Here is a 63,301-nt window from a genome sequence, read left to right on the forward strand (position 1 = left end):
AAGTCAGCGGTCTATATAACTTTAGCATTTAATATTAAGCTGGTGTTTAGCTAATGAGGTGGGTTTCTTAACTACATGTAGCTTTTCTAGTTTACTTCCTAATTAAAACATAACCTGTTCTTTCCATCTTCTTGCAATATGACACGCCCCAATGTCCCCCTAGACAGCAGCCTTTCTTTTGGGAACGCAATCTAAGGCGGTTTTCACTACCCCACAATATGTCTTTGTTCTTTCTTGTAGTGCTGAAAAAGAGATCAGGCAACAGGCCTATCTTTTCTTCATATTAGGGGGACATCAGGGCTTGATGTATTGCAAAGTCTGCTTGTAGCACTAGGCTTTAAACAGCTAGTTGCTTGGGCTGTGCTCAAGGAGAGTTCTCTGATTTACAGTGCTTTGTAGTAAACCCTTAAACATGTATCTTTATAATGCAAATATGAGTAGACCATGTTAAATCATAAACTTAATATATTATAACTGAATTATATTAAATTAAATATATTATATTATATTCTGTTTGGGGTGTCTGAGTGGGGAGTAGGTTGGGTAGTGAGAAGTAATAACTGATCTGTATCTTTTCCAGATCAAAATGTGTTTTCTGACATGGACTCTTTACACTGGGGAAGTGATGAATACTCTTCTCCATCCATATAAAAGCAGTAGTGGATTATTAATTCTGCTATGTGCCCCAAATATGGCTAAACATTCCTGTTCTCATTAAATATATTTGAATAGTGACCTTTTGTAAAGAAGGAGTTCAGTGCCTGAAAACTAAAGTTAGTAAAAAAAAAAAAAAAAAAAAAAATACCAAACGTCTGAAGAATGATTTTTGGGTGTCTTATGCTACTGTGGCTGTACGCCCCATTGCTTAACAGAAGAGCAGCATTGTTGCTACTACCCACATCAATATTTTGTGATATTTGAAAATGTTGTTTTGGTGTATTGTAACTTTTTTCTTAAAATATAAAGACAATTATTTCTACAGCAGGCACATGCAATTTCTTTTCCTCTTGTTTCTGAAAAGTGTATTTCAAAAACATGTTTGTGTCTTTCTTACAACTTAGGGTTACTTCAATCGCAGATAGACTGAATGTTGAGTTTGCTCTGATTCACAAGGAAAGAAAGAAAGCTAATGAAGTGGACAGAATGGTCTTGGTTGGTGATGTGAAAGATAGGATAGCTATTCTTGTCGATGACATGGCTGACACATGTGGCACAGTATGTCATGCAGCAGACAAGTAAGTATTGTTCCAAATTGACCCAGTACCCCACTGTACAGTCACCAATCTGTTGCAAGTTGGCCAAATTGCTTGGTCCCTCCCCCCGCTGCTTCCATTTCAGCTGGGTCTAGTGTCTAGTTTGTTTTTTTTTTCTTTCTAGGTCTGTAGGGCACAGTCCTAGCCTCAGACCCCATGTCTGACTTCTTCCTTGGGACCTGGAGTGCCATCGCCCTTGAAATGAGTGTCTGAGACCTACCAAGCTCCCTAGTTGCTTATACATGCTCCCTTAGAGCTCCACCTATGCTGTGGTTTGAGTTTCCAGTTTGACCCCTTCAGGGACAACGTAGCAGAAAAGCAAGGAACATAGGCTTAGCAAAGAAACTTCTTAACCAGAGTGACTTTACATTTAAAGTATATGAGAATTATAGAACTTTGAAAATAGAAGTTCTGGAATACACTCTGCCCTAGTCTGATCTGACCACTTCCGGGAATCTAAAGTCTGTCAGCATTTCAGATTGGGCAGAGTCCTTCTGGCAAGTCACATTGGTGAAGATCAAACCTCCCATGCCCCCCCCCCCCCCCCCCCCCCCCCCGACAGCAACCTTACTCTTAAATAGAGCCTCATGGTGCTATCTGCTCCCGCCCCATGAGTTGTTCTTGCCCCTTCTTGTGGGCCCCTGTATAGAGAAACTGTTATTCCGTGGTGGTAGGCCAGTACATGGGAGGAGTCAGTGGCCCTAGGTTGCTTTGTCCTGGCTTTTAATGCTCTTCAATGAGGTGTCAAACACTCTCCCTGAGCAGAGCAGCAGCCTGGAATGCAGTAAAATAGTGTATTCTTGGGCATGTCGAGGCTTGTGCAGTCACAATACCCAATACTTCCATGCATAGCATAAGTCAGCTCACATGCGTAAAGTTACTCGTGCTTAAACATTTGCAGGCTTGGGACCTCAGGCTGTACATTCAGCAGAGCAGGGCAGCTTTTTTTTCCTGTGTTTATAGTACACCTAGCAGGACAGACCCCTCTTGGGGGGACTTTGCTATTACTATTACTATTACTATTACTATTACTATAAATATAAATATAAATATAAATATATGAATGATGGGGTCTAAATTAGCTGTTACCACTCAAGAAAGAGATCTTCGAGTCATTGTGGATAGCTCTCTGAAAATATCCACTCAATGTGCAGAAGCAGTCAAAAAGGCTAACCGAATGTTGGGAATCTTTAAGAAAGAGATAGATAATCAGACACAAAAAATCATATTGCCTCCATATAAATCAGTGGTTCTCAAACTTTTTTGCATTGGTGACCCCTTTCACACAGTAAACCTCTGAGCGTGCCCCTCCCCCCATAAATAAAAAATACACCTGTATAACGCTGTCCTCGGGAGCCAAAAAATCTTACCGCGTTATAGGTGAAACTGTTATATTGAGCTTGCTTTGATCCACCAGAGCGCACAGACATGCCCCTCCTGCCCCCCAGCGTTGCTTTACCGTGTTATATCCAAATTCATGTTATATCAGGTCGCGTTATATCGGGGTAGAGGTGTAATTTTTTATATTTAACACTGTTATAGAGAAGCAGGGTTTTGAGGGTGGAGGCTGATGGCTCGTGACCTCCCACGTAATAATCTCACGACCTCCTGAGGGGTAACGACCCCCAGTTTGAGAACCCCGATATAAATCCATGATATACCCACATCTTGAATATCGTGTACATATCTGGTCACCCAATCTCAAAAAAGATATATTGGAATTGGAAAAGGGCAAGAAAAATGATTAGGGGTATGGAACGGCTTCTGTATGAGGAGAGATTAATAAGACTGGGACTTTTCAGCTTAGAAAAGAGACAACTAAAAGAGGATACGATAGAGGTCTATAAAATCAAGACTTGTATGGAGAAAGTAAATAAGGAAGTGTTATTTACTCCCTCTCATAACCCAAGAACTAGGAGTCATCAAATGAAATTAATAGACAGCAGGTTTAAAACACACACAAGGAAGTATTTCTTCACACAATGCACAGTCAACCTGTGGAACTCTTTGCCAGAGGATGTTGTGAAGGCCAAGACTATAACTGGGTTCAAAAAAGAACTAGCTAAGTTGATGGAGGATAGGTCTATCAATGGCTGTTAGCCAGGATGGGCAGTGATGCAAAAGCATCCTCTGTTTGCCAGATGCTAGGAATGGGCGACAGAGTGATTACCTGTTCTGTTCATTCCCTCTGAAGCATTGACCGCTGCTCGAAGACAGACTAGATGAACCATTGGTCTGACCCAGTATGGCCGTTCTTATGTTCTTATAATACAAATAATAAATGATAGTGTGGTGTGAAAAATACTTAAAAGAATTCTCAAATCAAAATAGGAAAAATAATTTGGTTTTGTTTTAACTGTTAGACATCCTGCTTCATCTAATGCAACAATTCTGGGAAAAGATCTCTGTTCTAGTTTAGAGTTACAGCTGAAAGAGGTGCTCTCCTTATATACATAGCCACCATTTTCAATATGGTATGTAATGAAAAGGTTTATTCTGCATTTTCTAGCTCACTTTGGATACTCGGTGATACAAACAGCTAAAAACAAAGCTAATTAACTTAAATTTCCACCCCTTATGAAAGGGGTCAGTACTGACTGAACAAATGGTTCTTATCTTGACTAAGCAGATGGAAAGGGTTTTGTGTGGCCGAACCAGGTTTTCAGCTAGCTTTTTGTTTTTAATTTGTTTAACTCTATTGTCAGTATTTTTAAATAGAACTGTATTGTCTGTCTTGCCTTCTCTAGAAAGAATGTAATGAATCAAGTCTGAACTCCTGTAACAAAGCAGCCTTTGGCGGGATACTACTGAGAGTATCAATTCAGGACAAATTGTTTAGAGCAGGGCAGTCACAGCCCGAGGCTGGGGTCCTTCACTACTAAGGCACACCAAACCAGCGGGACTTTGGTTTTACCCCACTGGCTAACGAGAAGTCGTACAAGTAATTCCTTCAGACACTCCAGTTCCCCAGTATCACCACCAGCACCACTCCTTATGGGGATGAATGGTTATGAAAACCAATACCTCAGGAGGAAAAAAGGGTTCTCCTGATCCCAGAGGACGAAGCCCCAGGCCCAGGTCAATATAGAAGTCAGACCTTACCCACAAATCATGCTGTTGCCAATGCTTTAGAATCTAAAATCTAAGGGTTTATTCATAAAAAGAAAGAAATATAGATGAGTTAAAATTGGTTAAATGGAATCAAATACACACAACAATTGCAACATTCTTAGTTCAGGTTGTTTCAGGTTTGATGGGATTACTGCTGATTTAAACCAGTTAAGTCTCTGGAGTACCAACATCCCAGCTTGGATGCGTCGTTCAGTCCTTTATTCAGAGCTTCAGTTTCAAGCACAGTTGTTCCTCCAGAGGTCAGAAACAGGAATGAAGACCAAATGGTGGGGTTTCCAGAGCCTTTTATATCCTCTGCCATGTGGAAGGAAACCCCTTAGTTCTTACTATGGAAAATCACAGCAGCAAGATGGAGTTTGGAGTCACATGGGCAAGTCACATGTTCATGCATGACTCAGTTCGCAGGTGGCAGCCATTGCTCACATGAACATTCCCAGGAAGGCTCCTCAGATGTGGATTGGAGTCTCCCAAGGTCCATTGTCAGTTACTCAGAATAGTCCTATCAAGAAACACTTAAGTGCCAATTCTCAAGAAGCTGACCAAATGCTTCACTGATGCTACTTAGAATCAAACACATTGAGATACAAGTACATAGCCAATATTTATAACTTCAAATACACACACACGATACACACATAGACAGCATAGTCATACCCAGCAAATTACAACCTTTTTCATAGACACCTTACTCGACCTCTTTGTACAAGATTTGGTGCAACTATAGGACCTTGGTTGCAACAATGATCTATATGGTCACAGTTCATGTCAATAATGTCACAACTGCATAAGGAGCAATTGGGAGGGGCCAGGCCAGTGGACTGCACCTCAGTATGTATTAGACAAATACCTGTCAAAGATGGTCCAGGTAATACTTAGTCCTGCCATAAGTGCAGGGGACTGGATTAGATGGCCTCTCAAGGTCCCTTACAATCCCATGATTACTAATTAATTGACTGAAGCAAGAATCACTTAGCAAGATTATGGCTACTAGTCTCAGATGTGTTATTTGTCTCTCACAGTGTAGAGGAGTCAGAGCCCTCTTTCCTCTTACTATCTCCCACCCATCAAACTTACAAAAATACCATCTGCAATTCCAAAAACTTGAATCAGGTAGCTAAATGGTTCTGTCTGATCCAGTTCTTCTTTGAGTAGCATCCCTAGGGTGTTCCACTCTGGTGCACTAGTGCCCCCTGCGCCTTTGTTCAGAAACTTCTAGCAGTGTCTGTTTGGCCTGTGCATGCTGTTAGTCAGTCTTGTGCCCTGTGCTGTTGTGTTATAGCATTGCATGGGTGAACCACCCTCAGTTCCTTCTCAACCGCCTCAGCCTGAGACAGGGGTCTGGCAGTTGTCCCGCTGAGACTTCCTCAACTTTAGCCTCTATTCTTAATAGTTAGTATGAGTTTCATTAGTTAGTAAGTAGTAATAGTATAGCTTCTTCTTATAAATGTTTGGCTGGCTTCAAATGTTTGTCATGCCTGGAGGAGATCCTGGTTGGTGTCAGGCACTCCCACTGCATCGTTGCCTCGGGGAATCGCATGTTGCCCAGAAGTGCAAGTTTTGTCTGGCACTAAAGTCAAGAGCCAGAAAAAAACAGAAGGCTTCATCGCCTCATGATGGAGAGCTCTCTATGCCTGGCTTCTGACACAGTCCAAGGCACCTCCCGTTTCTGAGCAAGTCTGCTGCCTCCATGAGGCCCAAACCTCCAGGGCTCCCAAGAGGAAGACACAAGACTCCTGTGAAAGGAATGTTCCCCTAGCACAATAGGTAGAGAATCTCTAAAAGCCAAGGTCATCCGTATCTTCAGCTACTTTGGTGCCACTGGCTCTCCAATCATGTACCAGTGAGGTTACTGGTTCCTCTGTTACCCAGGGCATGGCTAGACTGAAAGATGGGAAAGCTTCGGTCCTGGAGAGATCATTGGTGCCATTAATGGATCGAGGCGCCAAGAAGAGCTTTCTCAGTACCGAAGAAGCGTGGTGGAGTTCTGACTGTGCTTCCCTCTGAGCACCCTGAGACTTAGGGTACTGTCAGCGCCCTCGGCCACGATCACCTTGGTGCAGACTGCAGGCTCTGTACCAGTAACACTCTTGGTACCACAGGAGTTCTGGTTTCCCCAGCACCTGGCTGTATCTGAGATGTCCGATTCTCTGCTCCTCAGTGTCAATGTGCTGTTGACACAGAGGACATGGAGATCACCCAAAGTTCACTTGGTACTGATGGTTTCACCTCAGATCTCTCCTGATGCTCCACCATTCCAGACTGAGCTTGAGGAAGAGGATTTTGGTGAAGACCTTGCCTTGGAGTCTCAAGTGTCAATTCAGGATTCTCTCTTCACTTCTATAGAGGCCCCTTTCCAGAAGCCTCTGGTAAAGCTGCAACTACTCGTGGCCCACAATTGCCACCAATACCTGGCTGGTATGAGCACCCCTGGATGCCTCCTCCTATGCCTTATGCACCTCCTCCTTGGCCATATTGGGACCCGGGGGAGGCCTATTACCCATTCACTTGCCTGTCTTCCATCCTAAACTGCATCTAGATAACCAGGAGACACTGCTTTATCCCTTTATGGATGCTAAAAACTGTTGTATGTCTTGTTTCCTGTTTCCTCTCCTGTAGAGAGATGAGATGGGGCCTAATTGTCAAAAGTTCAATAGAGTGAAGAGAACCGTAATGCATTAACAGGAGGAAGATCCTGACCTGCACAAATAGATGGCACTGCTAGCTGAGTGAGGAGTTCAGTAAAGCAATACTTTTATCCTGTGACTCTTTTTTTTCCATCCCCAAATCTGAAACTTGGAAAGGATTATGTCCTTTCTTCATTGTTTCCAAACATAATTGAGTCACAGGGGACAATAAAGATGTAGCCCGTATCCCAAGTAATTGCCACAGATGTTTGAAAATGTCCATTTCTAAATAGTTTATACATGCAGTTCAAGTAAGTTGTATCTCCAGCAATCTACTTGGTTTGAACTAAAAAAAAAAAGGTATTGGAATTCAGATTGTAGACTAACCTTGGTTAAAGTGTAACTATTTTAGATCATCACAATAGCTACTGACACTCATTGACTTAGTTCACAATTATTCACCAGCAAGTGTAGTGTAGGGAGCTCACTGGGATGTACTTTTGGTCAGCCTTTCCTAATATCCATACTGTTGGAGTTCAACTGCACCTGTGTTTTCCCCTCAGTGGTCCAGCAAGGGCTCCCATTCTAGGGTTCTGGCTCCCAGCCATCACCTCTTGGGTGGAGACCCACGTCTCTCCCTCCTTCCTGACCATGGAATTTCCAAGCTGAGAGTCAGTTTACCACTAGATTATTTATTCCAATGTTCTTTTTTTGGTCTGCTGGTCTCCAGTATCCAGTTTGAACCATTGAAGAGACCATGAATGAGTAATCAACCAGACAATGGATCTCTTCCCCAGGGTTAAGCTTCAAAGGGCTGGTGACTGGAGGAATTATAGTAGCATTCCCCATCCTCCTAAAGAAGTTGCATATAATCTCATAACACATTAAAAAATTACATTTTTAATACACTGGATGTCAAAAGTGTTAAACTTAAGGTTTATCCGAGGGTATTGCGTTATTTGTCATGCATACAAGCTAGCAGATACTCAAAACTACTACATGATTTTACAGGGGTTATTACTTTTTTGTAGTCTATTGAAGGAATCAATATTGTAAACTGGATCTTAAACCAAGAGATTATCTGGTTTTGCTATTTCCGAAGTAACACTAGAATTATGTGCTCAAACATACATTGCAAACTTTTCTGTTTTTCCCCATGTTTTTTAGGTTAGTGTCTGCTGGAGCCACTAAAGTTTATGCTATTCTGACTCATGGGATCTTCTCTGGCCCTGCTATTTCTCGAATCAATAATGCTGCATTTGAGGCTGTTGTAGTAACTAACACAATCCCACAGGATGAGAAAATGAAAAATTGTCCCAAGATTCAGGTACTGTGTTGTTTGTTTGGTGTAGCTTTTCATCTGCTTGATAAAATGCAAATCTAGAATTCAGTTCTTGATGCTAGGATCCCATGCCACTGACATAAAATATACTGTTCACAAATTCACTGGACAGTTGCCTTGTTTGTAGAACTTATTCCTAAATGACATTGAAGAATTTGACTGTTCCTTTAAAATACCATTGTGAAATCTAGTCAGTTTTAAAAAGACTTAATATATGGCAGCTTCTCCTGAATAACTGTTGATTTCGTGGGGTGGGGGTGGTTTAACTGGTGTGTCAAAGTAAGAAGTTCCCCTTTTTTTCTTCTGACAATGTACATCATGTTATGTTTACATATGAGAAATTAATATAATTATTATATTGAAGTCTTTGATTTGTTCCTTGTATTGAGGATATAGTTTTAAAATAACTTTTTTATGAAATACCAGACAGCAGAAGTTACATCGTACCAAAAAAGTTTGAATGCATCTCAGGACAACCTCACAAAAAGCCTAGTGTTCCCTTGGGAGTTTCTTCTGGGGAAAACAAAATTTTTTTGTGATGGTGTTGTTTTTTGGGGTTTGTTTAAAGCTACTTCAGTTTGAGAGCACCAAAAGGCACATTAAGTTCTGATATAATACAGTAGTCAAATTGAATAAACTAAAGCCAATTTGGTATTAACAGAAACAAGACTTGTGGTTTCAGAGTAGCAGCCGTGTTAGTCTGTATCCGCAAAAAGAACAGGAGTACTTGTGGCACCTTAGAGACTAACAAATTTATTAGAGCATAAGCTTTCGTGGGCTACAGCCCACTTCTTCGGATGCATATAGAGTGAAACATATATTGAGGAGATATATATACACACATACAGAGAGCATGAACAGGTGGGAGTTGTCTTACCAACTCTGAGAGGCCAATTAAGTAAGAGAAAAAAACTTTTGAAGTGATAATCAAGATAGCTCAGTACAGACAATTTGATAAGAAGTGTGAGAATACTTACAAGGGGAGAGAGATTCAATGTTTGTAATGGCTCAGCCATTCCCAGTCCTTATTCAATCCTGAGTTGATTGTGTCTAGTTTGCATATCAATTCCAGCTCAGCAGTCTCTCGTTGGAGTCTGTTTTTGAAGTTTTTCTGTTGTAAGATAGCCACTGCAGGTCTGTCATTGAATGGCCAGACAGGTTAAAGTGTTCTCCCACTGGTTTTTGAGTATTATGATTCCTGATGTCAGATTTGTGTCCATTAATTCTTTTGCGTAGAGACTGTCCGGTTTGGCCAATGTACATGGCAGAGGGGCATTGCTGACACATGATGGCATATATCACATTGGTAGATGTGCAGGTGAACGAGCCCCTGATGGTATGGCTGATGTGATTAGGCCCTATGATGATGTCACTTGAATAGATATGTGGACAGAGTTGGCATCGGGCTTTGTTACAAGGATAGGTTCCTGGGTCAGTGTTTTTGTTCAGTGATGTGTGGTTGCTGGTGAGTATTTGCTTTAGGTTGGGGGGTTGTCTGTAAGCGAGAACAGGTCTGTCTCCCAAGATCTGTGAGAGTAAAGATCATCTTTCAGGATAGGTTGTAGATCTCTGATGATGCGCTGGAGAGACTTGTGGTAAAGATCTGTAGTTCTATAAACTTACTTCAAGGAGATATTGCCATCTAGTGGATAAAATTGTTAGGAAACTTGGATTGTATTCCTTGCTGTGTAGTTTTGGATTAATCTCTTAGTGCTCAGTTTATCAATTTTTAAAATAGATATAGTAAGCAGTCCTCACAGGTGAGGTTTATCTAGTTAATGTTTGTAAAGCACTTTGAGTTCCTTAGAAGAAAGATGCTGTAAATGCTAATAGTCACTAGTGTTAGTGGTATAATAAATTGTATTTTCTTGATTGCTTTTAGGTTATTGACATTTCCATGATTCTGGCTGAGGCGATCCGAAGAACACACAATGGCGAATCTGTGTCCTACCTGTTCAGCCATGTTCCGCTATAACTGCAAGAGATTAGTGTTTTCCTGTTGGTTGTGTCCACCAGCACTGTCAACCTTTTTAAATAATGCGACTCAACAATGAGATGACTCTCTTGGTAAAAAGCTTCAGCTCTTGCATACTTAAAGATGTTTTCGTTTTCTAATTAATCTTTGTTCATTGTAAATGGGTAATACAGCTCCATTTTGCAAAATCTCTTATGAATACACTTAAGGATTTTGAAGGGGAGGCTTCAATACTTACCTGTGACTATTCCTACAGGTAACTTTTTGATTCTGTATTTGCCTATAGCAAGAGGGTCAATACCATTTCAAAACTTTTTATATTTGTGGGGCTGCCAAAGGTAGCCCAATTTTAAAATATTTCATATTTAGTTTATATTTAATAATAAGTTGGATGGGCAATGAGGTAGTTCTCCTGCTGTGTAATATTGAACCTTGTCTAGGCTGTTAACTAAACATTGGAATAAGCGATTAAATGTGTATTCCCTTAACAGTTAAATATTTTTTTACTTGGCAGAAATTCTGTGGTAGCTTGATGCCCACCTACTTCATATACCTCATGATTTAAAAATTGCTGGGCAGATTCACTTTTTGTGGGGTCAGCATAACTGTAGATTAGAGATTAGTTGCTTGTGTTCTCTTCCTACTAAACTGCTGCCTCAAATGTCTAATCTCTAAAGCTGGGACCACAGCCACCACTTCTCTGCATATGGTAGTTAATAGAATTTGTACTTTCAAAAGATTATGCTTCATTTAGAACTAAATTTGTCAATTATAGGCATCTTGTATCTATACATTAGTCTCTCAAGTAACTTACTAAAGTTTGTTGAACTTTATTTACATCTTCAGTTTTAACCATGAGTCTGTCACTTTGTAGATATTTTAAACAACATTTGAGACTTCCATAACAAAATTAAAGTGAACTATTAACACAGTATTCAGTGGGCTACATTTTGGAGCATATGAAATTCCGAAGTTCAAACAGTGATTGTGTATGTGTGTAAAATGGGTTCTCTTTTTTTTTTTTTCCCCCTCTGGAAAGTTCATTGCACTATATCATACTGTTCTGCTCTATGTTGCTCAGCTGCAGTTTTCCTGTTCATAGTTCAGTATTTGACATGTCAACCAAGCATGTTAATACATCTGTTAACATGTAAATTCTAATGGTCACTAGTATTAGTGATATAGTAAAATATTTCTTAAAGCTTTCCAACCTCCTTACAGACAGTGGAGCTTGACCATTCTGTTAGGTGAGATCTTTATTGTTGTGCAGCCAGCTGAGTGGTCTGGTTGCTCAACAGTCGCAGGTACTCAGTAACAAAGGCGCAAAAACCATTGTGAAAATAACAGTTTGCAGTTGAAATGTTGAGACTCTTATCCTTAAGTACTGGTGGTAAATTCCTTTAGTAATTTTAAGGGTTTGTCTAAATCAAAATCCTTATTCTTGAAGATTACAATTCCAAGTTCTGAAGGGACTAAAAGCATGGAGAGCACTCAGACACAGCACACTAAAGGTGTTGAGGCTTCAGTTGAGCTAAGATAAAATTCACACACATAGATCATGAGGATATCCAGGTTTCCACCTGATGTAGTTAATTACAATTTCATTTTCCATATCTTAGAAATGAGTCTCGTTTTATTGTGGGGATCCCGCCAAAAAAGCCTGATTTCTGCCAATTTTACTGTATTATGGTATGGTTATAACTTTAAATGTGCTTATTTTTCTGTGGTATCTTAGACAGCCTAATGTTCTATTCCAGTGTCTACCTAATATGATTCTAAAACTGCTTTAGTTTGGTATGCCAGCTCTTTTCAGGGATTTAAAAAAAATCCACTTGTACTGTTTTTAATCAGTAAGGAGAGGAATAGTGGTGGTGAGCATATTCATGTCAATAATCCAAAGAAAATGCAATTCAGGTGTCTGTCTACTGAAAACTTCTAGCCCTGGTTTAATTTTCAAATCTTGTAACGTAACGTGACAGGACGAATCTGTTGCCTACCTGCTGCAGAAAAGGGTTTATATAGAATTATTTAACCTTTTGTAGTCTTAATTTTAGAGATGTCTAGCTTTATCACATTGCAGTTAAGTCTACCCCAAAACTGTGGCTGATTAGCCATGATCATACCAAACTTTCTTTTGACTTGCCTGTTCTTTTGCTAGTATATTTAGTACCATAGACAATCTGTTGTCTTGCTCTGCAGATCAGGGCTCTGTTACAAATGAAATGTTGAACTGTTTTGCCACTACTATGCTCAAGTATTCTTAATAAATCTTAAAACTACTTGTGTTTATAGGTTGTTGTTTTCTTTTATTCTTTTGTTGCATTGGTTTATGGAGACCACTTATTACAAGTATTGAGTTGGGGATGGAGATGGGGTGGGAAGTATAGCCAGTGGTATTCTTCCAAGCCCTGCTTACAAACTGTGCCCAGCCATCCTGGACACCAAACAAGCTGCCCCTCCATTTGTGCAGATCTTCATTATAGGTTCATCCTTCTCCCTCTTCAAATGCTCTGACAAGCACTGAAATAGTTACAGTAATGTTTAAATTATCATTACTAGGCATCTAATTAAACCTATATGAATAGGGGCAGTTTTTGCTTCTCCGGTTATGCATTTTAAAGTTTTTCAGCAAAAATGGTTCACTTGTTTCTGACATTGAGGTTAGCTTGGGGGGGGGTGGGAAATAATAGTTTTACTAACTAACATTTTCTTACTGCTTTTGAATGGCTTTAGTGACCTGGGGATTTGGAGCAATGACTTGAAATAATTTAGGAGGATGATCATGAGGGTCAGAGGAGGTGAAGTGCCTTTTGATGACCCTGTGAATATCCAGCTGGTCTTGCTGAAGTTATAAGCCACAGGAAGTGTCTTTATTATGTGTTCAGTAGATTTTGTTATAAGCTTGCTCCTGAATTTTCTGATCATTTCATGTGAATTGTGCATTCTTCCTGACCCCAAGAGACAGTCCTATCATTTTGAGGCAGCCATATAGACCAAATGAACCCTTCCTCCCATCAAAATACTGTTTGGCCTAAAGAAAGAAATAACTGGGTTGCAAGCTAGTAAATCCAGAGTTCAGTTCTAGCTGCTTCTGATTGAAATACATGAAATGAATAGCACCAACTTTATTATTGAGCAATTCTAACTCTACCAAATCAGTGTGTGTGCAACATGCCCAGACATTTGATGGCATCAGATGGATAGCTGGTAGCCCACCATCGAAATAAGTCAGTGGGCATGCCTCAAGGATATGCAACATAGTCTGAAGTTGACCACAACTGCATTGTAGGTCATTTGAAAAATCACATTTAAAGAGAGTGGCAGCACAGTTGCCCGATCCTGTTTGAAACTGGTTCAGAGATGACCACGGGTGCCTTGGCAAATCAAAACCCAGTGGACAGATGGTTGGGTCAATGACAAGAGAGTGATTAAGAACAGTCGTTACTGACCACTCGTTGCACCAAGCAGATTCCACCGTCATGTCCTGTGGTGGTGTAAATTACCATAAAATGCGTCTAGAAGACAGGCCAGCTGAGTGGTTGAAGAGGTCTGCATACAAATACAGGCCGCTGTTCTCACGGTTTTTGGCAAACAGCATAACAGAGATCCTCCCACAGGGGCTGAGCGGGGACCCCCTTCCCCCTGGGCTGCCCCAGGCGCTGGGCAGGGGCCACAGCAGGTATGTGGTGCCTGGGGAGTGTGCTGTGCTCCAGCTACTCACCTGTGCAAGGTAGGGGTACTGGCTGGAGGGTGTGGGGTGCAGCAGGGCAGGAGCAGGAGTCGGGGTGGGGGGAGAGAGTACTCTCACTGCCCATCCCTGACGCGGCTGTTGCCACTGCCCATGTTGCTGATGTTGGAGGAAGTGGCAAGGGAGACTCTGGCATGGGTGACGCTGTCCAGACACTCAAAGTCCAGTTGTTTCTGACTGGACATTTTGGTCAAAAAGGACACCTGGCAACCCTACACCCACCCCTACCTCTCTCTCACACATGGGGACTGACCAACCAAACCCTCCCTGCCTGGCGCTCTTAGCCCTGCTGGGTCCCTGGGACAGGCCCGCATCCGCTACCTCGTGTTGCATCTTCCCAACCTGAGGTCACCGCCTGCTCCCACTGACCAGCTGCCGAATCGCGCAGCCACCAGGAAACAGGATGGGTAGTGGGGCCCTGCTGGCCGACAGCTGGCACACAGCATGGGCTGTGCTCACGGACCGGCAGTAGGAGACTCCTGGCACCGCATGCTGCATCTTCCTGCCATCAGCCTTGTGCACTCATCCCCATGGTCGACCCCCATCCCTCACCATTGGTGGGCGAGCGGCTGGCAAGCAGGGATCCAGCCAGCAGCAGGACCTGTTGGTACTGAAATCAGGGGGAGGCAGAAAATACGGGACAATTTGCCTGTATTTAGCAAAAAATCAGGCACCTGGCAGAGGGCTTAAATACGTTGACTGTCCTAGTAAAAACAGGATGTCTAGTCACCCTACCTATGTGGTGTAGTGTTAAAGTTGTACATGACAGAACTTGTATTTCTTAAAATAAACAACCCTCTGGTAGGAACTACTATACAAAATCATCCTGTGTTTTAAAGTATTTTATTAAAAATTAGACAAGCACGCACGTTTGAAAACACCAAAATTAAGATTTGTGTGGAACGTTAAGTTGTTTTGTGTGTGCTTTATGCTAGTGTCTTCAATTACATGATCATACTACTTTTTTTTTTTTCCCCCTAAGGGCCCCTGCCTTTCAGTGCTTAGGATGCAGACATGAAAAAAATTGTCAGCATTTTTGTGGTAAAGACTTTGAATATGTACATGAATTTACAGTAAAAACAATCACGTAAGCCAATACCACAAACAACATAATATTCATATATTCAAAAGCCAGAAGGGACCATTGTGATCATCTCGTCTGATCTTCTGTATAACACAAACCACAGAACTTCTCCAAAATATTTCCGGAGCATATCATTTAGAAAAACACCCGATCTTGATTTTAAAATGGTCAGTGGTAGATTTACCACCCCACATTGTACAACTCATCTCTTGGGCGGGGAAAATGTTGTGTAAACAAGCAAGCCTTGGAGAGTCTGTGGGGAAGACTAAAAAACTGTAGCTCTGTTGGAGCAAGTCGGAAGCATATTCCAGAACCACGGGCCCTTTACTGAAAAAGCCCTGCCCCCTAACAGACTAATCTAGTGACTGCCAGCTTGAGTGCCCCAACTGTCTGGGCAATGCACAAGTAATCTTTAAGACAGCACTCATATAATAAAAGGCTTTATAGAGCAAAACCAACAGGTTTTGAATTATGGCTAGAACCCAGTGCCATTGTTGAACATACATAAAATGGTTACCTTAAGGTGTACTAAATAAATAACATGCACTCACTAATGTTTGAGTCCTCTTCAAGTGTTGGTCAAGTACAGCCAAACTCTCCTGCAGATTGGATTTTTGCAGTGGCATGGATAAGAGGGGGCTGATGGAACATTCTTGGTGACTGGTGGAAAAGGACTTGCCTCTGCAATTCATGTTCTTTCTTGGCTCAACAGCTCAAATGGGATGACCTTTTTAGACTTGTTACAAGGACCACCTATTTCCCCAGGCATTTCCTTATAGCGGAGATGTGGGTTGACTGAGGAGATTGAGAGAAGGATAACTGAGACAGCCTTGGAAAGATGTAGGAAATTCTGATTCATCTATTTCACTTATGGACCTGATATGGGACCCTTATATAAAACCAATCTCAATAAAATATGTGCAATATGCTTAGCACCTGGGATAGATGCTATAAATAAAATGTAGTCAGATCCACATCTGAAACAAGGGTGCAGGGGAATTTTTTCTCCTAGGCTCCCCAGATTTCAACTGAGCCCTTGTCTATGCTACGAGTTTAGGTCGAATTTAGCAGCATTAGATCGATTTAACCCTGCACCCGTCCACATGACAAAGCCATTTTTGTTGACTTAAAGGGCTCTTAAAATCGATTTCTGTACTCCTCCCCAACGAGGGGATTAGTGCTGAAATCAACATCGCTGGGTCAAATTTGGGGTAGTGTGGATGCAATTCAACAGTATTGGTCTCCGGGAACTATCCCAGAGTGCTCCATTGTGACCGCTCTGGACAGCACTCTCAACTCAGATGCACTGGCCAGGTAGACCAGAAAAGCCCCACGAACTTTTGAATTTCATTTCCTGTTTGGCCAGCATGGCAAGCTGATCAGCACAGGTGACTGTGCAGAGCTCATCAGCAGAGGTGACCATGGAGTCCCAAAATCGCAAAAGAGCTCCAGCATAGACCGAATGGGAGGTACTAGATCTGATTGCTGAATGGGGAGACAAATGCGTGCTATCAGAACTCCGTTCCAAAAGACGAAATGCCAAAATATTTGAAAAAATCTCCAAGGGCATGAAGGACAGAGGCTATAACAGGGCCTCACAGCACTGCCGCGTGAAACTTAAGGAGCTCAGGCAAGCCTACCAAAGAGGCAAATGGCCGCTCCGGATCAGACTCGCAGACATGCCGCTTCTATGATGAGCTTCATGCAATTCTAGGGGGTGCCTCCACCACTACCCCACCCCTGTTTGTGGACTCCTGCAAGGGGCGAGTCTCACGCAACAGGGGTGACGATTTTGGGGATGAGGAAGACGAGGAGGAGGAGGAGGGTAGCACACAGCAGGCAAGCAGAGAAAGTGTTCTCCCCGACAGTCAGGAACTGTTTATCACCCTGGAGACAATATCCTCCCAACCCTCCCAAGGAGGGCTCCCCGACCTTGTAGGCAGAGAAGGCACATTTGGTGAGTGTGTCTTTTGTAAATATAATGCATGGTCTAAAACAGGGGCCTCAAACACACGGTCTGCGGGCCGCATGCGGTCCACGGGGCAATTTCCTGTGGCCCATGCCCACCCCACCCCCCTGGCCTACCTCCAGGCCAGGGGTGGGCAAACTACAGCTGCAGGATTGCCCCCCTCGAGCCCCACGCCGCTCCCTGAAGTGGTTGGCATCATGTCCCTGTGGCTGCTGGGGGAGGGGGGGAGGGAGAGAAGCAGAGGGCTCTGTCCATGTGTTGCCCTGGCTTCCAGGCACCACCCCCCCCTGCAGCTCCCATTGGCCGGGAATGGGGAACCGCGGCCAATGGGAGCTTTGAGGAAGGTACCTGGAGGCGTGGCAAGCAGCGTGCGGAGCCCTGCATCCCCCTCCCCCAGGGGCCGCAGGGACATGGTTCCAGCTACTTTGCGGAGCTGGGCTGGGGCTGGCAGCCTGCCCTGGCCCCGGTGTGTGCCGCTGCCACCCTGGAGCCTGAAGGCCTCCTGCACCCTGCCCCCCAACTCCCTGCCCTGGGTCCCCAGCTGCACCCCACACCCCAACCCATGCCCTGAGCCCCCTGCCTGCACCACAATCCCCTGCTGCACCTCAACTCCCTGAGCCCCCGCCACACCCCTCATGTACCCTCTGGAGGCAGGCAGGGGGCGGAGTTGGGGTGGGGACTTCAGGGAAGGGGTTTGAATGGGGTCAGGGAAGGGGTGGGAAGAGGCGGGGCCTCATGGAAGGGGTGGAGTGGGGGCAGGGCCGGGGGCAGCGAGGGGTGTGTGTCAGTGATGCGGTCCTCGGGCCAATGAACCAACCCTCATGTGGCCCTCGTGGTCATTTGAGTTTGAGACCCCTGGTCTAAAAGCAAGCCTGTTTAATGATCAATTTGCCCTGAAGACTTGGGATGCATTCGCAGCCAGTACAGCTACTCGAATGCATTCAAGCAACATCCGTTCTTTATCTCTCTGTGTTATCCTCAGGAGAGTGATATCATTCATGGTCACCTGGTTGAAATAGGGGCATTTTATTAAGGGGACATTCGGCGGCAAAATGCGACCTTGTACCGAAAGCACATGTGCTATATAATGTTAACAGCTTGGTTCCCCGGGAAAGAGTCTACCCATTGTTCTCTAAAAATGTCTTTTTAAATACTACTCTCCCTTTTTTTTCCTCCCGCAGCTGCAAATGTTTCAGGCTCCCCCTATCATCTCCGTTCCAGAGGCTAGCGCAGATAAGAAGGTGGAAAAAAACGTACTCACGATGAAATGTTGTCTGAGCTCATGCAGTCCTCCCACACTGAAAGAGCTCAGCAAAATGCGTGGAGGCAGACAATGTCAGAGTCCAGGAAAGCACAAAATGAACGCGAGGAGAGGTGGCGGGAGCAAGATGATAGGTGGCGGCAGCGTGATGAGAGGAGGCAGGATGCAATGCTGAGGCTACTGGAGGATCAAACTGATATGGTCCGGCGTATGGTTAAGCTGCAGGAAAGGCAGCAGGCGCACAGACCGCCGCTGCAGCCCCTGTGTAACCGACCGCCCTCCTCCCCAAGTTCCATATCCTCCTCACCCAGACGCCCAAGAACACAGAGGAGGAGGGGGCCTCCGGGCATCCAACCACTCCACCCCAGAGGACTGCCCAAGTAACAGAAGGCTCGCATTCAATAAGTTTTGAAGTGCAGTGTGGCCTTGTCCTTCCCTCCTCCCCTCCTCCCCCACCTCACCTGGTGTTTCCCTCCTCCCCCACCTGTCCCGGGCTACCTTGGCAGTTATTCCCCTATTTGTGTGACGAATTAATAAAGAATGCATGAATTGGAAACAACAATGACTTTATTGCCTTTGCAAGCGGTGATCGAAGGGGGGAGGTCTCAGTTGGCTTACAGGGAAGTAGAGTGAACCAAGGGGGAGGGTTTTCATCAAGGAGAAACAAACAGAACTTTCACACCATAGCCTGGCCAGTCATGAAACTGGTTTTCAAAGCTTCTCTGATGCGCAGCGTGCCCTGCTGTGCTCTTCTAACTGCCCTGGTGTCTGGCTGCACGTAATCAGCGGCCAGGCGGTTTGCCTCAACCTCCCACCCCGCCATAAATGTCTCCCTCTTACTCTCACAGATATTGTGGAGCACACAGCAAGCAGTAATAACAATGGGAATATTGGTTTCGCTGAGGTCTAAGCGAGTCAGTAAACTGCGCCAGCGTGCTTTTAAACATCCAAATGCACATTCTACCACCATTCTGCACTTGCTTAGCCTATAGTTGAACAGCTCCTGACTACTGTCCAGGGTGCCTGTGTATGGCTTCATAAGCCATGGCATTAAGGGGTAGGCTGGTCCCCAAGGATAACTATAGGCATTTCAACATCCCCAATGGTTATTTTCTGGTCTGGAAAGTAAGTTCCTTGCTGCAGCTGTTCAGACAGACTAGAGTTCCTGAAGATGTGAGCGTCATGTACCTTTCCCGGCCATCCCACGTTGATGTTGGTGAAATGTCCCTTGTGATCCACCAGTGCTTGCAGCACCATTGAAAAGTACCCCTTTCGGTTTATGTATTGGCTGCCAAGGTGGTCCGGTCCCAAGATAGGGATATGCATTCCATCTATCGCACCACCAGTTAGGGAATCCCATTGCAGCAAAGCCATCCACTATGACCTGCACATTTCCCAGAGTCACTACCCTTGACAGCAGCAGCTCAGTGATTGTGTTGGCTACTTGGAGCACAGCAGCCCCCACAGTAGATTTGCCCCCTCCAAATTGATTCCCGACTGACCGGTAGCTGTCTGGTGTTGCAAGCTTCCAGAGGGCTATCGCCACTCGCTTGTGAACTGTGAGGGCTGCTCTCATGTTGGTATTCTGGCACTTCAGGGCAGGGGAAAGCAAGTCACAAAGTTCCATGAAAGTGTCCTTACGCATGCGAAAGTTTCGCAGCCACTGGGAATCATCCCAGACCTGCAACACTATGCGGTCCCACCAGTCTGTGCTTGTTTCCCGGGCCCAGAATCAACGTTCCATGGCATGAGCATGCCCCATTGCCACCAGGATGTCCAAATTGCCGGGGCCTGTACTTTGAGAGAAGTCTGTGTCCATGTCCTCATCGCTCTCGTCACCGTGCTGCCATCGCCTCCTCACCTGCTTTTGCAGGTTCTGGTTCTGCACATACTGCAGGATAACGCGTCAGGTGTTTACAATGCTCATAACTGCCGCGGTGATCTGAGCGGGCTCCATGCTTGCTGTGGTATGGCGTCTGCAGGAGAGCAGAGTTGCAGCGGAAGCGGTGGATGACGGAATAGATATTTATAGAGAGATGCCACGAGAATAGATATTTATAGAGAACGACGACGGGACCTGCGAGGTGGATTCATGAGAGCCGGAAAGCAGAGTTGCAGCGGAAGCGGGAGCCCATGACAGCCAACATAGAGAAATTCGCTATCTATCGAGACAAGAGCAGGAGAGCAGAGTTGCAGCGGAAGTGGTGGTTAGTTGCCAGGTTTGCCAACCTATTGCACTGTCTGCTGCCAGCAGCACTAGGACACAACAGCGGCGGTGTCCCTTAGCTGAGTTGAGCGGACTGCACACTTGCCGTGGTATGGCGAGACAAGAGCAGGAGAGCAGAGTTGCAGCAGATGCCACGAGAATAGATATTTATTCAGAATGACGAGAGGACCTGCGAGGTGGATTCATGGCACCAGGAGAGCAGAGTGGCAGCGGAAGCGGTCGTTCGATGATGACGGTTAGCAGTCCTACTGCACAGTTTGCGGAAAGCAGTATGGCGTCCGCACGGAAACGATTGTCTGCCATTGCTTTCACGGAGGGAGGGGCAACTGACGACATGTACCCAAAACCACCTGTGACAATGTTTTTGCCCCATCAGGCATTGGGAGCTCAACCCAGAATTCCAATGGGCGGCGGAGACTGTGGGAACTGTGGGATAGCTACCCACAGTGCAACGCTCCGGAAGTAGACACTAGCCACCATACTGTGGATGCACTCCACCGACTTAATGCGCGCAGGGCTGGCTCTAGGCACCAGCAAAACAAGCTGGTGCTTGGGGCGGCACATTTTTAGGGGCGGCATGGCCGGCGCCAGAATGCCGCCCCTGCCGCCCCTAAAAATGTGCCCTGGCCGCCCTAGCTCACCTCCGCTGCTGCTCGCGCGCCATGGCGCGCGAAACAGCTGATTCGCGCACCACTACTCGCCCTCCCTCCCAGGCTTGAGAGCCTGGGAGGGAGGGGAGACTCCAAGCGGCTGCGGCGCGGGCGCCGCTTCTCCCCACCCCCCTCCTAGGCTTGAGAGCCTGGGGGGAGGAGGTAGGCCTGGGGATTTGGGGAAGGGGCGGAGTTGAGGCGGGGCCGGGGGTGGGGTAATTAAAAAATGGGGGGGGCGGCCAAAATTGTTTTTGCTTGGGGCGGCAAAAATCTTAGAGCCGGCCCTGAATGCGCTTAGTGAAGACACACACAATCGACTGTATAAAAAAATCAACTTCTATAAATTTGACCTAATTTCGTAGTGTAGCCATACCCTTACAGTAACAGCAGATGGGAATGCCTCTTCAGCCAAGGAAGTAATGCTCCTTTGCTATTCCTTCAGCTTTCCTTCCCCTCCAGACAACCAGTAATACCTGTCTCCTACCCATGTTGCACTTAAGTAGATCTCATTCAAACCCCAGTCAAGTCTAGACAATAGGAAAAGCAGTTAGCCACATCATCCAGCTCTAGTAAATAGACAAAAAGCGGCCATTGTCTAAATCTGTATTGTGAGAGTGCCTCTCTGCATTTTAATGGGACAGTGGAACAGTGACTCGGTAGGTCACTTTTTAATTGTCATATTCCAGTGCAAACAGATTTTTTTGGCATGTACTTAGACAAATTTATGTTTTAGGAAACAGGTATCAATTGTACAACACAAAACCAAGTGGGTTAAGTTCTTATTGCCATAGGCCTCAAACAACTGAATTTGGACCATCAATCCTTTTTATTTATAGTGCAATATTATTTAATTCTGGTTTGCAGAAGCAAGCACTGAATTAATTATGTAGCTCAGTTTGTGTTTCTACCCAGCTGGAGGTGAGGCTTCCGTAGTCTGATCTGGCCTACTATGTTTCCTCCTTTGTGTATTGTCTTCAGTATTTTTAGTTCTTACCACCACAATTTCTGTAACTGTTATCAGTCAGGATCCTACAGTTCCACAGTTATCTGCCGTGACCATTTGTTGTTTTTTCTCCATTTTCCTATCCATTTCTCTTTGGGGTTCACATTGTGCATCTGTCTATTTTGGTGTAAAGCTTTATTGTACTGTATATTCATCAAAAAACGAATAAGATTTTTTTCTAAGAATTTGGTGACTACCTGTTAAATCACCTGGTAAGTATCATACCTTGAAGATTGTACCCAATGTGACATTACTACAGTAAATGGCTAAGTAATAGCATGGTGAAATCAGAAATCCAGGGGAGGGCAAACCCCTGGTCTCCACTCCAACAGATGCAGGTGGCTTTGTAGATGGGCACCCCTGAAACAACTGCCAGTTGCTCGTAGTCATCAGCTACTCTGTGACTCGTGTCACAGCAGTTAATGCTGCATAAACCATTTAGGTCTCAGGCCTCCTGTGGATTGGTCAGCAGTCGTTTGTTGTTTTGTCTGTGTGGAAATATGTTTTCTGTGTCTCCTTTCTTGGTTGTGCCACTTCCATGGAGGGAAAAGATATCCTCACTGTACAGTGGGAGTACTTTTCTACTGAGCAACTTTCACCTTCACAATAGAGAAGGGAGAACTGGCCAGACATAGGAGCAAATGCTTACTTTTATGACTAGTGCTATGGATTCTTTGTCAACACAGAGCAGTCGGGGCCTTAGGGTTTATCTCCTCTCTTCGCATGACACATTGCAAGGAATTTAATTTGTCTACCTCAGATGGCTGAAAGGTTGTGTTGCTCTTGTGTGATTGAAACTGTGATTCCTAGAAGTGCTAGCAGCCTTATTTTCAGAGGTTCTGCGCATTCCCAATTCCCATTGAATATAATAATTCAGTGCCTCTGAGAAGCATGCCATAGGTCTGAAGTTTCAGACCACTGAGCTATCTTATATGCTCTCTCTCTCTTTCTAAAGGGCAATATCATTCTCTATGTTGTGTGATGTTTGAAACATTTCTCACCCGGCGGGGAGGGGGGACTTTTTGTTTCACTAATGTGCCTTTCCAGTCACCAGGCAGTTTCAGTTTACAGTGAATTGAAACTTAAATGCTACATGGTGGGTAACTGCCAAATTCAATTTAGAAAAAAAAATTAGAGAAATAAAATAAGCATAACTATGGTTTCCAAAAGGAAACTTGTTTATACAATAGTTAAAACTGTTGCATTGGTGGCTATGCACTAAAGGGGATATTTTCAAAGGGTGCATCTTTGAAAGTCTTTGAGCGTTGGGTGCTTAGCTAACATTTATGCCTTTGAAAATCTCCCCTAAATCAATAGATGGCACAAAGCTTTTTTTAAACAAGCATGTAACAATTCAGAGGTGGTTAACACTGTGACACTGACAGTCCAGATGCCAGCTGTTGCCAAAGCTTTAGGACTTGGCTGAGCACTGACAAATTCATTGCTGGAAATTAGTCTCATTCCCCTGTGTGATAATATGGTTAAAATGGGTATTGGACTTATAATAATGTGTTTAGACTTTATGAAATGCTTGTAAGATGCTGCATGCATTAATCTCACTTATAATATCTTTATCACATGCTATAAGATAATATTTAAGGGGTTTTTTTTTGTTTTGTAACTAAAAATGTTTGCTCTGAAACTGTGAACCCAGTCCGGAGGATTATCTCCTGCCCACCAAGAAGGCTTGTCAAAACTAAATGGGCCATTGTGAGACATCACAACACAGACTGTTAATTGCCCCCTTACACCCATGAAGAGGCTATGGGCAAAAGGGCTCATCCCTTGAATTCTGGAAGAAGGAACTAAAAATAGCTGGTGAAAAATTGTCACTTCTTTTGCTGTTTGGATTCTCACAGGACCAGAGCTACAAAACAGAAGCAGAGTTCTCCAGGGTCAACCTGGGTTAGTCTTAAAAGATATTCAGAGCAGACAGATTACTACAACTGTCACCTTTTGAAACCATAAACTGTAACTCATTTGTGTCTATAGGCTTGCCTGCTTTAGCCTTGTAATAACACTCTCATTTCTTTCCTTAGTTAATAAATCTTAGATAGTTTACTATAGGATTGACTACAAGTGTTCTCTTTGGTGTGAGATATAAGGTACAAATTGACCTAGGGTAAATGACTGGTCCTTTGGGACTGGGAGTAACCTGAATGTTTTGTGATCTTTGGCATATAGCGACCATCTATCACTAAGTCCAGCTTGCCTGGGTGGCAAGACAGAGTGGAATGCCCAAGTGACTCAATGTTAAGGCTGTTATAGTGCTTTAGGAGTTCACACTTATTACTGGATTGGTGAAATCTAATTATAGAACTGTGAAATCCAGACCTGTGGGGGGCTGTCACCCTTAACCCTCAACTTGGGGTGCCTTGCACCACCTTACTGTTGTAGCTCCAAGCCTGCACCACTCACAAACAGTTTACCAGCATGCAGGTCACTACCAGATGTGTAAAAAGCAACAGAGGGTCCTGTGGCACCTTTAAGCTAACAGAAATATTGGAGCATAAGCTTTCGTGGGTGAATGCCCACTTCATCAGACGCAAGTAATGGAAATTTCCAGAGGCACGTATAAATCAGTATGGAGATAACGAGGTTAGTTCAATCAGGGAGGGTGAGGTGCTCTGCTAGCAGTTGAGGTGTGAACACCAAGGGAGGAGAAACTGCTTCTGTAGTTGGATAGCCATTCACAGTTTTTGTTTAATCCTGATCTGATGGTGTCAAATTTGCAAATAAACTGGAGCTCAGCAGTTTCTCTTTGGAGTCTGGTCCTGAAGTTTTTTTTGCTGTAAGATGGCTACCTTGACATCTGCTATTGTGTGGCCAGGGAGGTTGAAGTGTTCTCCTACAGGTTTTTGTATATTGCCATTCCTGATATCTGACTTGTGTCCATTTATCCTCTTGCGTAGTGACTGTCCAGTTTGGCCAATGTACATAGCAGAGGGGCATTGCTGGCACATGATGGCATATATAACGTTGGTGGATGTGCAGGTGAATGAGCCGGTGATGTTGTAGCTGATCTGGTTAGGTCCTGTAATGGTGTTCTGGTGTAGATATGTGGGCAGAGTTGGCATCGAGGTTTGTTGCATGGGTTGGTTCCTGAGTTAGAGCTGTTATGGTACAGTGCGTGGTTGCTGGTGAGAATATGCTTAAGGTTGGCGGGTTGTCTGTGGGCGAGGACTGGCCTGCCTCCCAAGGTCTGTGAAAGTGAGGGATCATTGTCCAGGATGGGTTGTAGATCACTGATGATGCATTGGAGAGGTTTAAGCTGAGGACTGTAGGTGATGGCCAGTGGAGTTCTGTTGGTTTCTTTTTTGGGCCTGTAGCAGGAGGCTTCTGGGTACATGTCTGGCTCTGTTGATTTGTTTCTTTATTTCCTTGTGTGGGTATCGTAGTTTTGAGAATGCTTGGTGAAGATCTTGTAGGTGTTGGTCTCTGTCTGAGGGGTTGGAGCAGATGCGGCTGTACCTCAGCGCTTGGCTGTAGACGATGGATCGTGTGGTGTGTCCGGGGTGGAAGCTGGAGGCATAAACACACACCAGATGTGTGTGTTTAACTGCAGCCTGCTAGTCACACCCTGGTTCTCACCACACCAGCCTTGATTATACTGCAGGGTGACCCAACAAACCCCTGTTCTGGATTTCCCCCCAGAAATGTATGTCCTATACTGCCCAGCCCTCTCTTGGACAGTCCAAATATATTAAGTCTGTTATTCCTTTAAGGGAATAATATACACACAGCTTGCCACCCTAAAAGGAGTTACTCAGACACTTGAATTTAAACAAGTTTATTAACTACAAAGAGAGAGATTTTAAGTGAGATGAGGCCTGAGAGTAAGAAATGGTTACCAAATAAAGATAAAATGTTTTCTAGTGCCCAGTTTAACAAATTATATTTGATTTAAACAAAGTTTTTCACTGTATGCTTCCAACAGCATTGCTGATCAAACTCTTCAGGTCAGGACCTCTCCCCCAGAGTCCAATGGCTGTTTCCTTTGTCTTCTCAAATGTGGAGAATAAGATGGGCCAGGGAGAGAGAGAGAAGGGTGTCTTGGGGTGTTTGCCCCTCCTTTGTGTAGTTTCAGTCCCTCTTTGAAAAGCATTTCCAGCTGAGAATGTGGAGGAAGGAGACTGTTTCCTGCTGTTTCTTTGCTAAAATGCAGGTCTTTGTCCATGCCCCCTTTTCTTGCCACAGAATGGCCACTTGACAGATGAGGGCCCATCAATTTTGTTGACACCTGGCTGGGGCATAAGCTTTCCCTTTATCTTTGAGAAATTGGTTTAGCCACTCCCCAGACTTATTTGGGAAACAGTTCGGTCATGCTTTCAGTTTATGTTCATAATGTTCATAAGTTCATTGATTTTATACATAATGTTGCTATGTGGACTTTACCATGATATGACTGATCAGCAAGTTATGAGTTTTCAAATGATACCTCACAAGGCCTACTTAGTACAAAGATTATTACAATCGTGTAGGGTGTGACTATGGGGTGCATTCTGTCACAAGAACATACAACCAGTTTGGGGATCTCTGCTCTGCTTCTTGGCAGTCTGCCCTGAAGTTGGCACTCACAGTTGAGCCACTCCAGACAGCGTGACACACACCTTGCAGGTTTAATGGACAGTCTCCCATTAAACTTCAGTTGGTTTTGGACCAGTCCCTTAATGAACATCCATTTTGTAATATTGAATGCATCAAACAGATTATTTCCATAGCACTAAAGCAGTAGTTCTCAAACTTTTGCACTGGTGACTCCTTTCACATAGCAAGCCTCTGAGTGCGACTCCCCTTATAAATTAAAAATATATAAAAATGCATTTAACACCATTATAAATGCTGGACGCAAAGCGGGGTTTGGGGTGGCGGCTGATAGCTCGCGACCCCCTATGTAATAACCTCATGACTCCCTGAGGGGTCCTGACCCCCAATTTGAGAACCCCTGCACAAAAGGCATGCAATGAGCTTTAGAGAAGAATTAGACATATGCAGGCCCTCAGGACGGATGGTCTGTTAAGTATTCTAACTGGATTGCCTACATAAATTAAGTAGAACCACTTATAAAGTATTTTTCCTTCTATAAAAATGTGTCTGCAGGTCTCACAGAACTAAGCAGAGTTTTAGCAAAGCAGATGCATTATTTATAATACCTGAAAGTGAAAGACTAAATGTACCATCTATGAAAAGAAATGTCTAGCTGCCTGGGTCTATCAGCAAAACCAAATGCTATTGTATTGATAACATATCTTTAGGAATTAAGTACAGAATGTAGGCAACTATAGGCCTGATTGTGGCCACTTACTGCTCAGAACAAAATACCATTATGCCTCTTTGTGTCTTGGGAGTGGGGGAAAAGCACAACAGAGGTAGGATGGTCCAGTAGTTAGGGGCTAGCCTTGGACTTGGCAGACCAGGGTTTAATTCCCTGCTCTGCCACAGACTTCCTGTGTGACCATGGGCAAGTCACTTAGGCCCAGATCCTCCAAAGTATTTGGGCTCCTAACTCCTATTGATGTCTCCCTTCGATGATCTTGGCCTTATTCTCTCTATGCCTCAGTTCTCAATCTGTAAAACTGAGTTTAAATGCATTAAACAACTGTGACGCACTCAGATACTATGGTAATGGGAGCCATGTTAGTACCCTAGATTGATCTATGTTAGGTGCTTGCACCAGTATAACTACATCAGCTACTACAGTGTCCTACATCTTAGTTACCTTCCTTCAATGCCCCCACCCTTAAAAGACATTGTTTCTACAAAGTCTTTCACCGTTAATCCACCAGGGCAAGATATTAAATATCCAAAATAATCCATAGCTGTGAACTAGTATATTTTGCATCTGATTCATGTTACCTTTTTTATTTAAACTGTAAGCTTCTTAGGTTAGGGAACATGTCTGTTTATTATTCAACTTCAGGTATACTGGTGGTGTTAAAAAAGAGACCTGATTGTTGATTTTGATACAAGCGGGATTGAACCCTAACTAATCATAGTTAAATTTCCAGTTCTAAACTATTTTAATGTCAGGATCCTCTCTCTATTCACACTGCTTCTAACAACATTGCCATCTTAGAAAGAGGAAGTTGAACTTGTGCAAATCTGGGTCATCTGAGTGGTTGTTATTCCTTTCTAGCAACCCTCTTCCCCCTACCCAGTTCATTTTTTTTTTTTTAATTCTCCTCCTTAAGTATTTTGGCATTGCACACCCACTGTGGTCACCCATGTCACCTCAGCTGGGCTTCTCAGGAGATTCTTGGAGTAGGAGTAACCATAGCCAATCTGGCCGCTGAAGGTATGAGAGAGAGAGAGAGAGAGATTGTATTTGGCTAAAACAGGCCATTTGAAAAGGAAGCTATACAAAAACATGGCAAACTTGATAGTGAATTGCTATATAGAATCTGTGACAGTGCACCTCTTCTTCATGAGCAAATGTGGACTCTGGGAAAAGGGGGAAATAAGTACAGGTAAAACCCTGAGCTGTTCTCATCAGGGTAGAGGGTGAGCTGGAATAAATGAGGTCCCAAAGGCTTAATTTAAATATATAGCTTTGAGGAAGTGAGTAGCAGCAGCTGTTTAACATGTAATTGATTTCTCAAGTTTCATCTTGACTGAAGAAACAATAGTATCCTAACATTATTCTGTCGTCTCAGCGAGTTATGCCATTTTGTGCTTTCTTCTGTACCTGAGCTGATGCAGTGAGCACCCCTTTCAAGCTGTTGTGTCTCCCTTTGATTTGCAATTTTCGCCAGGGAAAAGTCATCTCTAAGTCTTGGAAGAAGACAGAAAATGGTAGGTTCAGTTTCCACTTTAAGCATATTCTTAGAGCTCTGTGGAACGGGAACTGCAACGTGGGTGAGAGAGGGATTTTTCAGACTGTATCCTCTTCCCTTTCCTTCCCAACACCAATTTCATAATTTGTCATAATGATTATAGTTGGCATTATACAATAACACAGATCAGGGGACAGATAACATTTGCTCCTACTATTTTATTGCAAGTTTAGTATTATAGTAGGTTAATAACAATAATATCTTCCAGAATGTTCATATCTCTTGGGATGCTATTTTCTCTCTCTGCTCCAATTATATTTTGCCTTTAAAAGTTGTATGAAACAAAGAGGGATGATAAAAGTCCATTTAGAAAATATTCTCAGTGCATTGTTTCTGAATATTTGATGAATACTGTAAGTCAGATGTGGATTCGATAGGGTTTATAAGTCATAATTGGTCCTTACATTGTCATGGACAGCGACACGGTCAGATTATAAAAATACGGCGATTTACATGAAACAATGATATGCTGGCATTTGCCTAGAGGTTAGATCACTTGATCAAATGTTAATCAGGCAGAAAGAGTCCCTTTTTGCACTTCCTACAATAGCAACAAACTGGCTACGCAGAAAACAACTGCAACGGTTGCAGCTATTCTTTTCAACTTCAGTTTCTTTTACTCCAAAGACTTTGACACAAATTATTATTGTTAATTCCATCTCCTTTCTACAAAGAACTTGGAAAGACACTATTCTTGTTTGTATTATAGTAGTCTGTAGTGTGGACAAATAATTCGAGAGACAGTTTCTTAACCAAAGCGCTTACAACCATAATAGATAAGACAGATGAATGGTGAGGAAAGAATGGAAGTGGTGCTTCCCCCATTTCATGGATGGGAAACTGAGCACAGACACATTAAGGGACAGATTTTTAAAGGTATTTAAGCACCTAAAGTTGCAGAAATCAATAGGAGATAGCTGCCTGAGATTTTCAAAAGTACAGAGCTGCATTTTAAGCATTTAAAACACCTTTAGAAATCTGGCCCTAAGTAGCTTGCCCAGGATCACACAGGAAGCCTGTGACATAGGTGCTGACTCCATGGGTGCACCAGGCTTCAAGCACCCACTGAAAAAAAATAGGGGGGGGGGTCAGCTCACACTCTGCTCTGAGGACCCGCCCCCACTTGGCCTCTTGTCCCCAAGGCTCCTGCCGCCGCTCACACAGGGGGTAGGGGGTGGAGAGGAGCAAGCGGTGGATGGGACCTCAGGGGGAAGGGGCTGAGTGGGGATGGGGCCTCAGGGCAGAATGCAGGTGGAACTGGGCCCCTCCTGCGTGTGGGCCTGGCGTCTGGGTGCCATTGTAAACCCAGTACTGCCCTCACGAGCCAAAGTGTTGCCGACAGTTTCATCCAGAAAGCTACACAGTGAGATGTAATGTCTTTAGACTGGGTCACTAATGAAGACAGCTTGTAGATGAGTGCAATGATTTTAATATATTGTAATTCGTAATATGATTATTTAGTTCATTACTATCTTAATAATCATTAAATTATTAAGATACCAATGATAGACACATATTCAATAACTAGAATATAAAAGAAGTGTATAAATATGCTGAAAATAGCCCCCCCCCCCAAGCTGGCAGAGCGCCCCCCTCCCCAACACACACCCCTCTTCAAAATCACCCACAGCAAAACCAAAAGTCAGCGCCTGTGCCAGAGCTAAGAATTGAGCCCATGTTTCCCAAGTACCAGTCCAAAACCTTAATCACAGCACCATCCTTCTCTAAGGAATGTATCTAAAAAGTGTCAAAGCACAGGTTTGAATAAAATGTCTAAATTGTCCATAGGGAACCATCATAGCGAAGAATCCAACAGCATTTCTGTTACAGCAAGACCTGTACAAACCTGAACTTGAAAGTTTGAGTTGTTGGGGGATGGGAGAAGGACAGGCATCCTTATGTCCTGTTCTTCTCTTCCTCCTGACATGTGATGGTGCCTCTCTGGTCAAAGCCCCAAATATCAGGACTGTCCATATACAATTGGGACATCTGGTCACCCTAGGTAAATGACTTTTTATGTCCATACTTTAGTACTGAAGCTTTATATTGGAAAGTTGATAGAATAAATCTCCTGAAGTTCTTAAACCAACTGTTAACCCTAGAGAACAGAAATGCAGTGTCACATGAGAGCCTTTCCATCTATTTCTCATGGTTGGTCTCTTTCAGTTCTTGTTAACTCCTTTGTATACATCTGGGGATGGCTATTTTAGGTAACAAATACAAAATGGCTGGGGTGGAGGAGCAGCAGGGGAGCAACTTAAGTGTGCAGAACATATATATGAAAACCTAAATATTCAAAATGCCTATGTTACCTACCAAGTGTGTCTGAATTAGTGTTCAACAGCACTTTCCCAGACTTTCAGTTTAACAGGTGGCTTGTAATAACAAAAAGATGTTCACACAGGACTGAAGAAACACTTGGGCATACCTCATGGCATCTGGTTAAGCATCTGATTTTCAATGTAATTAGCTGCTTAATTGAACATCCACATTTAGTCAATACATTCCCTTGTTTCATTAAAAAGCACTGTGTGTAATGTTTTGTTCTCCATTCCTTACACATCAAATTACTGAGGGAGAAATTTTAATTATGGATTTTTTTAAAGTTTTCATTGAATGTATTCACCAATCAAAAAAAGGTCCAGATAAAAGCCAGTCCCAAAATAACACAGTAAATAAGGATAGTTACAATTGTATTGAAATTCAGGTGATTGACAACTTCAGTGAATAATATTACTTGAACAAAAAAATAGTGACTGCACACGAAAGAAGGAAATGTCCACTAGAATACCGAGAAAGGTTACTTCCCCATTCCTGTCCCCCCGTACCAATACAAATATAAATAAAAAGAGTGGCCAAAATCACAAAGATAGGTGTGAAAAGAGAGCTCATTTGGGGAGATTCTGTGAACTGAAAAGTCTGTGGGTTTTGGCTCTCTTATTTAGCTATTATTATTTGTTAAAGGGACACAGCCAATTTAAAAGTACACCTCTGCTTGATTCCTTTTAACCTATCATTGTTACGTCAACACCTTAGTTTACTGGCCTGAATTTTCAAAAGTATATAATGATTTTGTTAAATAGTGATAGTATATTTTGTTTTGATTTAAAGGGTGCTGAGCACCTACCTACTGAAAATCAGGCCCCTTTAATGTGTCTCAAGTTGGGCACCCAAGTCACTAGTCACTTTTTGAAAATTTACAATTTGACCACATGGAGATCAAGCCAGGTGTGAATGTGTAGCACACTAGCCTAGCCTGCTGCACACAAAGTTTTTGAGTGGACCCGCTACCACACACTGAAAGTTCTATAGCGCACAGCAGTAGATCGAAGCGCTCTACAGAACTTTTAGTGCATGGCAAGGGGTCCGCATGGCCAGTTAGTGCACAGTAGGCTTGTCTGCCATAGATGTACACCCCAACTTGCCACATACTAAGTCTCCATATTGACCAGCCCTTACGCCACTGTAAACTGAACCTGAGTATCTTAAAAACACAAACACCCTATTTTTTCCATTTGTTTATTTTGTGGATTTGACAGCAATTTGTGCAATAGTCATTTCACTGCTTCCTTTTGTACAGCTACAACTTATCGTGTATTTAAAACGAACTCTTTGAAACATTTCTCCTATACCTTTAACTATAATATTACTACATTCTCAAAGGATATACAGAAGTACAATATAGGGGAAAATCATGAGTGTGAAAAGAAACAAATGTCAGATCTCTCCTTGCTGAGTTAACAGATGCAGCTGGACTGTTTTGATAGATTTCTATGTGGGGTTTATTTAATCCTTTTAAATTGAGCTACCTAATTCCTCACAAGTTTTCAGACAGATTTCTCTGGGCCTACATGAGTATAATGTAGCTGTGCATGGAAATAGAGAGTAACCAAAGAGAATTCCCTGGTATATGAATTTAATTTGTCTTTCACAACACTTTTGAGTAAGTTCTTTAATGTTCTTTAGTGCTTTATTGAATAGAGAACTTTGGGATCTAATATTTAATAGTTAAAGGAAGAATAATTGTAGATATATATTGCAGCTGTACTAAATCAATGTGCGTTTCTTTCCTTCTTTTCAGGCCTTTCACACATGGCCCTCAAACAGATTGCTCTTCCTCTTGCTCTTCCTGTTTTCCAAGCTGCTGTCAGCCAGATGGTTTCCTAAAAGCTTACCCTGTGATGTGAAGGTAGAAGCTTCAAAAGCCAGTGTGATAGTGGACTGCAGTGATCGTCGCCTGACCGAAATCCCACATGGGATTCCTCGTAACACCACCAACCTGACTCTCACCATTAACCATATTCCAAACATTTACCCAACATCCTTTGTCCATCTTGATAATCTTGTGGAGATTGATTTCAGGTGCAACTGTGTGCCTATTCGACTGGGGCCAAAGGATCATGTGTGCACCAGGAGACTGCAAATCCAGAACAGCAGCTTTGCCACTCTCACAAAGCTAGAGTCATTGTACTTGGATGGAAATCAGCTATCAGAAATACCTCGGGGTCTTCCTCCTAATTTACGCCTGCTGAGCCTTGAAGCAAACAACATTTTTTCCATTACAAAAGAGAATTTGTCAGAACTTGGAAACATAGAAATGTTGTACCTGGGACAGAACTGCTATTACCGTAATCCATGCAATGTTTCATTTGAAATTGAAGAAGCCGCCTTCGAGGACTTGAGAAATTTAACAGTATTGTCCATGAAAGCCAATAATTTAACCTACATTCCACACAATTTGTCATCCACTTTAAAGGAACTGTACCTTTACAATAACATGATTCAAAAAGTTCAGGAACATGATTTAAATGACCTTTACAATTTGGAAATTCTTGATTTAAGTGGCAACTGCCCTCGCTGTTACAATGCCCCATTTCCATGTACTCCATGCCCTAATAATGCCCCAATTTGGATCCATCACAAGGCCTTTGATGCCTTAAAACAATTAAAAATTCTGCGCCTTCACAGTAACTCCCTTCACAATGTACCCAGTAGCTGGTTTAAGAACACCAAGAATCTCAAAGTGCTTGACCTTTCCCAAAATTTCCTGGCCAAAGAAATTGGAGAAGCTTGTTTTTTGAACTTTATCCCCAACCTCGTAGAGCTGGATCTCTCCTTTAATTTTGAACTTCAGGTCTATTCTTCATTTTTGAACCTGTCTAAGACATTTTCCTCCCTCTCACACCTGGAAATCTTGAGGGTTAAGGGTTATGTTTTCAGAGAATTGAGTCAAGAAAACCTACATCCATTGCTTCATCTTAGAAATTTGACAGTCTTGGACCTGGGAACTAATTTTATCAAACTCGCTAACTTGAGTATGTTTAAAAAATTCCCATCTCTTAAAATGATAGACCTCTCAGTAAATAAAATATCTCCTTCTTCAGGTGAATTCAATAATCATGGTTATTGTTCTATCCCCATGGCTTCAGTAGATCAATACAAAAGCCAAATGGTGCAGGAAATGCATTATTTCAGGTATGATGAGTATGGGCGAAGTTGTAAATCCAAAGACAAAGAGGCTGCTTCCTTCCAACCTTTTGTCAATGAGGACTGCCTCAGTTATGGGGAAACTCTGGATCTAAGCAGAAACAACATATTTTTTATCAACCCCTCTGACTTCCAGCACCTCACTTTCCTCAAATGCCTCAACTTGTCAGGTAATGCTATCAGCCAGACTTTGAATGGAAGTGAGTTCTACCCTCTGTCTGGACTGAAATATCTGGATTTTTCTAACAATCGGATTGATTTGCTGTACTCGGCTGCCTTCCAGGAACTAAAAGATCTGGAAATTCTAGACCTGAGCGATAACAAACATTATTTTCTGGCAGAAGGTATTACTCACAAGCTTGATTTTACAAAGAATTTGACCTTTCTGAAGAAGCTGATGATGAATGGGAATGAAATTTCCACTTCTACTAATATGGGGATGGAAAGTCATTCTCTTCAGACTTTGGAATTCAAAGGAAATCACTTAGATGTTTTATGGAGGGATGGGGATACTAGATACTTGTCATTTTTCAAGAATCTGACTAACCTAGGGCAACTGGACATTTCCTACAACTCTCTGAGTTTTTTGCCTCCTGGTGCTTTTGAAGGCATGCCTCCACGGCTCAGGGTACTCAGCTTAACCAATAACATGCTGAAGTCTTTCAACTGGGGGAAACTCCACTTTTTGGAGAAACTAGAAACCTTGGATCTTAGCAACAATCTGTTGAGTACCGTCCCCCGGGAGCTGTCCAATTGCTCTGCAACCCTCCACAAACTGATACTACAGAACAATAGGATACGACGGCTGACTAAGTACTTTCTCAGAGATGCTTTCCAGTTAAAATACTTGGACCTCAGCTCAAACAAAATCCAAATAATTAAGAAATCTAGCTTCCCAGAAAATGTTATCAGCAATCTGGAGATGTTGCTTTTACATGGCAACCCTTTCAAGTGCATTTGTGATGCTGTGTGGTTTGTTTGGTGGATCAACCAGACTGAGGTTACAATTCCTCTGCTGGCCACAGATGTGACCTGTGCAGGCCCAGGAGCACATAAAGGTAAGAGTGTGATTTTATTGGATCTGTATACCTGCGAATTGGACTCCTCTCATGTGATCCTGTACTCTGTGTCAGCGTCAGCTATCCTGTGTCTGATGGTGTTCACAGTTACAAGTCACCTCTATTTCTGGGATGTGTGGTATAGTTACCATTTCTGCACTGCCAAGATAAAGGGCTATCGGCGTTTACATTCACCAGAAACTTGCTATGATGCTTTTATTTCCTACGATAATGAAGATCCAGCTGTAACTGAATGGATCTTGAAAGAACTAGTTGAAAACCTGGAAGATCAAAAAGATAAACAGTTCAATTTATGTTTGGAAGAAAGAGATTGGCTGCCGGGGCAACCAGTTTTGGACAACCTTTCCCAGAGCATACAACTGAGCCGAAAAACCATATTTGTCCTGACTAACAAGTACACAACAAGTGGCAACTTTAAGACAGCATTTTACATGGCACACCAGAGACTTATGGATGAAAAAGTGGATGTGATTATCTTGATATTTCTTGAGAGAGCTCTGAAGAAGTCCAAGTACCTCCGACTGAGGAAGAGGCTGTGCAGTAGCTCTGTCCTAGAGTGGCCAACCAATCCTCGGTCCCAGTGTTATTTCTGGCAGTGTCTGAAAAATGCATTAGCGACAAACAATGACATGACCTACAACAAACTGTTCCGAGAAACTGTGTAGCTCTCCCACGCCCTGTAAAATCTTAGTATGATACTGAGTAGACTGGGTGACAATGAAACTCAAATTTTACTTGAAGAAGGTTTCAAAGCATGGGAGATAACTTAAGCCTGACATTATATCAAAAGTTATATGCGACAACTAATATTGTAAAGACAGTATTTTACTTGTCTTCCTGCAACATGACGGCCTTACATTTAACCATCACCAGTTGCCAACCAGGCTGTTTCAATGACATGCACCTTACCTGGCACTTAGTGCTACACATAGAGATAAAATGCACTACCAGCTGGAAGACTCAGGTTTGGAACAGAATCATAGCTTCCAGTTTTCAGTTCAGTGGAGGCTAAGAGCATCTCATGTAGGTTGGCTCAAATATCTTTGAGACCATTTACTTGCGTTACTGTATTACATGGACTACTAGGAGGAGTTTAGCTGTGCCTGAAACTGCTGCTCTTTGGATCATTATTAGATTAAACAGTATTCACATATAAAACTGTAGGTCACCAATTCAAAGCAGCACCAGACGCTGCCAGAACAACAGATGCAAAACCTGTAGACATACTTCCACTGCTACGATGATCAATACCCCCCACAACACACCTTTCAAGGCCCATGAATTCTACACATGCCTATCACAAGATGTGGTGTACCTCATCCAGTGCACTAGATGCTTCAATAACAACTATGTGGGTGAAACCAGACAATCACTATGCTCTCAGATGAACTCTCACTGAAAAATGACAAAAACACCATATCACCTGTGGGTGAACACTTTTCACAGAACAATCACTCTACATCTCACCTCTTGGTCCTCATTCTTGAAGAAAACCTGCCCAACATCTTCAAAAGACAAGCCTGGGAGCTTAAATTCATAACTTCACTAGACACTAAAAATCATAGACTGAATAAAACACTGTATTTATGGCTTATTACAACAATCTATAAGCCACTAACAACCCCCTTATCTTGCCCCCCATGCCTTTTTCCCCCTCCCTTCCTTCTCACCTCCCTCCTCCCCAATGACTGAAGGAGTGTTAATGGGGCACTTCACCTTGAATGGTCCCTTGAAATATGTGTTAACTACTTATGTTAAACAATCTGTTCCACCTTGTATTTAACTGTGACACTGAGTATGTTTCCCAGACCTGAAGAAGAGCTCTGTGTAAGCTTATAAGAACATAAAAACAGCCATACTGGGTCAGACCAAAGGTCCATCTAGCCCAGTATCCTGTCTTCTGACAGTGGCCAGTGCCAGGTGCCCCAGAGGGAATGAACAGAACAGATAATGATCAAGTGTCAGAGTAGCAGCCGTGTTAGTCTGTATCCGCAAAAAGAACAGGAGTACTTGTGGCACCTTAGAGACTAACAAATTTATTAGAGCATAAGCTTTCGTGGGCTACAGCCCACTTCTTCGGATGCATATAGAATGGAACATATATTGAGGAGATATATATACACACATACAGAGAGCATGAGTTGGTAAGACAACTCCCACCTGTTCATGCTCTCAGCGGCAATATGATCTTTTCTGTCTTATCTATCCCTTTCTTAATGATTCCCAACATTCTGTTCACTTTTTTGACTGCCGCTGCACATTGAGTGGATGCTCACAAGCTTGTCTGTCTTGCCAACAGAAGTTGGGCACATAAACAATAATTATCTCACCCACCTTGTCTCTAATATCCTGGGACCGACACGGCTACAACACTGCATACATGCATACATGAAGTGTGATATGTAACATGAAGTGCAGGAGGTTGTTCTGCCAAAGGAAGCTGTGTTCACTGGCTTCTCCTGCAACCATCTCCATATACGTGGAATGGCCTCCTATTGCTGGGCACAGGGGAAGGGGGCAGGAACAGAAGAGTCTCATTGCTCCACCTGCTCCTGCCTCCTATTTCACTTGCCAGTGGTGAGGGTGAGAGAAAATGCTTTGTTTCCACCTGCTTTGGACTAGTGGCACCTAGGCCCCTGTCTTCAGACCTGTCACACATCATGGAGAGAATGAGAAGACATCCCTGTGCTTCTCCCCCTATTTCATTGAGATGGAGGCCACATGAAGGGTGTGGAGTATTTATGTCGATGAGTGTAAAGAAGGGTGGTGTTCCATTAATGTTGGTACGGATTGTGTAGATGATTCCTAGACACAACTCATGAGCAGGTACAAGCAAAACTCAGGAGTGACTGGGTGTGGGGATGCTCATGCACAGCCTATAAAAATTGCAGGATCTGCCGTGGTGTGCCCTGAAAAGTGATCAGTGCTCCTCTCCCAGGCAGCACATTAACCACAGACTGAGCCAGTGCTCGTTGTCTATGCATGAATCACTGCAGGAGTAGCAAATAGCCTTCACATGTCACCATCCTCTCATGTTCGCCCTCAGTCCCCCACACCAAATACGCAGACATGTGGGTTGAGAAGACTGAAATGCCAAAACCTTTACATTCCCTTTCTGCTCCTTATTGGATGCCCTGTAATATTTGTGTATGTAACTGAACCTGTGTAATTTACTGTATTCAACTGTTATTCAATCCTCCCCTCAATCTGCACATGTGCAATGTTCTGCATTCTCAATAGTACAGCATTTCACCCTTGTGATAACAAGCATTTTACTACAAGTTGTGATTTTTCCATTCACCATAGAAGATTTTTTTTTTTTTAAAGTGGGGTGTGAGGAAAGGGAATAGCTCCTATCCAACCTGAGCTGAGGGGGTGGAGGGAGGGAGTTAGGAACAGCACCAGCTGTGAATAACTTAGGAAATAAGGAAACTAACCCACATCCTCCTTCTATCCATTTCCATTCTTGCAGCTGGAAAGTTACAGTTAGTTCATAATGAGCTACCAACCCATTTAGATGAAACAGCAGTTCATGCTTCTCTCCGAACTATTGCTTCAGACTGCTCATGGACTAAAACACAGACTCTGCATTGGTTTACATTTGGGTCACATTCTGAAGATGATCATTGCAAGCATACGATCTAAAGACTTTTAGTTAAAGTACAAAATAGCAACTACCAGAAAAGTACCTGGGCCCAGATCCTCCAAGGTATTTAGGAGTCAAACACCCATTGATTTCAATGGGAGTTAAGCACTTAAGTAACTTTGAGGATCTGGGCTCTGGTCACTGTTCTGGTGGATCTCAGCCCAATCTAACCACTGCTTGTAAGAAGAAGAAAAAAGGAAATAAACATAATTATATGCAACAGATTGTTAGTAAATGCCCTAAATTGTTTAGAGCTTGGATACCTCAGAGAAGAGAATGACAGTGAAGATCAGTTGAGGGGCTTGAGCCCTCTGCCTTAATTGTGAGAGGACCTCAGCATGGAACTTGCTTACCCTGTTGGTCTACCAGAGCCAGATTCACAAATGGACTTAGGCACCTAACTGCCACTTTAGGCCCCTAAATCAACATTTAGATGCCACTGGCATTCACAGAACACCTGCTTGGCTGCTGCCTAACCTTGTAGGTGTGTAAACTAACTCCATGACTAAATTTTCACTGTAAAAGTTCCTTAGGCACCTATGTGTCTGCCTCTGGGCATGCACACTGCTGCCTCACATTGGTTGTCCACATGCCAAAGCCGCAGTGCAACAATCCAGGGGAAGCTAGGCATTCCTCCGCCTACCCCACCTGCAGCGCCTGAGCTGGTAGGTGTGGTCAGGGCATGGCTACCGGATTGGGGCCCATTCAGAATCTATGAGAAGGAAGTGCCCATTTTATAACTTTTATCCCAGTGGTTAGAGAACTTACCCAGGCTGTGAGAGATCCGGATTCAATCCCCCTCCCCTGCTGTGACACACACATTGCAATTGTATGCAATAGCTGTGGGAACCATTTGGTGGTAAATATATGAATGGTTTACGTAACACTGTGGGCTGGGGATTCTATGTCACTTCAGGGGAAGGGTTGCTACAGTTCCACCAGGAACTAGAAACAGTGTGGGGTAATTAAAATGAATCACCTCCAGAGAGGTACCACTCCCTGGGGAGGTTGGCCTATACCAGTTCAAGCTGGGTTTTCCAGAAACCCACAGACAAAGAATAAACAGTCTGGGTTTAGATTAACTTGGAGCCTTTTTTGTGACCCAGCAAATGGACAGGATCTTTTGTCCAAGTTGGGATGACGGGGGAGGGGGTATGTGAGGGGCAAACCTTGCAGAAGGGTTGGAAAGACGTTGGCCTACTAGGGCTCCATAAGATGGATGGGTCACTACTGGTAAGTTTCAGCATGTATACATGAACTTTTATTGTTTTTAATGTATGTTTTCTTTGCAATACTTTTAACCGTAAGAATAAATGTGCTTGCGTAGAAAGAGCTGTGTGGTTACTGGTAACTGCTGGCAAGACACTGGTCATAGCCCTTGGCGAGAAAGCAAAGCACAGGCGCTTGCCATTAGGCAAACTCGCTTGTTGGGGATATCACAGTGTAAGGCCTGGTCTACACTACACAGTTAGGTCCATGTGAGGCAGCTTACGTTGACCTAATTATGTCAGTGTGTACACCACAGCCTTGTCCCGCTGATGTAGGTGCTCTACTACACGGACATCTTAACTCCACCTCCAGGAGAGGCGTAGCATTTGTGTCAGTGTGGTTAGGACCAGGCGACGCAGGCTCTGTGTAGACACTGCCTTCCTTACATGGGCTGTTGGCTGGCTTGTCAACTTCAGAGCTCCATGCTGAAGCTGTGGAATTGACAAGAAAGCTGAGCAGCCAGAGCCTGGCTGCCCCCCACTCCCAGCCAGTCTGCTGCCCGGAGGCTCCCCACTCCGTGAGCCAAGAAGCCCGGGCAGCTGCCCCCCACTCCCAGCAGGGAACAGGGAAGTGGCTGGCCCCCGCTCCCGGCAGTGAGACCTGAGAGCCCAGGGGGCAGCTGGGCTCCCTGTGAGAAGCTGCACGGGGGTGAGAGCCCTGGCGCTCAGTCCCCCACACTGCACCTCTTCAGTTGGTGGAAGCACTCCTAGTGAGGACCCCCACCACCAACAGAAGGAGGGTAGTGTGGATGTCACCCACCGCGGTCCTGTCAGCGATCATCATCCAGCCATCAGCCACCTAACATAGATCGACTTAGACATGCCCTAAGGCAGGGGGCAGTGCAGCCTTAAAAATGCCTGGTTAGAAGGCAGAGAGAAGTGGCTCCACCCAGCGATGACCCATACCTGCCGATGGGAGGGGGGGGCAGAATGAGGGCAACAGCTTCAGCAGGTGTTCCTGAGCATGCTCAGTGTGTGTGAGCATGCTCAGTAGAAGCCAAGCAGAGCGGTAATGGCTGGGAACAGGAAACTTTAAGTGGAGGGGGAATACATGTGCGGTTACACTGAAACTGTGACACCCACCTTGTAACTTTCAGCCAAGGGTTAGAGCACTTAACCAGACTGTAGGAGACTCAGGTTCACTTCTTCCTTCTGCCCAAGGGGGTGAACAGAGGTCTCCCCCATCTCAGGAGAGTGCTCTAACCACTGACCTATGGGGTATTCTGAGAGTCCTTCAGTCTCTCGTGTGGAAGCTGTTGCACTATAGATAACTAACTCACTGGAGCAAGGACAATGTATCCCACCTCCTCATGTCAGTGCCTTCATTACCAAGCGATTGAGTCATTTTCTTTGTCTCTGCTCCAATTACTATTCCAGTACTTAGCCCGAGTGGAATAGCTTGGAAGGAGCTGCATACCAAACTATCCCAGCGCTCAGTCGAATGGGCACACTTGTGGAATGAGGGGGGAACCCTATCTGAGTCCTTTCTCCCTGTCAGACACAGGGGCCAGGGGCATTGAACCTCAGTCTCCTGCAGGGTGGATGAGTGCTCTAATTACTGGGCATCTCTTCTGGCATTTCTTGCACAAAACAGTTTAGGCACCTGTCTCTTGGAGAGGGTTCACGGTTGTGAGCTGAAGCACTGAATTCCCTGAGAGGGTGTGAGTTAGGACCCACCCTCTTGTCAACATCTTCATTTGGCTAGTTTAGGCCAGGAGCCGCCTCGCATGCTGACTTTTGTGGAGGCCACTCTGAGCTATCTATCTCTCCCCGTTCATTGTATAGGGCCTAACTCAGGCATTGTGGATCCCAGTGATTTTCTACGCGCCTAAAAATTAGGTGTTGCAACACAATGCCTCAGACCCTTTCTGAATCTGGCTCCCAGTGTCTGACTTTATTTACTTTCAGGTCACACTGCAAAGCTTGTATTTGTCTATATATAGTTAATTATGGTACAGATTTCAAGCCTTTGAAGTCAGTGGGCCTCAATGTGGGAGGAATGACAACTTGGTCCTATATTAACACACAGAGAGTGGTGCAAATCTGGAAGCCTGTTAGCAACATTTTGGTGAACAAAGCCCCCACGTGTTTCATAAATATGTTATTTCTGTGGAAATAGCGTAACCAACTACTGACTACACTCAACACTTCTTAGCCTAGGACAAGATCATACCATCTAATGGGATGGCTTTGACAGAATTAGCAATATTTTAATAGCAGTCACATGTGCTGTAGGGATGTGCCCCTCTATACCTTAATTATAGTGTGACCATCGTAATACTATGATCATCTTGATTGTAAATACATCTTTGGTTACAGCTGATTAATTGCAGGACCCATCCTTCCTTAGCTGGTGCCATGCTAACATGAGCAGGACTAAGGGGCAGGTGTGGACTAAATAAGACGTCCTGTTGTGCAGCTGGTTCTATGCTTCGAAACCCCAGATCATCTTGCTTTTTGTTCTTCAGCACTAACATGTGGGAATCCCTCTGGTGATAGATACACTGTAAATATAAAGCAGGCATATTATGTTGCAGCCAGGGTGTTGTATGAGGGAATGTCACAATAGTATTTGAGAGCTAAAAACAAAAGGAGGGTGGGAGGCTGGCTGTGTGTGGGCTGCCAGCAGAACCAACTATTAAGCAACATTGCACACCAAAAATAGAAAATGTACTTCTTGCCTTGTCATCCGCGTTTCCTGCCTCCATGCTTGCTGAGCCTTGCTTTGCAAAGGCCTCTCAAAACAAGAGCTGTAGTAGAGCGCTCATCTGAAAAACCGGAGAACCAAGTCTAATTTTCCCACTGATTAATGATAATAGCACTTATACAGCACTTTTCATCCAGGGATCTCAAATCACTTTTACTAGTTGTACTGTCTCCACTTTTACAGATGGGGAAATTGACACCCAGCTCAATCAAGTGATTCCCACAAGATCACGCAGCAAACCAGTGGCAGAACTAAGAGCAGAAGGCAGGTCTTCTGGTTGTTAGTCTATTAACCTAGCCACTAACCTGTGCTACCACCTCATTAGTACATACTGACCAATGTCTAAACATGGTTGTGTATTTATGAAGCTATTTGATTTTTTTGTGTCAAATTTGGGAGCTGGAGGGGGGAGGGGTAAGGTTCTGAATTTGGGACAGGACAGTATTGAACCCATATGAGAGGCTTAAAGAAGGCACATCTGAGTCCTCTGTGACTTCTTTTCTGGGCTCATCAATACAAAAACCCCTGACATCCAAAATGAATTTTTTTGTTTTTATGTAGGGTTTCCCTAACCCCACAAGATAACAATTTCTGATATGAAGGAGCGGTGGCAGAGCAGCTGCTAACCCTAAATTAGTGATTTTCTTTTTCCACCGGTTATTTTTCTTTCTTTCTCTTACTAAGGTATGTTGCAGGCAGCAAAACTTCTCAGTGGAAGCAAACCTGGTAGATTTGACCTTTTGAAGAGATGACAGAAACAAACAAAAATACGTTTTTGCTAGCGCAGTTTCAGAAAAAATTGAGAAAATGAAGGTTTGTTTCTGTTTTTTTTAATCTCTATATTACAGATGGCTGGGACATTTTAAAAACAATTGCAACCAATTCATATAATGGCTGCAAAGTTGTGAATTTGCAAACTGAAGACCCCGGGTCTAACTTCAGTCTCAAGCATTTTTTCCTGACTGTTCCAGCCCCTTTATCGCCACCATTCTAATCTCAGTAATAGCTGTACACCAGACACATTATATCAGTTACACTAGGATGCTACTGAGCTAGCTCAGTGGTGAGAATGCATCTGAAAGGACCTGCTGTTTACATAGCAAAAATATAATCCATGGTCTTCTCTTTTCTTACATATGTTGTACTCCACATTAAAGAGAGTGATTGTCTTTTGTAAGCACGCTATCAAGCATAGGTCTTTTTTCCCTTAAAAGGCTTTTTCATTTTTGCTTTCCTAATTGAAAAGCTGCTTTTTCATTGAAATGACTCAATGGAAACAGTTATTTAAACATAAGAGTTCCTGAAGCAGTGTGTATGAATTGTAAGTCTTTGTTTTCTGGTTGTCACATGAGACTGCCACAAAATCACACCTCTCCAGTGTTTCAGGCCTGAATGTGTATGTGAAAGACCATCATTCCTTTAGCAATAATGCTCTTGAATGCTCTGAATATGAGGAAGCAAAAGTTCACAATAAAATGTGTGACTATAATTATCTCCCCATACTGTCATTGTTGACTAAGAGAAGCTTGGGGGTAGCTTCACAGAAAGGAATTAGGTGCCTGTCACTTTAGGCACCTAAATCTGAGAATCAGGCCCCATGGGATTCATAAAACTGCTCAGCTGCTGCTGCCTAATCCTGTAGGTGCCTAAACTCAATTGGCATCTAAGTTTTTGCAGTCAAAGCTGCCTCTGGTGAAATGGGATTTAAACACAGTTCTGTTACCTCTCGGGGCATGCCCTAACCCCTGGGGTATAGACTATTTTGGTGCAAGTGAGTCTCATTCTCGCCTATTGAAGCTGTTCCACTATGAAATAATGAGAGTCATTGGGCCGGTGAGAGCAAGAAAGAGAGTATGAGTCGGAGAATGACTCTGTAGCCTGGGGTTAGAGCATTCATCTGGGAGGTGATCGAGCCAGGCTTCAGTCTCCTTGCTCCGATAGCGCTTTCATTAGTCACCCACTGCGGAACATCTTCAGCAGGAGAGACTGGCATAGCCCAGTGGTTTGGGCACTCACCTGAGATGTGGCAGAACCTTCTTCAAGCCCTTTCTCCCCTTGAGCAAAGGTGGTATTTGAACTGGGGAGTCTCCTACATCCCAGGTGAGTACTCCAACCATGGGGCTAAAAGTTGCAAGGACAGTCCTCCTCTCCCCCATTTTTTGCTAACAGTATAGGTGCCTACTGTCAAGAGAGGAGTCAAAGCTGAGAATCTCAAGCAAGGCTAGGTGCCTCCCTTCAGCCTGGACTCTGGCACCTATCTCCGTGAGAGGGGCAGGGCTTAGGACACCCCCATCTCCTTTGCATCTCCCACTGGCAAGCTTAGCCATGGAGCTGCCGAGCCTGCTGGCTTTTGTCAATCCTATGCTCAGGTGCCTAATCTCTCCCCATTCATCGTCTAGGGAGCCTAGGCACCTAACTCAGGCTTTGTGAATCCCAGTGATTATTCTAGGTGTCATGCAGCATCACCAAACCAAATCTAACCTTTGACTGCTTTTTCTGTGCTTTTGTCTGCCTTAGAGAAGCAGGTCATGCTATGTAAAGGTAGAGATGTGATGAAGCAGCAACAACCACAAAACTGTGGTGTTTTGTTGTTATAGTTGTTACTGTTTTCATTTTGGCCAACATGTAATAAAAATCCCTCACACAGCACATACAGGTGTCATATGTTCTCTCATCTCATATAGTCTTAGTACATTTTCCCGGGCTCCCACTACCATAGAAAGTCAAATGTCCCAACTCCCCATGTCTTTCTCCACACCTTCCTGATTAGTTATTCTATTCATGTACAGGAGATGCGAACAGGCATAAAGAAGTAGATGGCACCAGTATTTGCACTAACACGGACAAGGGGCACTGTGCAGAAGTGATCTATGCAGTGTTATGTAGGCTTTTGATTGTTCTCTATGCCCGCCTGTAACTGGCATGGAAACCCATAAGTATGGCAATGCCATCCAGGCAGAAAGGCCTGTATATATAACAATGAGCCAAATTCTACAGCTCTTTCCTAAGCTTTGTGCTGGCAACAGTCTACGTGCAGTCATTCCACTCACCTACCTCCTCAAACCAGATATGCTGGGGAGGAATAGCTTCTCTCAGGGCTGGGGCCTGCCACCACTGGGAGTGAGAAACTATACCAGCAGCAACCAAAGCTATTCCTCCAGGTAGGGTGGGGAGAAGGAGAGGAGAAAACAGTGGCTCAGGTGGGGCCCCCTCCAGCCAGACACCAGCAGGAGGAAGCCCCCACCCCACCCAGTGACATGAGGTTTCCAATAGTCTCATATGCCAGTCATGGAGGCTGACTGAAGAACTCCCAGGGGCAGAGCTAACCATCTTTGGTATTGAATCAGCAGTTAGAGCTCCTGCAAGAGCAGGCAGAGGTAGTTTGGCCCAAACTATCCCTATCCCATAGGAACTGAGACATCCGTGTGGGGCCTGGCAGTCACTGGCCCATGACAATCCTGGACCCTGCTGTTGGCCCTGGACACCTGCAGCAAACCTCTTGACAGGGGCCCTTCTCCCTCAGACAGAAAAGGAAACAGGCAAAGCTCCTCTCCTGGCCTCTAATGAATGATGGTTCCAGCTTTCTGGTTGTGGGAGAGGAGGAATGTTCACAAAATGGCATGTGTACAGTTGCCATGTGGAGTAAGGCTAGAAGGTGGTAGGAGGGAGAAGGAGGGTGGCTGAGGAAGGCACATTGGACCCTGGAAGGGAATTTTAGTGGGTTAGGACCACACACCCTCAATTTTTGTAAATATTGTGGAACAAGATGCGCAAACAAGTAAGTAACCTTGTGACCTTATTTTTGTAATCCTCATCAGCCCATCCCCCTATTTCGCCAGCTGTTGCTTGTAAAATGTCTTGTTGGGTAATACCATCCAAGCAAAGGAGTAAGAGTAGAGGCATGGGTTATGTTTACTGTTAGATTGCATGCTCTTTAGGGGGACCTGGGGTGGGGTGGGGTGGAGTGGGATGGGGGGAGAATGTGTCAGTCTATATGGTCTGTAAGGCAACTAGCACACTATAGTTGCTACAAATAAATAAATACGTCAAAGACATTGAGTAAAGACTTCTGCACACTGCTGCTTCATTACAGGCGCAGGCAATGCCTCAACTTCTGCTTTAAAGGAGATGTTCGAGCATGGAAGAACGCCTGCACAAAAGTTAATGACGCAGGCTGCATTAATTTTTTCCATTGCTTTGCCTTGGGACTGGTGTGTATGGCATGGTGATGGTAAGACACTGCATTTCCCTCTAGTCCAGGGGTGGGCAAACTGCGGCCTGGGGGCCTCGTCCAGCCCTCCAGATGTTTTAACCCGGCCCTCGAGCTCCCGCCGGGGAGCGGGATCTGGGGCTTGCCCTGCTCGGCTCCTGGAAGCTGCGGCATGTCCCCCCACCGACTCTATATGTGAGGCAGCCAGGGGGCTCTGCATGCGGCCAATGGGAGCTGCAGGGGCAGCGCCTGTGGACGGGGCAGCGTGCGGAGCTGCGGAGCCGCATAGGAGCCGGAGGGGGGACATGCCGTTTCTTCTGGGAGCTGCTTGATGTAAGCGCCGCATGGAGCCTGCATCCCTGAACCTCTCCCATGCCCCAACTCCCTACCCCAGCCCTGATCCCCCTCCGCCCAGTGAACCCCTCCATCCCAGCCCGGAGCAACCTCCTGCACCCCCAACCACTCATCCCCAGCCCCACCCCAGAGCCTGCACCCCCAGCCGGAGCCCTCACCCCCTCCCCTCGCACCCCAACCCGAAGCCCCCTCCTACACCCTGAACTCCTCATTTCTGGTCCCACCCCAGAGCCCACTCCCCCAGCCAGAGCCCTCACCCCCTCCTGCACCCCAACCCCCAATTTCATGAGCATTTATGGCCCCGCCATACAATTTCCATTCTCAGATGTGGCCTTCGGGCCAAAAAGTTTGCCCACCCCTGCTCTAGTCCCATCTCCAGCCATAGAACACTGCAGAAGGCTAATGGGGGCAGGGATGGCCAGGCCCACAGAAGTAGCTGACCATCTGCCCCTGTAGACAGGGCTGGCTTTAGATCAATTCAACCAATTCCCCTGAATCAGGCCCCGCGCCTAAGAGGGCCCCGCGCCCATGCCCCGGTACGGCGTACCGGTGTGGCCCGGCTTCCCCAGGGGGCAATTTAAAGGGCCTGGGGCTCCCAGCAGGGGCTGGAGCCCCAGGCCCTTTAAATTGCCACCAGAGCCCCACTGCTGGAGCCCTGGGGTAGGGCTGCGGGGCTCTGGGGGCTATTTAAAAAGTCCAGGGCTCCCACTGCCTCTACTGCCCCGGCCCTTTAAATAGCTGCCGGAGCCCCGCCGCTTCCCCAGGGCTCCCGCGGCTATTTAAAGGACAGGGGCGGTAGAAGCAGGGGAGCCCCGGGCCCTTTAAATAGCCCCCAGAGCCCTGGGATAGCGGGGGCTCGGGGGCTATTTAAAGGGCCGGGGTTCCAGCTGCCTCTGCTGCACCCCCTGCCCGCACCAGCCCCGCACACCCTGCAGCCAGCTATGCACCCCCGGCCCACAGCCAACCCTTGCCGCACCCTCTGCCCTGTCTCCAGCCAACCCCTGCCGCACCCCCCTGCCTGAAGCCAGCCAGTCCCGCACTCCTCTGTCTCCAGCCCTGCCAACCCCTGCCACACACCCCTGCGACCCTGCCTGAAGCCAGCCAGCCCGCCCCGCACCCCTTGCCCTGCCTGCAGCCAGACCCTACCTCCAGTCAGCCCCTGCCCTGCCTCCAGCCAGCCCCATGTCAACTGGTGCCCTGCAGTTCCCAGGGCAGTAACCCTGCACACCTGCTTCAATGAAGGGGGCAGGGAGCAGCTGGGACCCACACATGTGCAGGACCGCTGCCAGCTTTTCCGCCGCCCTAGGCGGCGGAAGGTCCCGCCCCGAAATGCTGCCCCCCCCCCACAGAGGCGACGGAAGGTTCCCGCCACAGAAATACCGCCGCGGTCGCCGCCCCCCAAATCGCAGCGCCCGAGGCAACTGCTTAGGTCACCTAATGGGTTGCGCCAGCCCTGCACATGTGCACACCACCTCCAGGGAGTGGCGGGGACCCACACATGTGAAACGGAGCTCATTCATAACCGATCAACAGCATATATGACGCAATGTACATAATATATAATTTTATTGTTTATATAGTTATGGAAAGTAAATAATACATGGAAGAAATGAAAGGCTTTTTTTTACATTTTTTTTTTGTTAATCATCCCTGCCGGGGCCCCACCGAAAATGTTTGAATTGGGCCCCGCATTTCCTAAAGCCGGCCCTGCCTGTAGAGGTTACCCTCCACACAGGAAATATGGGCGGACAATCAGTCTCATTGTTGTTCATTTCAGATCAACATATACAGAGACTTTTGTTGTTGCTTTCAGTACCCCCAAAGCCCAGATACTGTGGAAATAATATTTCTTATGTGTTGCAGGGATCACAGCTGGCAGCAGATAACCCATACATATCACACCATTCTTGTTTTAACCTTTACAAAGAAATATATTCATTTTCTTCTGTGTGGAAATTTCATGATTTTAGTAAACAATCCTACTAGAATGACACAAATTCCTTAATGCAGACACTGAGCTGCAAGAAAAGTGTGATTCAACAAGGGTAACATTTTCAAAAGCACCGAAGGGACTTAATAAGCAAAGTCCTATTTTCAAAAGTGACTTAGGAAACTAAGTCTCATTGACTTTCAATGAGACTTAGACACCTAAGTCACTGAGGCACTTTGAATGTGTTACATTTACAATGTTACCCCAAATATTTTACTACTTATACAATAAACAAAATAATTATTTCTTGCACACAAAATGATGCCTGAACTCATCACAAGAACTTTTAAAACAGAAGAGAGAGAAATATCCAATAAACGTTATTTTTATAAGAAGAATATTAGGAAGAGTGACATGCTAGATATCTTTTTTAAAAATAAGACCTTTAAAGACAAATAAAAGTATTTAAATGGTTCAAAAGAAACAAGAAATGTAAGATTACAAAACAAAAATGTGAGCGCGAAGAAATATAGTCATTTCTTGGACTACAATGGTTGCACAAACTAGTTTTTGTTCCTTTAAGTTCCCTAAGTTATTTCTGATATTAGTAGTTTGACAAATGAATAATTTTATTAATGTATATTGAAAATGAAATCTGTAGCTTTTGTTATACATTTCATATGCATGTATTTTAAATACTTGAACATATTTTGGGATTCTGTGTTTAAATTATCATTATATAATGAATTTTATGTGAAGAGAAATATTGCAAATTTCAACAGAGTATTCCCACTACTCAGCAACAGATATTCAACAATCCAAATGGATATTAATTGGCTTTATCTCTTCCCAGATTAGAGACAGCAAAACCAAATATTACACGAAAGTATCTATAATTAAAGTATGTACTGATTGAATTTGAAAATGCCATGAAAAAATATGGACTACAAAATTAGCAATATGTGCAAAACGCAAACAAATGTGTGAAACTTCACATAAATGGCTGTTATCTTTGATGCACAAAATTGATGACTGTATCCTTTGCTGATAATAACAACATTTATTTGGCACTTTACATAGTCACAGCATTCTACAGTCATTAATTATTTACACTGGGAACACATTCAAGTACTACATTGTTACTGTGAGTTACAGTGATTGTTGTGAAAAGAACAGCTAAAAAATGGAGCACAGTAAATTGAATCATGCACTTTGCAAATATATGAAATAATGTTGTATAAAATCTAGTCTGGAATGGACAATTGACACTTGATATTACATGGTAGTTCTCCAAACTCACCTGGCCAGAGCTCTGGCAATCAAATGAGAGCTGTGAAGATAAGTGGATGCACTCTGTGAAAACAGAACTAGTGAATAATTGTATGACACAAAATGGAGACTGGTTAATTTTAATTCATACACTTGACTGAAATATGGTTGCGTTTGTGGTGGCAACTTCACAGAAGCAGTTAGGCAGTGTTTCCTGCCAATCGTAGACCAGGTATCTACCATAAAGAGAGCTAATACATTGAGACTAACAAAGGTACATGAATATATTGTATATAAGGGGTGTGTGGTTGCTACATGTTAATGTGACATAATATAAAGAGCTGTGGATTCAATCCAAGCACACTCTCTCTCTCGTGCAAAAGATTTTAAATATCCTATTTACAATGTTTTAGGCCTGTTAATCTTTTGGCAGTTCATAATTTCCTCCTCTGGCATAAAACCCTACAATCAGGGCAATACCAGCCAGGCAGAGGAGCAACTGAAACCATTAATAGATTTTAGTGCCAGAAGGGATCAGTGTGATCGTCCAACCTAATCTGACTTCCTCCATAACACAGGCCATTGAATTTCACCCAGTAATTCCTGCAGAAAGTCCATAGCTTCTGGTGCCAGAGTATATCTTTTAGGAAGACATCCACACTCGATTTAAAGACGTCAAGTGATGGAGAATTCACCACATCCCTACGTAGGTTGTTCCAATATTTAAAATCTTTTGCATGAGAGAGAATGTCCTAACCTTCACTTTAATAAAATACATAGCTTGAGCTTCGTAAGGCTCTCTCACCATAATGCAGAATTTCCAGACCTCAAATAAGTGCATTAGTGCAGCAACTGAGTCTACGTGCCAAATTCCACAGTCCTTACTACTCCTGACTTCAGCGATGGCCATACTACAGCTTAAATCGGTATGTTATGTTGCTCAGGGATGTGAATTAGGCACTGCTCTTATTTATTAAGCTTTGGTTGCCAATCAGGGCATAGAAACAATGCCATATTAGGAGACTAGTAAAGTTAACTCAAATACCAAATAATCATAATCATAAAGAATCCATAGGTTGAAATCAGTTTGCTTAAACTATTTGGCAAACAATTATGAATAATGTCTACATTTATAGAAGACAATGGAAAAGGGAACTACATTTGCCAACTATATGATTTATTCTGAATTGTTGTCTAGCGCTACTGAAGAGCGCACCTAAGTTTGGTTAACAGGTCTGGTAGAATTTTCATTACAGTGCCCAGCATTGTACACAATTTCCATTAAGAATGTCTTCCTATCTGCCTGTAGGGTGTCTAGCACAATGGGTCCTCAGCCTGAGTGGAGCCTCCGGGAACCACCGTGATACAAATAATAACAAAGGTTGTGAGCTGGTCTAATGGGCAGCTTTGCAAAAACACCTGGTGATCAGAGTTTACAATCAAATTGTAACCTGTGGAGAAATTGAGCTGCTCTGGAGGCAGAGTGCTCAGCCTCTTGTTTAAAAGGGAAACATTACATCATTACATTACATCACGGTCGAATGACTCTTGGCCAGATAATGCTGATGGGCCTTGAACATAGCCATGTCTGTCTCCCTTGGCTAGAGGAAGGATTGCCATAATATAGGGCATATAGGCTGATGGATAAGTAGAGAAGACAAATTAAATAATGCATAGAATATTGGCACCCCCAAAGAATCCCTCCCAGCAAAAAACAGAACAAAACCCACAGGATCACACTATGACAAACATTTAGGTTTGACTTCAAACGAAACAAGCACTTAAATCTTCACTTCCTTACTAAATAATTAATTTTAATACCTCTCTCTTTTACTTCCAGGTCATTCTCTCTCCTTTGTTGTTAGTTTTGATGTGTTATTCTCATTTTTACGTCTAATGTTGTTTTGGCTTTTCTACTATTGCTCTTTAGTCATACTTTTTCGCTTTCATAAGTTCCTGATAACAAATAGCATTTTCTAAATATGATTAACTGCTACCCTGAAGGAGCCCAAAGTGCTTTAAAGAATTTCACAAGTACGGTAGCTATTCTATCTTAGCAACATTACACAACAGTGTCACCGGAGAGGAATGAAGAATAACTTCTAGTAAAACTAAATGGGGAATTTATGTATGCAGAATGTAATTATCAAAAATAGAATTCAGCCAGGCCACAGGAACATACCCCTAGTCTTGTGGAATAATTCCATCTGATGTTTAATTGACCATAAATGGTCTGAGCCTTTATTTTCCCCCCTCATCATGAAGACATGTAGTTCATATTTCCAAATTTTTGATTCTACTTGCTCTTGATCTTCCTCTTTACTCCCCTTCACTTCCTGTTTTGTGGGGCTTGTGTAAATAAAATCATATGCCTCAACCTTAACATTGGCATAGTCTCTCTAATCATCATAATACTTTTTTTGGATTTACTTTCAGATGGAGAAGTATTTCATGCCAACCACTCAGTAGGAGAAGTTTTATCTATATGGCTTAAAAGAATGTCCTGAAGGCAGATTTTGTGCCAGCCTACAATGTAGAAGACCACTTAGGAAAGTGCACATTCTCTTAACTGCATCACTACACTAGAATCATCTACGTAGTTGCTAGTGTTGATTCTTCATTTCTGCAAGTAAGTGATTAAATCCCTCTGCTGAAACTCACAGGTCAACAATTCTTTAACATAAATGTATTTGACTATTACTCTCTCTCTCTCTCTCTTTGTGAGCTTGTGCCAGTGTGCGTGTGTGTGACAGAGTGATAGCTAGACATGTTTAGACAGGAGTATTACATATTGTGCCAAACTTCTTGTTATTTCTTAGGATATGCTCTCATCAAGTTTTTAACGCATCTGATTTGTAGCATAGTATCTATCCTATCTTAACAATACTCAGTTGATATTCAAAATATCTCCTAATCTCCTGTTTTGTGTGTGTGTGTGTGTGTGTGTGTGTGTGTTGTGTGTGTACACTCACTTACATACACCCATACTGAACCTGAAATCAGGAGATATTTTACTATCAGTTGTGTGTTGTATGTATGTGTGTGTATACACACACACACACACGAGGTGGGACAGTACTGAAGGCCTTACACAAAGCAAGATTCTTCTACACACGGGAATTAAACTCTGAGACTCTGCTCAAGGAATTTCCTCCAAATTCTGCCATCAAAGGAAGGTGACAGAGTTTGGATTCTGGAGAATAGAGAGTGGTTCATCCTCCAGATCTGTGACTGGCAGAAGAGATCTGCTGGAGATGCTGAACCATCCACTTGAAGGATGTGGACAACGTTTTCAGAAATGTGTGCCTAAAGCTAGGCTTCTCAATAAATGGTCTGATTTTCAAAAGTGCTGAGCCTCCAGCACCTCTCATTGAAGGCAGCTGCTAAATGATTAGTGCTTTTGAAAATCAAGCCACTTTTTTATGAGTGTAAATATGGATTTAGGAGCTTAACTTTAAGCACCTATTTTGGAGAGCATTGCCTTGAGCCTCTGCACTCACTTCAGGTTCCAGCTCCCTGTTTGTGTGGCTCCCATGGGAGTTACTAAGAACTAAATAAAAACTCAATAAAAATTAGTTAAAATCTCATGTATGAATATATTTGTGTGTGAGAGTGTACTGTGTGATATGATTTTTTTAGTATATTTTTCTTGTTAAAGAAAAAGTTCAGCACCTCAGCCATTGCTGAGGCACCATTTTATTCCCCTTCTCATTGATTAATGGACCTACTTTTCCCCAAGCATTTCCAAGACAGAGGAAAGCAGTTACTAAGAAAGGACTCAGGGATCATCACAGAGAATCACCTCCACAGGAGCGCACAGGACTATGCTGCGGCAACATGGGGTACTGTGATCCAGGGATGTATAAATAGGGGAAATTCAGGTAGAAGTAGGGAAGTGATATTGCCTCTGTACGCAGCGTTGGTAAGATTGCTACTAGATTACATGTATGCTCATGGTGTCTGCCCCTCAAGAGGGATGAAGAAATACTAGAGAGAGTTCAATAGAGGCCACAGAAATGATATAGGGGCTAGAAAACAAGACTTATGATGTGGGGCTTAAAGAGAGAAACTTTCTCAGCTTATTGAAGAGAAAGTTGAGAGGTGGCTTGATCACTGAATCGAGGCATCACACGGGGAAAAGATATCAAATAGTGGGCGGCTTTTCAACCTTGCAGACTATATCCAATGGCTGGAAGGTGAATTTAGACAAATTCAACCTTGAAATAAGATGCAATTTCCTAGCTGTGAGGGTAATTAAACACTGGAAGAGTTTACCAGGGAGGTGGTGTACTAGCCATCACTTGGAGTCTTTAAGACCTATTAGGATCTTTCTAAAAGACGTGCTTTACTCTAGCTTCTGGGAGAAATTCTACAGCCAGTGTGTGTTGAGGTTAGTTGGGGAGGGTTGGCCTGGTTGGTCGTGGTGGTTCCATCTGGCCTTGGAGTCTGTGAATATGAGTCCCCTTGTTCATCTCTTCCTTCATGGACCTTGAGGAGACTGGGATTGCCTACATTTCCCTCAATATGCTTATCACATTGTAGCTCTGCATTAAGATAATGGGTCTAATCAAATCTCATGCTTCAGGGCTTCAGCTGGTTGCCTGCAGGGATCAGGAAGAATTTGCTTTCCCTGATGCACAATTATAATTGTAATTTATCACTTTCCTCTGAAGCATTAAAGATCAGCTGTGGTGAGAGATGGAATACTGGTTGGAGTGGACTGACGCTTTGAAGTGGTACAGAGAATCCTCTTTCATAGATGCCTGGCTAGTGTGTCTTGCTCATGTGCTCAGGGTCCAGCTGATCACCAGATTTGGGATCTGGAATCTCCCACCAGGTCATATTGCCAGGGACCTGGGTTTGGTTTTTTTGTTTTGCCTTCCTCTGCAGCATGGAGTGTGGGTTGCCTGCCAGGATCACCTTGGCATTTTTCACCTAATTAATTCAAAGACACTGCACAAGTTGATCTCTAGAGTACAGTTTAACTTTAATTTGACCACTTAACACATGTTAAAGGCACACTGCCATGTCTATACTAGGCTGTTAACACATGCTAGCTAATATGTGCTAGCTAAGACCCTCAAAAGCAAGTCTTATGATGACAGGAAAAGTAGTGCAAAGAGCCAAGAGAGTGAAAGCTGAAGGAATTTTTAGTCAGACTGTTTAAAACTCTGTTTGTTTTTGTAAACTCCTATTTAACATCAATGATTAATTAGCCTTTTGGATAAAGGAAGCATTTGTTAAATATTCCACACCCTAACCCTTTTCATTAAAGTACTAAAAATATAGTAGTGATTAAACAAAACCAGGGTAATGAGTACAACTCGTCAAAATCTTACAATGTCCTTCTCGCTCAAAGAACTTAACAGAAATTTCCCTCAGAAATAGTGCTTTCTGTTAAAAATTAATTTATTCCATTTTGGGCAGGATACAGTGTATGTAACAATAGTAATAAAATAACTGAAATTATGTTGCTGGTCAATTTTGATAACAATCACAAATTGCCTGTACACTATGCTAGTAGTATGTTTTGTTTGTATTTTTGTGGTTTGGACACACACATTTAAAAATTATTAAGATTACAATGTGAAATATTATATGCGCATGAACAGCACTTGTCATCAACAATATACCAAAACCATTAATCTGCCTGTTTCTTTTTAATTAGGTAAATATGGCTACCATGCCCCACAACCTGCTCTTCCTACTCCTCTTGATTCAACCTGAGTTTGGTCTTTCCACTCATCATCAATGGGTTTCTAAGGACCTACCTTGTAAAATAAAAGCAAAACAGAATAGCTCCTCGATTCTCCTTGATTGTAGTAAACAAAAGCTGACAGCAGTCCCTCAGGAAATATATACAAATGTTACTGGCTTGATATTGTCTTTCAACTGGATTGAAGAAATTTCTAAAGAGGATTTTCAGAACTTTAAGGACCTTACATTTTTTAAATTAAACTGGAATTGGCATGTTAAGCCGAAAGAATCTAATTTTGATTTGTCTCCAAAGCCTTTACAAATACTAGATGCAACTTTTTCAAACTTAAGACACTTAAAGGAATTACATCTTAATGGCAATCAGCTAACCAGAGTGCCTGCAGGGATTTCACCTAGCATTACTTCACTAAGTCTAAAGTCCAATAAGATTATTACTATTAGCAAGAACACCTTCAAAGAACTCACAAAATTGAAGGAACTCTATATGGACCAGAACTGTTACTATGGTAATGCCTGTGAAAACCTTTTCAACATGGAAGAAGGGGCATTTTCAGCCCTCACCAGTTTGACTGTGCTGTCACTTTCCTACAACAACTTGACCCGAGTGCCACCCAAACTGCCAGTGTCACTACAAGAACTTTATTTGAGTCATAACAAGATAAAGAACATCAGTCAAGATGATTTTAAGAAACTAGTTCATCTAGAAGTTCTTGATTTAAGTGGGAACTGTCCAAAATGCTTCAATACGCCTTTTCCTTGTGAACCCTGCACTGGAAACTCTGCCATTCAAATACATCCTCTGGCTTTCCAGAATCTTAAAAAATTAAAGACTTTGGTTCTATCCAGCACATCACTCACTAGTGTACCCGCTATTTGGTTTCAAAACATGCCACAGCTAGAGGTGCTGCACCTTGCATCTAACTTCTTAATGAGCGAAATAGCTACTGGAGAATTCTTACAGAATTTATCTTCTTTAGAGGAACTTGACCTATCTTTCAACTACCAGAAACAAATATACTCACGATACCTAACCCTCTCACCATACTTTTCTTCTCTAGTATCTCTAAAACGATTATATATTAAAGGCTATGTCTTCAAAGAATTAGATAAACTGCACTTGGAACCTTTGTTTGCTCTGAGAAAGCTAAATGTCCTTGATCTTGGGATAAATTTTATTAAAAGAGTTGATATGTCTGTCTTCCAGGCTTTTAGGAACCTCACAGAAATATACTTGAAAGAAAACAAAATATTCCCACAAACAACGGAAAAGCGTGGTTTTTTTAAATCATTTAACAAAGAGGACTATTTGATCAATTATCATCGGACCTTGGTGTGGAAACACAAGTTGAACCCTTCTGTCATATATTCTGATAAAAAAAAGCAATCACATTACTTCCTTAAACAGCTTTGTACCTCATATGGTACAGCCTTGGATTTGAGTTTAAACAATATCTTCTTCATTAACCCAAATCAGTTTAAAGGCTTTGGGGATATAGCTTGTTTGAATTTGTCTTCAAATGCCCTTGGCCAGGCTTTCAATGGCACTGAATTAATCTATTTACCTAAACTCAGATATTTAGATCTCTCATTTAATAAACTGGATTTGACCAGTTACTCTGCATTTAAAGAACTACCTAACCTAGAGGTATTAGACCTTAGCTATAACAAGCACTATTTTCTAGTGACAGGTTTTTCACATCAGCTACTATTTACTGAAAACCTTCCTAAATTAAAAATTTTAAACTTAAGCTGGAATGACATTTCTGCACTAACAAAATTTGAACTAAGGAGTGACTCCCTTCAAAAACTAGACTTCAAAGGAAACCATCTTGATCTCTTATGGAAAAATGGAGAAACGAATCACATACAATTGTTTAAGCATCTAAAAAAGCTGACACATCTTGACATCTCATACAACAGACTTCGAAATATCCCCACTAAGGCTTTCCAAAATCTGCCTCAGAGCTTAACTAAATTGTATATAAATAACAACAAATTACATACCCTCAGCTGGGAAAATCTTAGATACTTTAAATCTCTGGAGTTTCTTGACTTAAGTCAGAACAAACTGAAGGCTGTTGATATCCAGTACAACTACACACAGTCCCTCCAGACTCTCCTGCTGAGGGAGAACAAGATTTCCAGGATTGTCGTTGGGTTGCCTGAGAGAGTCAGCAGCCTCCTCTACCTGGATTTGAGTTACAACCAACTGCAAGTCTTAAATCAGTCAACTTTCTTATCAGGACTTATACAACATTTGAAGATTTTAAAATTAAAAGGGAACCCGTTTGACTGCACCTGCAAAAACAGCAACTTCATAAGGTGGATTCAGAAAACCAAAACTCCGATCTCACAAGTAGCAAGAAATGTCATTTGCATGAACCCTGAGGACCAAAGACAGCATAGCATTCTCTTGATTGACCTGCATGCTTGCATTCTGGATAGTGTTGCAGCAATATTATTTTATATTTCTTTCTTCACTATTATTAGCATTATGATAATAGCAGTTACTAAACATTTATTTTACTGGGATGTCTGGTATACTTATCGTTCTTGTATGGGAAAAATAAAAGGATACAAGAATATAGCCAGAGACAAAGCTCTCTATGATGCTTACATAGCCTATGATACTCAGGATGCGACAGTAACTGACTGGGTAATAAATGAGCTACGATTTCGTCTAGAAGAAAACGAAGACAAGCACGTTCTGCTTTGTTTGGAGGAAAGGGACTGGGAGCCGGGAAAGGCTGTCATTGACAACCTTGCACAGAGCATCCATTACAGCAGAAAGACAATATTTGTTCTAACTGAAAGATATGTGAAAAACGGGAACTTTAAAACTGCTTTTTATATCGCTCTGCAGAGACTAATGGATGAGAATACAGATGTGATTGTGTTTATTCTACTGGAGCCGGTGCTACAGCATTCCCAGTACCTGAGGCTGAGAAGGAGGATCTGCAAGAGCTCTGTTCTTGACTGGCCTAAGAATCCACACGCTGAAGGCCTTTTCTGGCAAAGACTAAAAAGTGCAGTGCTAACTGATAACAGCATTCGAGATGATGGGGTGTACAGTATATAGAAAGAGATTACAACAGCTAGCTTTAGTTCTCAAAAAATAACTTGTGATTTTCAGTGTCTCAGTATTTGGGTGCCAAATTTTAAATGCATTAAAAAGAGTCCTAATTTGGGGAGGGGGGTTGTTCAGCATTTTCTGAAAATCAGGCTGCTCTACGTTATCTCTTGCTGGACAACCAACATCACTGGTCACCTTTGAAAACTTTGGGTGGTTTTCTTAAAGTTTTATGGGGTGTACTCTATGGTAAGTATTTACAGTTTAATGTACCTGTTACACTGCTATATTGTACTGAAGAGAGTCTGCTTTACAAGGTTAAAGTAAAATAGCTAATATAAAATCATAGAGACAGAATTAATAACATGCACAAACTTGCTGCATATAAACAGTATTTTTTTCTTTCTGTTCCTGTGCTACATTTTTCTGTAGTAGAATAAAGTGTATTCTCTAACAAGGCAATGTTTGCTAAGATAGTCACTTTTTTCTGTATCTTTATATTTATAGGCAATGTATTTATTACAACTTTATTTCTTGAAATTTATATAAATTTGTATTTATAATTATATACAACATTCTATTATAAAATTTATGTTTACATAATAATTGCCTTCAGAATGTCAACTACTTGGGGCCCGGGCTCTGCTGCATGTATGTCAGGTTTAATCCTTTGTCAAGCATGATACACATTTATGATGCTATATTAATAATGACACTAGAAATTTTTTGTGGCGTTGATGGCTTCTTTGTGTCATAATGTCATTCAGACATCTGCCATTGCTTCATATTTTTTCTGTTACACTGTTAATAAGATGTCTTTTTATATATGTATGAGTATTAATTTTTATACGTTACACCACCTCATATAAAGGAACAGATAGACTGATTCTGGCTACTGGCCTATGCTTCCTAATAACCAATCTTCCTTTTTCTACGTTGTCAACTGTATTTTCTTTAGAAACTGTTCACTAGTGATTTTAAGAGTAAATTCAAAATTGGGCATAAAGGTTAATATGCATATACAGAGGTCAGAATAAATATCTAGGTAAATGTATAAATAGGAATGTGCACTTGTTATTGATACAGCATTATAACTATCATTTGGTTCACAAACAACTGGTGCAGTATTGCTATACCAAGGGAGGAAAGTAGGATTTGATGAGGCATAGATTTATACAGGTGTTTGTTGTGGCAATGTTATACATGGAGAAGTACGCAAGCGGCTGTTTTACAAATTGCTTGTGGTAGGAAGATGTGTGGTGTGACAAAGTTCCTCCTCTATCTTGATGGGTCCTGCACTTATCGGCAGATTTTCTTTCCTCAGAGATTCACCATGTGGGTTGGGGAACAGCCCAGAGACCTTCCCCTCTGGAAGAACCCACAGTCCAGGTCAATTGGTAGGTTTGGGGGGAACCCGGGCTCGCTCTCTACTCCGGGTTCCAGCCCAGGGCCCTGTGGACTGCAGCTGTCTATAGTGCCTCCTGTAACAGCTGCATGACAGCTACAACTCCCTTGGCTACTTCCCCATGGCCTCCTCCAAACACCTTCCTTAGTCTCACCACAGGACCTTCCTCCTGGTGTCTGATAACGCTTGTGCTCCTCAGTCCTCCAGCAGCACACCCTCTCACTCTCAGCTCCTTGCGCCTCTTGCTCCCAGCTCCTCACACTCGCACCACAAACTGAAGTGAGCTCCTTTTTAAAACCCAGGTGCCCTGATTAGCCGGCCTTAATTGATTCTAGCAGCTTCTTCTTAATTGGCTCCAGGTGTCCTAATTAGCCTGCCTGCCTTAACTGGTTCTAGCAGGTTCCTGATTACTCTAGTGCAGCCCCTGCTCTGGTCACTCAGGGACCAGAAAACTACTCATCCAGTGACCAGTATATTTGCCCTCTACCAGACTCCTGTACCCCACTGGTCTGGGTCTGTCACAGTGGGTAACTGGGTTTGTTCAGTTTGGGGATCATTATATGGATGATAAGCTGACATATTATTGGCTGGTTTTAAGTTGGGGCCATCATTTCTTTTTGTTTCATGTATGGTTTCCACAGAGTGTGAGGTAAAGCCCAACATCGTATATACTGCTTTTGGGACTGTCTAAGGGTACTGCAGCCTTTTAGCTCAAGTTATTTACACTAAGTTATGCCTCTTGAGTTAGCCTAGCTTGAGTGAAAGCAGCTATACTACAAAACAATGCTCGAGCCACACAGAATGATTGATTTAGCATCAGTGACACAGTTACTTTCTACTACATCACTACCTCAAGCATCAGCAGCACTTGGGCTTCAACCCATACCCCCCGGGTGGCCAGCTAGCTCGAGTTTGAAGCACCACCTAACTCGAGCTAGAGACTTTTGTGCGTGGACAAGAGTTGGGTTAGGGGCAACATTTGAGTTATATGTTGGACTAACACAGCAGTGAAACAACTCCCAATTCCAGCTGTGATCTGTTCCATCTCTCATATTTCTTTTAGTTTCTTTAGCCCCATCTCATTTGTAGCGCTTTCCTTCATGAGCCAGAATATTTTCTTGCATGTAAGCATTTTCTTGTAGTTGTTAATATTTTGAACGAGTATTGTCTGTTATGAACTGTTATGAAAGTTCATGAAAAGGCCCACCAGGACATAAAAACAGGTCTAGTTTTTATCACGGTTTATGTCAAAGGTTTTCTGTAAATGTTTGTGAATGGGTGACCAGGCCCAGAAATTTGTGTGGGGACTGAGTTGCCCCTGTCCTGTCCAGCAGAGGTTGGAGCTATTCAAATTCATTTTGCTGGTCAGGACTGGGAGCTAAAAGCGGCCTGTCACTAGTTGCCATTAGAATTTTCTCCAGGAGGGTGAGAAGAGTGGTGCTTTGGGCATTTTGAAAATGTCTGATCACCTGCCATTTTATCATTATCCTGAAATTCTGATTTCTGTGCTACTTGTGTATGCTGTGACTTACCTGTTGAGAGCTGCATAGAGAGTAACAATATGTCTTTTTAAGCTTCAGGTTTAAACTTAGATTTCCTTCGGCCTTTTTGTTGCCTTTTCAGATCTTATCGGTTTTCAGGAATAGCTTGGTTTTCCTGGATTTTCCCCAGTTGGAATCCATTCCTGCTACATACCGATACCTGGGGCCATTAATTCCATGGATCTAGCAAGTTTCCATGATAATGATACTGTAATTGTAAATAACAGAAGCTATAAGTTTATTGAAATGAAAGGCCTGACACAGGGTTGGAAGGAAGGGGCTTAATTTGAGCAGTTGCACCCAAGCTAGTATCGTTAACGTGTATTTGGATGGGATAATGCAGGTATCATTCCACTGAAGACAAGGGTGTTACATTGGTGTAAAAATGTTGTAAATAAGAGAATAAGGCTCAACATTTTCAGTAACTTATAAAGAAAAAATAAAATGAAATAAACTTGCTTTTATTTAAACTGTGATGCTGTTGCAAAAAAAGCAAACATGATTCTGGGATGTATT

The 63,301-nt window shown here is 43.2% G+C and overlaps 3 protein-coding genes across 3 annotated transcripts in view; all 3 read left to right on the forward strand.

Moving 5' to 3' along the window:
• Positions 1 to 11,334, forward strand: part of LOC112117522 (ribose-phosphate pyrophosphokinase 2) — a 37,244-nt gene extending 25,910 nt beyond the window's left edge. Inside the window, exons 4-6 of the mRNA XM_029910708.1 lie at positions 1,062 to 1,235; positions 8,177 to 8,336; positions 10,234 to 11,334. Of these exons, the coding sequence (XP_029766568.1) occupies positions 1,062 to 1,235; positions 8,177 to 8,336; positions 10,234 to 10,326 (427 nt within the window). The 3' untranslated portion in view covers positions 10,327 to 11,334. The remainder of the gene's footprint in view (positions 1 to 1,061; positions 1,236 to 8,176; positions 8,337 to 10,233) is intronic.
• Positions 11,335 to 20,844: 9,510 nt separating this feature from the next.
• LOC113406057 (toll-like receptor 7) lies at positions 20,845 to 36,332 on the forward strand. Its single transcript, XM_026648269.2, is given in 4 exon segments — positions 20,845 to 20,850; positions 33,183 to 35,171; positions 35,173 to 35,217; positions 35,220 to 36,332. Coding segments are annotated over 4 exon segments (3,153 nt in total).
• Positions 36,333 to 56,725: 20,393 nt separating this feature from the next.
• Positions 56,726 to 59,848, forward strand: LOC112117521 (toll-like receptor 8). Its single transcript, XM_026648129.1, has one exon. It carries the CDS (start codon positions 56,726 to 56,728, stop codon positions 59,846 to 59,848), a length of 3,123 nt encoding a protein of 1,040 aa, XP_026503914.1.
• Positions 59,849 to 63,301: the final 3,453 nt, after the last annotated feature.

Source organism: Terrapene carolina, unplaced genomic scaffold, assembly GCF_002925995.2.
Source record: "Terrapene carolina triunguis isolate 2854851 unplaced genomic scaffold, T_m_triunguis-2.0 Scaffold22, whole genome shotgun sequence".
Taxonomy (NCBI): domain Eukaryota; kingdom Metazoa; phylum Chordata; order Testudines; family Emydidae; genus Terrapene; species Terrapene triunguis.

Bases quoted from the DNA above. Each gene is read 5' to 3' on its own strand.
- LOC112117521 (XM_026648129.1), top strand. From the start codon at position 56,726: ATGGCTACCATGCCCCACAACCTGCTCTTCCTACTCCTCTTGATTCAA.